Source organism: Lolium perenne, chromosome 2 (genome assembly GCF_019359855.2).
Source record: "Lolium perenne isolate Kyuss_39 chromosome 2, Kyuss_2.0, whole genome shotgun sequence".
Lineage (NCBI taxonomy): Eukaryota > Viridiplantae > Streptophyta > Magnoliopsida > Poales > Poaceae > Lolium > Lolium perenne.
In genome coordinates, this window is record NC_067245.2 from 211,413,976 (window position 1) to 211,482,747 (window position 68,772).

At 44.2% G+C, this 68,772-nt stretch overlaps 2 protein-coding genes and 1 long non-coding RNA gene across 4 annotated transcripts; 2 read left to right on the forward strand and 1 right to left on the reverse strand.

The window, feature by feature from the left end:
• Positions 1-45,711: 45,711 nt before the first annotated feature.
• Positions 45,712-50,968, forward strand: LOC127334749 (OVARIAN TUMOR DOMAIN-containing deubiquitinating enzyme 6). The gene is made up of 8 exons (XM_051361278.2): positions 45,712-46,973; positions 47,302-47,463; positions 49,159-49,236; positions 49,683-49,761; positions 49,849-49,994; positions 50,124-50,192; positions 50,285-50,450; positions 50,540-50,968. The coding sequence occupies exons 1-8, from the start codon at positions 46,281-46,283 to the stop codon at positions 50,788-50,790; spliced, it is 1,644 nt and encodes a 547-aa protein (XP_051217238.1). The 5' UTR covers positions 45,712-46,280; the 3' UTR covers positions 50,791-50,968.
• A 1,956-nt stretch (positions 50,969-52,924) lies between these two features.
• On the reverse strand, positions 52,925-54,432 carry LOC127334752 (uncharacterized). The gene has a single exon (XM_051361281.1). It carries the CDS (start codon positions 54,338-54,340, stop codon positions 53,180-53,182), a length of 1,161 nt encoding a protein of 386 aa, XP_051217241.1. The 5' UTR covers positions 54,341-54,432; the 3' UTR covers positions 52,925-53,179.
• Positions 54,433-57,533: 3,101 nt separating this feature from the next.
• Positions 57,534-59,874, forward strand: LOC127334755 (uncharacterized). 2 transcript variants are annotated; one of them, XR_011752341.1, is made up of 2 exons: positions 57,534-58,053; positions 59,525-59,874. It is a non-coding gene; the product is annotated as an uncharacterized lncRNA (long non-coding RNA). The 2 variants fall into 2 exon arrangements; XR_007872419.1 differs by having other exon boundaries at positions 59,533-59,874.
• Positions 59,875-68,772: the final 8,898 nt, after the last annotated feature.

The following is a 68,772-nucleotide window of genomic DNA, read 5'->3' on the forward strand; positions in this document are numbered from 1 at the left end:
TAGGAAGATCATCGTATTCAGATTCATTATCACAATAATCATCAGGAGCAACATACTTACGGTTACCTATCGTTATCTCGTATACGCGGGATATCTTTGTTACCTCTTTCTTTTTATTCCCCTTATTCTTCTTCTTCTTCTTCGTTCCCTTCTTCTTCCTCTCCTTCTCCTTTTCCTCGTTCCCTTCTTCAGGAGGGAGAGGCTTGAAGGGTGGCTTGTCCGCATAACCTGATTTACTTTCAGAAACAATAGAAGAAACTTGGGAGGATCCCTCCTTTTCATTAATTAGTTGAAAACACACAGCGGTCCTATCATATTTTGGCAAGGTGTCATCTTCTAAAATATTTTGTATGTAAGTATTTGTATGGCTATTATCAATGCAATAAGAAAAACACCCATGTAGGACATCATCAATATCAAGATCACTCATATGTAACAAAGAGATTTTTCTCGACAATTCTTCACACCCCAAAAATAAAGTAAGTTCATCATGCTGATTAGGAGTAATTTCATCATCACAATACAAATTTGCAGCACTCATTGGGTTCAAATTATCATTGGAGGAGCATTGAAAATTAAAATGACCCACTTCATGGCAAACTTCACAAATAAAAGGATAGAGGGCACAAACTTTTTTACCAAGATCATCTAGAGCCCTAAGCCACTTTCTAGTTTTTTCATTAATATGATGGATGCAATATTCATCTTTGACTTGATTAATTCCACAGGGTCTATGCATTCCACAAAAATTAACATGCTTATAAGAAATAGCATTCTTAGGAGTTTGAGCATGCTTATTGCAATAATTAACAACAATTTCATTCTTCATGCAAGCCTCTTTAAAAGGTTCATGATACTTATCAAAATTCTTCTTAGGCAATTCAAAATGAGAAGCAAAGGATTTATAAAGATTTGCAGCAACTTGAGAGTCAAGACCATAAGTAGCACTCATATTTCGAAATTTATCGGTATCCATAAAGGCTTCAATGCATTCATAATCATAATTTATACCTGACTCTTTACCTTTGTCGTTCTCCCATCCTTCAGCGTTGTCCTCAATCCGATCAAGAAGATCCCACCTAGCTTCAATCTCTTTGCTTGTGAAAGATCCTTCCGAACAGGCATCCAGATAGTCCTTGTGTTGTCCCTGAAAGTCTCGCATAAAAATTGTTAAACATAACATTACTGGGTAGATCATGAATGGGACATTTGAGCATTAGTGACTTTAGTCTCCCCCACGCTTGAGAAATACTCTCTCCATCACGAGGATAAAAGTTATAAATATAATTCCTATCAATATGCACTTCATGAGGAGGATAAAATTTAGAATAAAACCGGGGCACAATATCATTCCATTCAAGAGAATCCCCATTATCCAGTAATTTATACCAATGCGCCACTTTACTAGACAGCGATATAGAGAATAATTTCTTCCTCACTTCATTCATAGCAATACCTGCACACTTGAATAAACCGCATAACTCATGCAAGAACAATAAATGATCTCCAGGGTGGACAGTTCCATCCCCTGTATAACGGTTATCCATAACGCGTTCAATAATTTGCATAGGTATTTTATACGGAATACTTTCGGCAGGTGGATTTAGAATATCAGAAGCATCATTAGAGTTATCGCATATGGGAGATAAAGCATTATCAAAGCAAAATATTTCTTCCAAAGCTGAGGAGCAAAAAAGATTATTTTTATATAAACTAGCTTCCCCAAGCTTAGACTTATCCATAGTATTAGCAGTAATTGCATTCATACTAATAACATCGCTACTAGCATGCAAATAAGGTTCCATAGGTTTTTTAATTTTCGCATCAAACAATTCTAAATCAGGAAAAAGATTAAAAAGCTCACCAATTTTTTTGTTGTTTTCCATTATGCCTAACTAGTGTAAACAAGAAACAAAAAGATGCAATTGCAGGATCTAAAGGAAATAGCTTCGAGCACAAACACAATGGCGCCAGAAAAGTACTTTACCTGGAACCGAAGTATGAGTGCCTTTTACCTTTCCTCCCCGGCAACGGCGCCAGAAAAGTGCTTGATGTCTACGTTCCCCCTCCTTTCCTGTAGACAGTGTTGGGCCTCCAAGAGCAGAGGTTTGTAGAACAGCAGCAAGTTTTCCCTTAAGTGGATCACCCAAGGTTTATCGAACTCAGGGAGGAAGAGGTCAAAGATATCCCTCTCATGCAACCCTGCAACCACAAAGCAAGAAATCTCTTGTGTCCCCAACACACCTAATAGGTGCTCTAGTTCGGCGAAGAGATAGTGAAATACAGGTGGTATGAATATATATGAGCAGTAGCAACGATGCCAGAAAATAGCTTGCTGGCGTGTAGTTGATTGTGGTAGTATTGCAGCAGTAGTAACGCAGTAAAACAGTAAACAAGCAGCGATAGCAGTATTTAGGAACAAGGCCTAGGGATTACACTTTCACTAGTGGACACTCTCAACATTGATCACATAACAGAATAGATAAATGCATACTCTACACTTTTGTTGGATGATGAACACATTGCGTAGGATTACACGAACCCTCAATGCCGGAGTTAACAAGCTCCACAATAATGCTCATGTTTAAGTAACCTTATAGTGTAAGATAGATCAATAGACTAAACCAAGTACTAACATAGCATGCACACTGTCACCTTCATGCATATGTAGGAGGAATAGATCACATCAATATTATCATAGCAATAGTTAACTTCGCAATCTACAAGAGATCATGATCATAGCATAAACCAAGTACTAACACGGTGCACACACTGTCACCTTTACACACGTGCAGGAGGAATAGAACTACTTTAATAACTTTGCTAGAGTAGCACATAGATAAATTGTGATACAAACTCATATGAATCTCAATCATGTAAAGCAGCTCATGAGATCATTGTATTGAGGTACATGGGAGAGAGATGAACCACATAGCTACAGCGGAGCCCTCAGCCTCAGGGGTGGATTACTCCCTCCTCATCATGGAGGCAGCGATGGCGGTGAAGATGGCGGTGAAGACGGCGGTGGAGATGGCTCCGGGGGCAATTCCCCGTCCGGCAGGGTGCCGGAACAGAGAGTTCTGTCCCTCGAATTGGAGTTTCGTGACGGTGGCGGCGCCCCTGGAGTCTTTCTGGAGTTTCGTCAATTGGTACAGCGTTTTTAGGTCGAAAGGGCTTTTATAGGCGAAGAGGCGGCGCAGGGGGGCACCTGGGGGCGCCACACCCTAGGCCGGCGCGGCCTAGGCCTGGCCCGCGCCGCCATGTGGTGTGGTGGCCCCCTGGCCCCTCTCCGACTCTTCTTCGGTGTTCTGGACGCTTCCGGGAAAAATAGGAGGTTTGGCGTTGATTTCGTCCAATTCCGAGAATATTGCCCGAACAGCCTTTCTGGAACCAAAAACAGCAGAAAACAGGAACTGGCACTGTGGCATCTTGTTAATAGGTTAGTTCCGGAAAATGCATGAAAATGATATAAAGTGTGAACAAAACATGTTGGTATTGTCATAAAACAAGCATGGAACATCGGAAATTATAGATACGTTGGAGACGTATCAGCAAGCAACAGCAAGGCAATGCAAGGTGTGAGTCATAAAGCAAATGAGCTTGTGTGTCATGGCCAGGGAAGAAGTAGAGACCATATAAATAGCACACAAACCCTAGAACCATGACAGTCGACCACATTTGCAAATCACCAGGTAAGGGTGAAGCAAGAACAAGCACAGTTCATCCAGTTCATAACCAAGAACAGAAACCAACACAACCAACTTAGCCACCAGGAATCATGGTGACCTGAGAAGATCAACCAGAGATTGGAGGTGAAGGGCTGAGCACAGAAACCCCAAGTCTGCATCAACAAAATATTTCACACTAGGAGCTGGAACAAGGTATACCAAATACCTGGACAGATCCAATGGATCTGATCCATCATATGCATGAAATAAGCATGGGATGAGCAGATGCTCATATGGGTAGATCATCACTTGGTTTTCACCAAGGATTACTGCCAGTCAAAAGCTACTAAAAATAGAAAGCATCTAGGTACAGATCTTGTACACTGAAACTAGCACACATGCACAGATGCACACCATAGCCAGATCACATGCACAGATAGCACCAGTAGATGAATTGCAAGGATTAGCAACTAAGACTACACAGTAAATCCTAAGCTATGAACCATCAGTAACCCTAGATTTCATCAGGCAAACATATTGACATTCATATCAAGTATGATTCCCAAATATGCAAGCAAAGGTGGAGTAGCCACAAGATCCAACTAAATAGGTGAGCAACCAATCAGTAGCAAAGCTACTGAGGTCACGTCACACTTAGCATCAATTAAAAGGAAGCCAAACATAGCACATCATTATCCAGGAATGGATTCATATTCAATTGCTTGCCAGATAATCATGAACAGCTAAGTCATTTGCAAGCAAATCATTTAAATCATTATTGCATAAGCAGTTCATCATAATTTAATTAATACAAGCATGAATTTATCACAGATCCATGCTTAGCACTGACAGTAACATGCTATTAAGCAACACAGTTTAATCATTGCACCAGAACCACTGGAGCAAGTCCAGTAGCTTGAGTAAGCAACAGCATAGTGATGCTTGAGCATCAGCATCACAAGGGAATTGAATCACTTAGCCATAGTATTAATCAGTAAGCCATCACTAACAATTAATTGATCAAATGGATCAATTGAATCAAGTCAAGCTACACAGGGAAGTTAGCCAACAAGCAAGGAATGATCCAATGGATCATTGGCTTGCATAGGAAGCACTGAAGCATATCACAAGCACCACTGGCACACACACAAGTGTCACTGATGCATCACAAATACACCTAGACAAGCAAGTATGATATCCCAGTAAGAATAAACAAGCCACAATCAAGCATAGCATGGCATAGCTAGCTTTTGAGCAAGCACAACAGAGCATGGCAAGTATAGAACATGCTAGGAGCAGCAGAGGAGCAAGCACAACATGAATAGCAAGAAAAGCAGCATGTACCAGTACCAGTAAATGGTAATTGGGCCATGAGCTTGCAGTAGACATAAGCACAGGAAGATTGTGCAGCAATAGCATGTCTCTGCGTGATCACAGGATCACCAGAGAGCAACAGAGCATGAGGAGGAAGAAGAACAGTAACAAGAGGAGGCGCACAGAAGAGAAAGAGGAGATGCAACACTTACTTGCGCCTGGAAGCAGAAGCTAGGGCATGGCGAGGCAGTGCTCACGCGGCCCTAACAGCTGCAAGTCCAGGGTAGGCGCCGACGTTACGCCGGCGAACCCAGACACGAACCAACACCACCGTAGCGAGCACCTGAGGCGACGGCATGAGTACTGCGAGCAGCACCCGCGCCAGGTCAACCCCAGGAGCGCACCCATCGTCGGCGAGGACGAGCGCTCGCCGGAGTTCGTCGAGGCAATTCTTCCCGAGATCCAGATCGGAGGCGATTCGCCAGGAGAGGAAGAGAAGGGGAAAACCACGCGGACAGATCGATAGATCTTCACGCGGCGGTTCCGAATCGGTAGGTGGCTACGGCGGAGAAGCACGGCGATGGCCGGAGCGAGGCGGCGGCCATGGCGGCGACGCCATCGCCAGGGCGTCGCGAGAGAGGCTAGGGTTAGAGACGAAAAGCGAGAGAGGGCCGAGTGAGTGAGAGCGGTGGGCCGTTCGGCTCCACCGAGCTGCTATGGGGCAAGCCTTAGTGGGCTGTCCCATGGGCTTAGGTCATTGGGCTGGGCCCAATAAGGTCCAGGGGGTATTTTGGTCTTTTAACATTTAATAAAAGGCCAGAACTTTACCAAATTTTAATAAATCAAATACAACTCTAAAAATCCATTAAAAATTGGATTAATGAATGAAAAATAAATCTTAACAAGAATAAAATATGAAATGGAATTTATGAAACAAATTCAAAATTATGAATTTTAAGAATTCAAATAATAACTTGGAATTTAAAATTATTATTTACTTGTATTTAAAATTCAAGGAAGAATCTCAAATAAGTTCAAATACTTATTTTCAAACATTTCAAAATGAAATTCTATTATTCCAAGTCATTTCTTTTGGAAAAGGGTATTTTTCGCAGAAAAATACTATACTCCTTTTTATTCCAAAAACTATAGAGGTAACTCTATAATTTTCAATTATTTTTGGAATGATTAAGGGAATCAACAAGTAAATAGTTTTACTTTGAATTGTTATACTTTGTGTGAATTAAAATGGTTTATACTTTTAAATCAATTGTAAATTACTGTCAAAGACATAAATCTTAAACGCAACCCTAAATTGATATGACTCAGCGGGGTAAAGGGATACAACATAAAATAATACATCCATGATTGCATTATTTGGATTTTATAACATTGTCCTTACCGGACAATGATGCTTCTTACAGAACCCGAGGTCCAGGTTCCATCAACTGCATTGAACTGCACTATCTCGCAGTCCACAGGCAAGTTCACCCTTGCTCATGTCAACTTGAGTATTTTCTACTACTTTAATGCAAAGCTATATACTTATCATTCCTGCATCACAAATGAAATGTTACTTTCCAACTATGAATATGACTATGTGGCTGGCAATGGAACCATGGTATGTGTTGATATGGTGGAGGTTCCATTGCAATGGGTTATATCACCCTAGGGTTAAATTACCAATGCCGTCCAGTGATTCTAGCGCCGTACAAATCGCGTTGACCATGAGATCTATAATGGCTCTGGGGAAGCCAGTCGTATCTTTTCCCTTCTGCACGCCAACGGATTGGTAGAGCCGGCGGGGTGTTGGAGGCACTGCCGTAGGTTGGGATAGCCTTTTAAATCCCCATCCATTAGTGATGATGGCTCTACGATCTATGAGGGATTGTCCGGAGTACACCGTGAGTAAAGCCGTATTATCGGGGGAAGTCTACTGGGGGTGTACGGTTGGACAAAAGGGTGGGTTTGCAGTCGCGGAGAAGGCGGTGTGGGCTTGGATCTTTATACCTGGTCTCACACCAAAGGAAGTGTGAACGGGGGCAAGTCCCTGCGGATGGCAAAAAGGGTGAGATCTCTTGTGGGAAAAGTAACGCACCTCTGCAGAGTGTATCAAATTGTGGCTGTCACTCCTTGTTCCGGGAAGGGAACTACGAACGCGGCAGGAAAGGAACTCCACGAAGTTCTAGTCAACCTGTGAAGACTGACGGGCATAGTTTTCATAATAAAAGCAACCTTTTGAAGAAATGATTTCAAAAACATGCATTGACCTGCGATTTCCTGATCAATGGTCGTAGCTAGTGCATCAAACACCTTTTTATTCTTTTAGAACTTGCTGAGTACCCCTGTACTCACTTTCTTTCGACACCCTTGCTAGACTGTGATCCGGAAGTGGAGGCCATCAACGATGGAGCACCAGAAGGAAGTTACGAGCTGGTCTACGAAGAACCTGATCTTACCGACGGAGTGGAAGGCGTAGACTATGGGATAGTCTACGGACCAGATGACACGGAGGTGGAGGAGTAGTGACATATCCTAGCATCATAGAGCCGAGCAACGTAGAACTTACCTAAATAAGTTGTTGAGCTCTTTATATTTGTTATGAGTTGTAATCGTACTTAAGTAGTATCTTAGGGTGTTCTCATAGGACCTGTGAGAATACCAACTTGTTAAGACAATGTCTGTAATAAAGTATGGAGTGTTATGACCTGCAATGTTTCTGTTGTACCACTCTGAGGGATATGGCAAATTGTGAAGAAGTCCCTTCGCAAAGATCATATCAACGACTTGTATACTACAACATGCAGTGGTATGCTGGGTCACCGCAGCTGGTATCAGAGCAAATGTTGCGACCTTAGGTTGGAAAAACCTAGTATAGGGAAGAAACCTGTAGGAGTCTAGTAGAAATAGTAAAGGATTCTCTAGAAATATGGTGATTATTCACTTGAGAATAGCAAAACCATATATTTTAGTGCGATAATTCTTTATTATAGCTATTATGATGCATTATCACTACTAATATTCTGCTTTTGTATACAGCCATAATGGCGAACACTTTTCCTAAGAGGACTTTGAGGAAGGTTGAGGGATGGCTCGGTGATTATGATGGACCAATAACAGCTCTCCTGTGTGGGATGCTGATACGTCTCCGACGTATCGATAATTTCTTATGTTCCATGCCACATTATTGATGTTATCTACATGTTTTATGCACACTTTATGTCATATTCGTGCATTTTCTGGAACTAACCTATTAACAAGATGCCGAAGTGCCGATTCTTTGTTTTCTGCTGTTTTTGGTTTCAGAAATCCTAGTAAGGAAATATTCTCGGAATTGGACGAAATCAAAGCCCAGGGGCCTATTTTCTCACGAAGCTTCCAGAAGTCCGAAGGAGAGACGAAGAGGGGCCACGGAGGGGCCACACCCTAGGGCGGCGCGGCCCCCCCCTTGGCCGCGCGGCCCTGTGGTGTGGGGCCCCCGTGCCGCCTCTTGACCTGCCCTTTCGCCTATAAAAAGTCTCAGTGACGAAACCCCGCACCGAGAACCACGATACGGAAAACCTTCCAGAGACGCCGCCGCCGATCCCATCTCGGGGATCCAGAGATCGCCTCCGCACCACGCCGGAGAGGGGAATCATCTCAGGAGGACTCTACGCCGCCATGGTCGCCTCCGGTGTGATGTGTGAGTAGTCTACCCCTGGACTATGGGTCCATAGCAGTAGCTAGATGGTTGTCTTCTCCCCATTGTGCTATCATTGTCGGATCTTGTGAGCTGCCTAACATGATCAAGATCATCTATCTGTAATTCTATATGTTGCGTTTGTTGGGATCCGATGAATAGAGAATACTTGTTATGTTGATTATCAAAGCTATGCTTATGTGTTGTTTATGATCTTGCATGCTCTCCGTTATTAGTAGATGCTCTGGCCAAGTTGATGCTAGTAACTCCAAGAGGGAGTATTTATGCTCGATAGTGGGTTCATGCCTCTGTGAATCGGAGGAGTGACAAGAACCACTAAGGTTATGGATGTGCTGTTGCCACTAGGGATAAAACATTAGTGCTATGTTCAAGGATGTAGTCACTAGTTACATTACGCGCAATACTTAATGCAATTGTCTGTTGTTAGCAACTTAATACTGGAGGGGGTTCGGATGATAACCTGAAGGTGGACTTTTTAGGCATAGATGCAGTTGGATGACGGTCTATGTACTTTGTCGTAATGCCCAATTAAATCTCACTATAATCATCATGATATGTATGTGCATGGTCATGCTCTCTTTATTTGTCAATTGCCCAACTGTAATTTGTTCACCCAACATGCTGTTCGTCTTATGGGAGAGACACCTCTAGTGAACTGTGGACCCCGCTCCAATTCTCTTTCTTGAAATACAATCTACTGCACATACGTTTCTACTGTTTTCTGCAAACAATCATCTTCCACACAATACGGTTAATCCTTTGTTACAGCAAGCCGGTGAGATTGACAACCTCACTTTGTTTCGTTGGGGCAAAGTACTTTGGTTGTGTTGTGCAGGTTCCACGTTGGCGCCGAATCTCTGGTGTTGCGCCGCACTACATCCCGCCGCCATCAACCTTCAACGTGCTTCTTGGCTCCTCCTGGTTCGATAAACCTTGGTTTCTTTCTGAGGGAAAACTTGCTGCTGTGCGCATCATACCTTCCTCTTGGGGTTGCCCAACGAACGTGTGAAATACACGCCATCAAGCATATTTTCTGGCGCCGTTGCCGGGGAGATCAAGACACGCTGCAAGGGGAGTCTCCACTTCTCAATCTCTTTACTTTGTTTTTGTCTTGCTTAGTTTTATTTACTACTTTGTTTGCTGCACTAAATCAAAATACAAAAAAATTAGTTGCTAGTTTTACTTTACTTGCTATCTTGTTTGCTATATCAAAAACACAAAAAAATTAGTTTACTTGCATTTACTTTATTCATCATGTTTCCTTTTAATTTTACCACAAAAAACATACCGGTAGGACGTGGGTCTATAGTTGGGAGAAATAATATAGAAGAATTTTTCAATCATGTTAGTACTATTGAAAATTTTGAAGATAGACACTTGGTAGACCTTGCGCCTACTTATGAAATTGCTGCTGCGCATTTAGTTCGCCTGTTGGAAACTAAATTTGTTAATCTTAATCCTATAATCCAACACATGTTTTTCACACTTGGTGATATGGAAGAGGGGGAAAAGAAAGATTTTGTATTAGAAACCCTTCTTAGAGAATTTGGTGGTCTAGCAAGAGAAGCTAGAAAGGTGTTTGCTAAATTTAATATGCTTGGTTCTCCTACTAATTTTGTTAGTCTCCTTGAAAAGATGGATATGGATAGAATAAGATTCACTAATAATATTGATGATGGAGGGGAGATAAAAGCACCAATACCATGTAAGCTCTTAGCTATGAATGATGCATTAGAAAATAACTATGCTTGGCTAGTTCCTGAAAATTTGTTTGATGAGAGTAGCACGCCTAAGATTAATGAAAAGGGAGATGCTGAAACTTATGTATCCAATATACTATGCCTAGTTGAGAAAACTCCACACCCCGCTGAGAATGCCGATGCACCATCTTTCGATAATACTTGATACACACTTTCTGCGCCTAGCTGAAAGGCGTTAAAGAAAAGCGCTTATGGGAGACAACCCATGTTTTTACCTACAGTACTTTGTTTTTATTTTGTGTCTTGGAAGTTGTTTACTACTGTAGCAACATCTCCTTATCTTAGTTTTGTGTTTTGTTGTGCCAAGTTAAGCCGTTGATAGAAAAGTAAGTACTAGATTTGGATTACTGCACAGTTCCAGATTTCTTTGCTGTCACGAATCTGGGTCCACCTCCCTGTAGGTAACTCAGAAAATTAAGCCAATTTACGTGCATGATCCTCAGATATGTACGCAACTTTCATTCAATTTGAGCATTTTCATTTGAGCAAGTCTGGTGCCATTTTAAAATTCGTCAATACGAACTGTTCTGTTTTGACAGATTCTGCCTTTTATTTCGCATTGCCTCTTTCGCTATGTTGGATGAATTTCTTTGATCCATTAATGTCCAGTAGCATTATGCAATGTCCAGAAGTGTTAAGAATGATTGTGTCACCTCTGAATATGTCAATTTATAATGTGCACTAACCCTCTAATGAGTTGTTTCGAGTTTGGTGTGGAGGAAGTTTTCAAGGATCAAGAGAGGAGTATGATGCAACATGATCAAGGAGAGTGAAAGCTCTAAGCTTGGGGATGCACCCGGTGGTTCACCCCTGCATATATCAAGAAGACTCAAGCGTCTAAGCTTGGGGATGCCCAAGGCATCCCCTTCTTCATCGACAACATTATCAGGTTCCTCCCCTGAAACTATATTTTTATTCCATCACATCTTATGTGCTTTTTCTTGGAGCGTCGGTTTGTTTTTGTTTTTTTGTTTTGTTTGAATAAAATGGATCCTAGCATTCACTTTATGGGAGAGATACACGCTCCGCTGTAGCATATGGACAAGTATGTCCTTGGTTTCTACTCATAGTATTCATGGCGAAGTTTCTCCTTCGTTAAATTGTTATATGGTTGGAATTGGAAAATGATACATGTAGTAATTGCTATAAATGTCTTGGGTAATGTGATACTTGGCAATTGTTGTGCTCATGATTAAGCTCTTGCATCATATGCTTTGCACCCATTAATGAAGAAATACATAGAGCATGCTAAAATTTGGTTTGCATATTTGGTTTCTCTAAGGTCTAGATAATTTCTAGTATTGAGTTTGAACAACAAGGAAGACGGTGTAGAGTCTTATAATGTTTTCAATATGTCTTTTATGTGAGTTTTGCTGCACCGGTTCATCCTTGTGTTTGTTTCAAATAAGCCTTGCTAGCCTAAACCTTGTATCGAGAGGGAATACTTCTCATGCATCCAAAATACTTGAGCCAACCACTATGCCATTTGTGTCCACCATACCTACCTACTACATGGTATTTTTCGCCATTCCAAAGTAAATTGCTTGAGTGCTACCTTTAAAATTCCATCATTCACCTTTGCAATATATAGCTCATGGGACAAATAGCTTTAAACTATTGTGGTATTGAATATGTAATTATGCACTTTATCTCTTATTAAGTTGCTTGTTGTGCGATAACCATGTTTACTGGGGACGCCATCAACTACTCTTTGTTGAATATCATGTGAGTTGCTATGCATGTTCGTCTTGTCTGAAGTAAGAGAGATCTACCACCATAGGGTTAAGCATGCATATGTTAGAGAAGAACATTGGGCCGCTAACTAAAGCCATGTTCCATGGTGGAAGTTTCAGTTTTGGACAACAATCCTCAAATCTCAAATGAGAAAATTATTAATTGTTGTTATATGCTTATGCATAAAAGAGGAGTCCATTATCTGTTGTCTATGTTGTCCCGGTATGGATGTCTAAGTTGAAGAATAATCAATAGCGAGAAATCCAATGCGAGCTTTCTCCTTAGACCTTTGTACAAAGTGGCATAGAGGTACCCCTTTGTGACACTTGGTAAAAACAATGCATTGTGATGATCCGGTAGTCCAAGCTAATTAGGACAAGGTGCGGGCACTATTAGTATACTATGCATGAGGCTTGCAACTTGTAAGATATAATTTACATGATACATATGCTTTATTACTACCGTTGACAAAATTGTTTCATGTTTTCAAAATCAAAGCTCTAGCACAAATATAGCAATCGATGCTTTTCCTCTATGGAGGACCATTCTTTTACTTTCAATGTTGAGTCAGTTCACCTATTTCTCTCCACCTCAAGAAGCAAACACTTGTGTGAACTATGCATTGATTCCTACATACTTGCTTATTGCACTTATTATATTACTCTATGTTGACAATATCCATGAGATATACATGTTACAAGTTGAAAGCAACCGCTGAAACTTAATCTTCTTTTGTGTTGCTTCAATGCCTTTACTTTGAATTATTGCTTTATGAGTTAACTCTTATGCAAGACTTATTGATGCTTGTCTTGAAGTGCTATTCATGAAAAGTCTTTGCTATATGATTCACTTGTTTACTCATGTCATATACATTGTTTTGATCGCTGCATTCACTACATATGCTTTACAAATAGTATGATCAAGATTATGATGGCATGTCACTCCGAAATTATCTGTGTTATCGTTTTACCTGCTCGGGACGAGCGTAACTAAGCTTGGGGATGCTGATACGTCTCCGACGTATCGATAATTTCTTATGTTCCATGCCACATTATTGATGTTATCTACATGATTTATGCACACTTTATGTCATATTCGTGCATTTTCTGGAACTAACCTATTAACAAGATGCCGTAGTGTCATTTGCGTTTTTCTGCTGTTTTTGGTTTCAGAAATCCTAGTAAGGAAATATTCTCGGAATTGGACGAAATCAAAGCCCAGGGGCCTATTTTCTCACGAAGCTTCCAGAAGTCCGAAGGAGAGACGAAGAGGGGCCACGGAGGGGCCACACCCTAGGCGGCGCGGCCCCCTTGGTCGCGCGGCCCCGTGGTGTGGGGCCCCGTGCCGCCTCTTGACCTGCCCTTTCGCCTATAAAAGTCTCCGTGACGAAAACCCCGCATCTGAGAACCACGATACGGAAAACCTTCCGGAGACGCCGCCGCCGCCGATCCCATCTCGGGGATCCAGAGATCGCCTCCGGCACCCTGCCGGAGAGGGGAATCATCTCCGGAGGACTCTACGCCGCCATGGTCGCCTCCGGTGTGATGTGTGAGTAGTCTACCCCTGGACTATGGGTCCATAGCAGTAGCTAGATGGTTGTCTTCTCCCCATTGTGCTATCATTGTCGGATCTTGTGAGCTGCCTAACATGATCAAGATCATCTATCTATAATTCTATATGTTGCGTTTGTTGGGATCCGATGAATAGAGAATACTTGTTATGTTGATTATCAAAGCTATGCTTATGTGTTGTTTATGATCTTGCATGCTCTCCGTTATTAGTAGATGCTCTGGCCAAGTTGATGCTAGTAACTCCAAGAGGGAGTATTTATGCTCGATAGTGGGTTCATGCCTCTGTGAATCTGGAGGAGTGACAAGAACCACTAAGGTTATGGATGTGCTGTTGCCACTAGGGATAAAACATTAGTGCTATGTTCAAGGATGTAGTCACTAGTTACATTACGCGCAATACTTAATGCAATTGTCTGTTGTTAGCAACTTAATACTGGAGGGGGTTCGGATGATAACCTGAAGGTGGACTTTTTAGGCATAGATGCAGTTGGATGACGGTCTATGTACTTTGTCGTAATGCCCAATTAAATCTCACTATACTCATCATGATATGTATGTGCATGGTCATGCTCTCTTTATTTGTCAATTGCCCAACTGTAATTTGTTCACCCAACATGCTGTTCGTCTTATGGGAGAGACACCTCTAGTGAACTGTGGACCCCGGTCCAATTCTCTTTACTGAAATACAATCTCTTTAATACTGTTCTACTATTTTCTGCAAACAATCATCTTCCACACAATACGGTTAATCCTTTGTTACAGCAAGCCGGTGAGATTGACAACCTCACTGTTTCGTTGGGGCAAAGTACTTTGGTTGTGTTGTGCAGGTTCCACGTTGGCGCCGGAATCTCTGGTGTTGCGCCGCACTACATCCCGCCGCCATCAACCTTCAACGTGCTTCTTGGCTCCTCCTGGTTCGATAAACCTTGGTTTCTTTCTGAGGGAAAACTTGTTGCTGTGCGCATCATACCTTCCTCTTGGGGTTGCCCAACGAACGTGTGAAATACACGCCATCAGATGCTGAAGGAACTTCATTGTGATCCACGGATACCTGTTATCAAGTATACCTACTATGATGGGGAAATCCTAGCCAAGTGCAGAGTATCGGTCCAACTACCGGAAAAACTGCTGATGAGTCGTATAATGCCATACGGAGAAGCCAAAACTATCACCACAGCCTACCACATGGGCCTATTCAAGGCAATCCTTGAGATAAGGCAGCACAAGTCAAGAGAACTGCTATGTTCGTAGTTTTCTCATATACCTCATGCCGAGGAAGATGAGGATCCCACTCTGAATCATTTGGTGTTAGCACACAGAAGTCCTGAAGCTGCAGCACAGCACATGGATAGCTGTAAGTCTTTATTGACCACGATGTACCTTTTACACATGAAGATGAGAGGTGAGATTGACCACATGCTAGCTGAGTTCACGGACCCTGATAAAGTCCAAACTCGGATGCGTGATTTGAGGGCACAACCACAACATACTACACCTTTCTTTAGCCTAGACAGCTATGTAGATTTGAGTGACCAGTTATCCCATAAAGATCCACTCACACCCAACTTTGTTCTACATTATCCACATGTGTCAGCATCATATGAGTCTGGATATGGGAGAGATGATTCCAGGAACCTAAACTGCTCGGAGTCACCAATCGAGAATTCGATCAAGTTGGCGTTTGAGGAACCATTTGGAGATGAAGGAGAACCCATCACTTGTGAGTCAGAGGATGAAGGAGGCGCGGTTAACCAGAATGTTAACCAAAGCTTTGGGCAGGAAGAGAAAGACACCAACTCCATTTCTTTAGATTTGGAGATGGGGTTACCCAAAACATCCCAGTACGTCGTAGGTGAGAGTTCTGGAACCAAGAAAAAGAAGAAGAAGAAGATGAGGGGTCAAGTGAATAGGAATCCTCCATGGATGAAAGGAGAAGATGAGCTGTATCCCACTGGGGATATATATGAGTCTTTATCTAGTTACTTTGGCATGACAGATCTCTGTCTCGGCACTTCGTCCGATTCAGATTACATACCTACGGGAAGAACCTTCATTCCGGACGGTGTTCGGAGGACAAACCGCTGTACCGGATGGACCCCAGGGATGTACGCGGAGGCGAGCTATGATGACGAGGAGTAGAGCTCCGAGGAAAAATAAAGTAATCTAGGTGGTATTGTAATAGAGCGTATTTTAAATTCCCGTTGGCTTGGGCTTTGAGCCAAATAAGTGGTTTATATATACCACATGTAATATAAGTTTGTGAGTGTGTTATGTATTATACAAAGTATATGCATAATAAATGTTTGTTTTGTATTTGCTTCTTGATTTCATTGTGTGACTAGTTCTGGGCATTGAGTTGAGCTCAGAAAGCATTTGCATGGTGTAATTATGAGTAATCGCTCTTTGTTACAGGACTAGGGGGAAATGGCGTTAGTAGAAACCGAAGAGGCTCGCAGAGAGCGGGAAGCAAGAGAGAAAGAGGAGGCAGATGCAGCAGCTAGAGCAGAGAACGCACCACCACCACACCCAATGATGCACCCAGACTTCCAACAGTATATGAGGTCAATGGAGGAAGATAGGAGGCGTTACCAGGAAAGCCAGAGCAAGAACATGCAAGATTTCTTTACCCACGTCATCAATGATAGGGATAATGAAGGCAAGGGAGTAACACTATCGGACTTCCAAAATGCAAGACCACTACCATTTACATCAGCTCCAGAACCAATGGATGCTGAAGATTGGCTTATGGATACGGAAAGGAAGCTGAAAACCGTTGGTTGCAACGATGAGGAGAAGATCAGATATACCACTTATCTGTTGTCAGGACCAGCAGCGTCATGGTGGGAGAATCTTGTAGCAGTACACCCTCCTGATAAGGTGTTCACCTGGGAGGAGTTCAAGAAGAAGTTCCGGGATGCTCATGTTCCGGACAGTGTGGTGGAGCTGAAGAAGAGGGAGTTTGAAGAACTAAGACAGAATACTGCACCCATCATGCAGTATGTTCGGGATTTCAATAGGTTATCCAGGTATGCACCTGAGGATGTAGATACAGAGGAGAAGCGGAAGAAGCGGTTCATGAAAGGCATGAATCCATACATGAAGATGCAACTGAGGTTGGCACGGACTGCCGAATTCCAGGAACTGATTGACTCGGCAATCACTTTCGAGGATGATTATAGGCAAGTCCAGGAGGACAGAAGGAAGAGGGCTCGTATAGAGCCAAGGAAGTACCCAATCAGTAAACCAACACCTGATCGGAGTTTCAAACCCCGATACCGACCTACTACTGGTAATCAATACAACCGGGGAGGTCAGAATCAGAATCCAATCAGCCAAATCATCTGCAACAATTGTGGCCTAAAGGGTCATTTGCAGAAGGATTGTCAGAAAACCAGAATCATTTGTTATGGTTGTGGGAAGGAGGGACACATCAAGCCGGAGTGTCCAAACAAGGCGTCTTGGAGCGGACAGAGCTCTGGAGGATGAGGTGGAAACAACAACAACAACAACAACAACAACAACAACAACAACCGCAACAACAACAACAACAACCGCAACTACAACTACAACAACAAGAGGGGAAAGCCTTATGGAAAGCTAAATTGCACATCTTTGGAACAAGCGGAAGAGTCGGATCAAACAGTCTTAGGTACGCTAAGCATTCTTACTCATCCTGGCAAAGTATTATTTGATACTGGAGCAACCACATCATTTCTTGCATTGGAATTTGTGGAAAGATTCGGGCTTAGATGTTCTAAGTTAGAAACCCCTATAACTGTTCTATCCGCGGGGGGAACGATCTTAGTAACCCACGTGAAAGAAGCACAAGTCCTAACCATATGTGACTGTGTGTATTTCGCGGACCTATTCATCATACCCATGAAGGACATATCAGTCATCCTAGGGATGGATTGGTTGACAGAAAATGGGGCGGTGATTAACTGTGGAGACAAAACAGTATCACTTCGCAACTCCATCGGAGGTCGAATAGTGTTCCAAGGAGATAAGTACAGTGAGTTGGAGATTGGATTGGAACTCAATAGTCTGAAGGAGGTGAGAATTGAAGATATTCCTGTAGTGAATGAGTTTAAGGATGTATTTCCTAAGGAACTACCGGGTATGCCACCCGATAGAGAGATAGAATTCACAATCGATCTGATTCCGAGCACGGACCAATAGCACAACCACCATATAAGATGGGGCCGAAGGAATTAGTGGAACTGAAAGCTCAGATTGATGAGTTAGAACAAAAGGGATTCATTCAAGAAAGTGTGTCACCATGGGGTACACCAGTTATTTTTGTGGATAAAAGAGATGGAGGAAAGAGAATGTGTGGAGATTACAGAAATTTGAACAATGTAACTATCAAGAACAAGTATCCTTTACCTAGAATCCAAGACCTTTTTGATCAAGTTCAAGGAGCGGGAGTCTTCTCGAAGATAGATTTAAGGTCAGGATACCATCAAATCAAGATCAAGAAGGAGGATGTACCAAAAACAGCGTTCGTATCAAGGTATGGACACCATGAATACTTGGTTGTACCATTTGGACTAACAAATGCACCAGCAATTTTCATGAATTTGATGAACAAGATATTCATGAAGTACTTGGACAAGTTTGTGATAGTGTTCATAGATGATATTCTAATATATTCTAAAGATAAAGAAGAACATGCCAAGCATTTGAAGATAGTTCTGCAAACTTTGAGGGAACATCAGCTATATGCGAAGTTTAGCAAGTGCAAATTTTGGTTAGATAGTGTTGAATTTCTTGGATATGTCATAACCAAAGAAGGCATAGCGGTGAATCCAAGCAAGGTTCAGTCCGTATTGGAATGGAAATCACCTAAAAATGCTAAGGAGATACGAGGATTTCTTGGTATGGCAGGCTATTATCGGAGATTCATTGAGGGATTTTCGAAGATTGCAGGACCAATGACCAAGTTACTCAAGAAAAATACTCCATTTGTGTGGACAGATGAGTGTGAAGCCAGCTTCCAAACACTCAAAGATAAGTTAACCACAGCACCGGTGTTAGCAGTTCTGAACACGGAAAGGATTACACGGTGTATTGTGATGCTTCCAAGAATGGACTTGGATGTGTTCTTATGCAAGATCGGAAGGTAATAGCTTATGGATCAAGACAGTTGAAACCCCATGAACACAACTACCCAGTACATGATCTAGAGTTAGCGGCAGTTGTGTATGCTCTGAAGAGTTGGAGACAATTTCTATATGGATCCAAGTGTGAGTTATACACCGATCACAAAAGTTTGAAGTATTTCTTCACCCAGAAGGAATTAAACATGAGACAGAAGAGATGGTTAGAGTTGATTAAGGATTACGACCTTAAGATCAACTATACACCAGGCAAAGCTAATGTAGTAGCAGATGCCCTAAGTAGGAAGAGTACGGAGAATCAACCTACGGAATGGGAGATTCCAAAGGAACTTCGGAAAGAGTTAGAGGATGCTCAGATTTTGTTTATTCAAGGTGATGATAAGGGAAGTATAGAAACCATGAGGATTATGGATGAGATGTACGCAGACTTGAAATATGAGATTATCCGAAAACAAGCGGATGATTTGTTCATCCAAGAGGAAATCAAGAGGATTGGAGAAGGAAAACCATCAGAATTCCATCTAGGGGATTTTGATTCATTATACTTCCAGAAAAGGATCTGTGTACCGGATGATCCAGAAGTGAAGACAATCATATTAAAGGAAGCACATGAAACCCCTTATTCAATACATCCGGGAAGTACTAAGATGTATATGGATTTGAAGGAGATGTTCTGGTGGAACAACATGAAAAGAGAAATAGCACAATATGTCTCGGAATGTCATACATGTCAACGAGTGAAGGCAGAGCATCAGAGTCCTGCGGGATTACTCAAACCATTAGAGATACCGGAATGGAAATGGGATGAAATCGGAATGGATTTTTTTACTGGTCTACCAATGACTAGTAAGAAGAAGGATATGATATGGGTAATAGTGGACAGGCTTACCAAGAGTGCTCATTTCATAGCCGTAAACACAAAGGATACTGCAGAAAAGCTTGTGGATATATATGTGAAAGAGATTGTGAGTAAGCATGGAGTACCATAGAAGATAGTTTCAAATAGAGGTTCAATTTTCACATCAGCATTCTGGAAACGACTACAAGAAGCTTTGGGATCCAAATTGGATTTCAGTACAGCATATCATCCACAAACCGGAGGACAAACCGAAAGAACCAATCAGATACTTGAGGACATGCTTAGAGCTTGTGCTCTGAACTTTGGAGGCTCATGGGAGGACCATTTACCTTTAGCGGAGTTCTCATATAACAATAGTTATCAGAGTAGCATCCAGATGGCACCGTACGAAGCATTGTACGGAAGAAAGTGTCGATCACCAATTTGTTGGTTTGAAACCGGAGAAAACAAGGAGTTTACACCGGACTACATCAAGGAGAGACAAGACGTCATCGAGGTGATCCGGGATAGACTCAAAATAGCTCAGAGTCGTCAGAAGAGTTACGCCGACTTAAAGAGAAGAGATTGGGAACCGAAAGTGGGAGACATGGTTTATTTAAAGGTTAGCCCAATGAAAGGACTTAAGAGGTTCGGAGTGAAAGGAAAGTTAAGTCCTCGATATATTGGACCATTTAAAATACTCAGTCAGAATCGAGGAACAGCTTTTGAGTTGGAGTTACCAGCACAACTAAGTCAAGTTCATAATGTGTTTCATGTTTCACAACTCAGAAAGTGTTTGAAGGCACCAGATGATCCCATCACATATGAAGAAATAGAATTGCAATCTGACCTAACTTATGTGGAAAGACCGGAAAAGATCTTAGAAGTACAATGGAAGAAGTTAAGAAACAGAGCAATCAAATACTGCAAAGTTCAATGGCAACATCATCCTGAGCGAGAAGCAACTTGGGAGACGGAAGAAGAATTAAGGAAGTCTTACCCCGAGATGTTCAGGTACCAATCTTAACTTCGGGACGAAGTTTCTGTTAAGGGGGAGAGGCTGTAATAACCCAGAACATAGGAACAACGAAGGGTAGATTTAGAAATGGGATGTGCATTTCATCGCAAAACGGGGGAAATTTTCGCGCCTTATTGCAACTAAACCTAAGAGGGATCGAGGTTCTCTCTCATTTTGCACTTAGGGTTAGGCAATGTGAGTTAGGGAAATTTCGACATGATCTCTTTTGCAACTTGTTACTTTGGGGAATGATTGCATTTGGTAAGTGTTAAACAATTAAAGATAAACATCACACAATATAACAATGAATTTAAAATTCAAACACAAGATATAAATTCAAATCACTTTGAAATTCAAAGTGAATATCAAATACAATATTTAACCAAGAATTTAAACATTACATAATACAAAGCTCATAACCCAAAACTTGAGCTTTATTGATATACAAAACATATACAAGGTCTTTACAATATTCTTGATACAAGAATTGAGACATAATTATCAATATAAAGGAAAAAAGGAAAATTACAAGTTTAATTCTAAACTAAACCTAAACTAAGTGGCTTGAGGATGATCTTCTGGCCATAGCATCATTCAACCCTGCAAAACAAAAACAGAGAACAAGAACTAGCCAGAATACAAGTGTTAACACAAAGTTCAGTTTGGACAGTTAGCAAAATAACACAAAGTTCAGTCTGGACAGAGAAACTATCACAGCACACTTGTGCTTGTCCAAAATCCTGGACAACACAAGATAGACATAGGCAGACCAGCACTGAGCAAGCCACAGGGGCTCAAGTTTCACCATATGAAGGCTATTGCTAGGCAAGCAACAGCAAGGCAATGCAAGGGGTGAGTCATAAAGCAAATGAGCTTGTGTGTCATGGCCAGGGAAGAAGTAGAGACCATATAAATAGCACACAAACCCTAGAACCATGACAGTCGACCACATTTGCAAATCACCAGGTAAGGGTGAAGCAAGAACAAGCACAGTTCATCTAGTTCATAACCAAGAACAGAAACCAACACAACCAACTTAGCCACCAGGAATCATGGTGACCTGAGAAGATCAACCAGAGATTGGAGGTGAAGGGCTGAGCACAGAAACCCCAAGTCTGCATCAACAAAATATTTCACACTAGGAGCTGGAACAAGGTATACCAAATACCTGGACATATCCAATGGATCTGATCCATCATATGCATGAAATAAGCATGGGATGAGCAGATGCTCATATGGGTAGATCATCACTTGGTTTTCACCAAGGATTACTGCCAGTCAAAAGCTACTAAAAATAGAAAGCATCTAGGTACAGATCTTGTACACTGAAACTAGCACACATGCACAGATGCACACCATAGCCAGATCACATGCACAGATAGCACCAGTAGATGAATTGCAAGGATTAGCAGCTAAGACTACACAGTAAATTCTAAGCTATGAACCATCAGTAACCCTAGATTTCATCAGGCAAACATATTGACATTCATATCAAGTATGATTCCCAAATATGCAAGCAAAGGTGGAGTAGCCACAAGATCCAACTAAATAGGTGAGCAACCAATCAGTAGCAAAGCTACTGAGGTCACATCACACTTAGCATCAATTAAAAGGAAGCCAAACATAGCACATCATTATCCAGGAATGGATTCAGATTCAATTGCTTGCCAGATAATCATGAACAGCTAAGTCATTTGCAAGCAAATCATTTAAATCATTATTGCATAAGCAGTTCATCATAATTTAATTAATACAAGCATGAATTTATCACAGATCCATGCTTAGCACTGACAGTAACATGCTATTAAGCAACACAGTTTAATCATTGCACCAGAACCACTGGAGCAAGTCCAGTAGCTTGAGTAAGCAACAGCATAGTGATGCTTGAGCATCAGCATCACAAGGGAATTGAATCACTTAGCCATAGTATTAATCAGTAAGCCATCACTAACAATTAATTGATCAAATGGATCAATTGAATCAAGTCAAGCTACACAGGGAAGTTAGCCAACAAGCAAGGAATGATCCAATGGATCATTGGCTTGCATAGGAAGCACTGAAGCATATCACAAGCACCACTGGCACACACACAAGTGTCACTGATGCATCACAAATACACCTAGACAAGCAAGTATGATATCCCAGTAAGAATAAACAAGCCACAATCAAGCATAGCATGGCATAGCTAGCTTTTGAGCAAGCACAACAGAGCATGGCAAGTATAGAACATGCTAGGAGCAGCAGAGGAGCAAGCACAGCATGAATAGCAAGCAAAGCAGCATGTGCCAGTACCAGTAAATGGTAATTGGGCCATGAGCTTGCAGTAGACATAAGCACAGGAAGATTGTGCAGCAATAGCATATCTCTGCGTGATCACAGGATCACCAGAGAGCAACAGAGCATGAGGAGGAAGAAGAACAGTAACAAGAGGAGGCGCACAGAAGAGAAGGAGGAGATGCAACACTTACTTGTGCCTGGAAGCAGAAGCTAGGGCATGGCGAGGCAGTGCTCGCGCGGCCCTAACAGCTGCAAGTCCAGGGTAGGCGCCGACGTTACGCCGGCGAACCCAGACACGAACCAACACCACCGTAGCGAGCACCTGAGGCGACGGCACGAGTACTGCGAGCAGCACCCGCGCCAGGTCAACCCTAGGAGCGCACCCATCGTCGGCGAGGACGAGCGCTCGCCGGAGTTCGTCGAGGAAATTCTTCCCGAGATCCAGATCGGAGGCGATTCGCCAGGAGAGGAAGAGAAGGGGAAAACCACGTGGACAGATCGATAGATCTGCACGCGGCGGTTCCGAATCGGTAGGTGGCTACGGCGGAGAAGCACGGCGATGGCCGGAGCGAGGCGGCGGCCATGGCGGCGACGCCATCGCCAGGGCGTCGCGAGAGAGGCTAGGGTTAGAGACGAAAAGCGAGAGAGGGCCGAGTGAGTGAGAGCGGTGGGCCGTTCGGCTCCACCGAGCCGCTATGGGGCAAGCCTTAGTGGGCTGTCCCATGGGCTTAGGTCATTGGGCTGGGCCCAATAAGGTCCAGGGGGTATTTTGGTCTTTTAACATTTAATAAAAGGCCAGAACTTTACCAAATTTTAATAAATCAAATACAACTCTAAAAATCCATTAAAAATTGGATTAATGAATGAAAAATAAATCTTAACAAGAATAAAATATGAAATGGAATTTATGAAACAAATTCAAAATTATGAATTTTAAGAATTCAAATAATAACTTGGAATTTAAAATTATTATTTACTTGTATTTAAAATTCAAGGAAGAATCTCAAATAAGTTCAAATACTTATTTTCAAACATTTCAAAATGAAATTCTATTATTCCAAGTCATTTCTTTTGGAAAAGGGTATTTTTCCCAGAAAAATACTATACTCCTTTTTATTCCAAAAACTATAGAGGTAACTCTATAATTTTCAATTATTTTTGGAATGATTAAGGGAATCAACAAGTAAATAGTTTTACTTTGAATTGTTATACTTTGTGTGAATTAAAATGGTTTATACTTTTAAATCAATTGTAAGTTACTGTCAAAGACATAAATCTTAAACGCAACCCTAAATTGATATGACTCAGCGGGGTAAAGGGATACAACATAAAATAATACATCCATGATTGCATTATTTGGATTTTATAACATTGTCCTTACCGGACAATGATGCTTCTTACAGAACCCGAGGTCCAGGTTCCATCAACTGCATTGAACTGCACTATCTCGCAGTCCACAGGCAAGTTCACCCTTGCTCATGTCAACTTGAGTATTTTCTACTACTTTAATGCAAAGCTATATACTTATCATTCCTGCATCACAAATGAAATGTTACTTTCCAACTATGAATATGACTATGTGGCTGGCAATGGAACCATGGTATGTGTTGATATGGTGGAGGTTCCATTGCAATGGGTTATATCACCCTAGGATTAAATTACCAATGCCGTCCAGTGATTCTAGCGCCGTACAAATCGCGTTGACCATGAGATCTATAATGGCTCTGGGAAGCTGATCGTATCTTTTCCCTTCTGCACGCCAACGGATTGGTAGAGCCGGCGGGGTGTTGGAGGCACTGCCGTAGGTTGGGATAGCCTTTTAAATCCCCATCCATTAGTGATGATGGCTCTACGATCTATGAGGGATTGTCCGGAGTACACTGATACGTCCAAAACGTATCTACTTTCCCGAACACTTTTGCTATTGTTTTGCCTCTAATTTGTGTATTTTGGATACAACTAACGCGGACTAACGCTGTTTTCAGCAGAACTGTTCTGGTGTCTCGTTTTTGTGCAGAAATCCAACTTTCGGGAAAATCCTCGGAATTTATGCAGAAGGCCCTATTTTCCCAGAATACTGACGGAGCCAGAAGGACAAGTAAGGTGGAGGCCCGAGGGCCCCACACCATAAGGCGGCGCGGCCTAGGGGGGCCCACGCGGCCCTATGGTGTGGCCCCCTCGGCCGGCCTCCGACGCCCTCCTTCGGACTACTTATTGGCCTCGACCTAAAAACGCACGGAGAGAAGTCGAAGTCGCCAGAAACCCTCCAGAACGCCGCCAAATCGCGAAACTCCGTCTCGGGAGCCAGAAGTCTCCGTTCTGGCACTCCGCCGGGACGGGGAATTGGAGGAGATCATCGCCATCATCACCGCCAACGCCTCTCCATCAACCAGCCATGTTTCCCCCATCCATGAGTGAGTAATTCCCCCGCTGTAGGCCGAAGGGGATGGTAGGGATTGGATGAGATTGGTCATGTAATAGCATAAGATTGTTAGGGCATAGTGCCTAGTGTCCGTAATTGGTACTTTGATGATATTGTTGCAACTTGCTATGCTTAATGCTTGTCACTAGGGCCCGAGTGCCATGATCTCAGATCTGAACATGTTATTGTTTCATCATGATATTCATTGTTTTATGATCTTACCTGCAAGTTGTATACACATGTCGCTGTCCGGAACCAATGGCCCCGAAGTGACAAGAATCGGGACAACCGGAGGGGATGGTAGTGATGTGAGGATCACATGTGTTCACGGAGTGTTAATGCTTTGCTCCGGTACTCTATTAAAAGGAGTACCTTAATATCCAGTAGTTTCCCTTGAGGCCCGGCTGCCACCGGCTGGTAGGACAAAAGATGTTGTGCAAGTTTCTCATTGCGAGCACGTACGACTATAATTGGAACACATGCCTATTGATTGCTTTGTACTTGGACACCGTTTTATTATTATCTGCAAATGCCCTGCTATGATTGTTACATGAGTTTCTCTCATCCATGCAACGCCCGTTCATCCGTCCCCGTGCCTACAGTATTTTAATCCTGCTGTTTACTAAAATCACTACTGCTGTCTTTGTTACTCTGCCGCTGTTATTTCACTACTGCTACTGCTTAAAACTGTTACTACTGATAAACTCTTGCGAGCTAGTCTGTTTCCAGGTGCAGCTGAATTGACAACTCCGCTGTTAAGGCTTTCAAGTATTCTTTGTCTCCCCTTGTGTCGAATCAATAAATTGGGTTTTACTTCCCTCGAAGACTGTTGCGATCCCCTATACTTGTGGGTCATCAAGACTATTTTCTGGCGCCGTTGCCGGGGAGCATAGCTTTATTTGGAAGTTCACTTGGATTGATATTGTTCGCTGCAAATTCTCCATCATGGGTAAACCTCGCGATTCTAAAGTCGCCATATTACCATCCACTACAAGAAAAGGTACAATTCTGAGTACCTCTGCTACTCTTGATTCACCATCGGTGATAAGTCAACTTGTTTCACCGCCACAAGCTGGTACGTCTGCTGAATCTGAAAACTCTCATAATATTGATAATATTTCTGCTGTGCTTGATGATAGTGGTTCGTTGGGATCCTTTCTAGATGCTACAATTGCTAGGTCTAGACAAATTGAAAATACTGAAACTCCTAATGAAAATGCTACTACACCTGTTAATTCACCTGAACTTGATTATTCTAGTGATGATCCTGATGAAGATTATGTGGAGCTTAATGATGATTTTATTGAAAAATGCAATGCTACTACTGATGCAAGAAAAATTAAAAAGTTGCTTGCAGAACATGCTGTTAGATATAAACTGTCTCCTGATCCTAAATTTGCCACATCTCCTATAAACATTAAGGATAAAGATTATGATTTTTCTCTTGATCTATCTCATATAGCTATTGTTGAGAAAACACCCTTTTGTGGTACTGAAAAAGAAAGTGCTGTTGAACACATGATTGAGTTATCTACTCCGAGTAGCTTGTTTTCTGATGATGTTAAGAAGCGTACTTACTTTGTTGCTAAAATCTTTCCATTCTCATTAAAGGATGACGCTAAAACTTGGTATAATAGTTTGCCACCTAATTCTATTAAAAGTCCAAAAGAATTGCTTGATGTTTTCTTCCGTAAATACTTTCCTGCTAGTGCTCAACATATTGCTTTGCAGAGAATTTATAATTTTGACCAGGGAGATGGAGAGAGATTGCCTGAGGCTTGGGCGAGATTTTTCTCTCTTATTAGAGCTCGGCCTGACCATGATTTGGAAAAGCATGATTTACTTGATATATTTTATAGTGGACTAACCATTGAGTCTAGGGCATACCTGGATAGTTGTGCTGGTTGTGTTTTCAGGAAAAGAACTCCAGATGACGCTGAAGAATTATTGGCTAAAATAGGCCAGAATCATGATGATTGGACTACGCCTGAACCAACTCCAACGCCAATATTAAAGAAGAGGGGTTTAATTAAATTGAATGATGAAGATATGAGGGAAGCCAAGAAGTCTCTCAAGGAGAAAGGTATTAAATCTGAAGATGTGAAGAATCTTCCTCCCATAGAAGATATATGTGAGATAATTCCCCCTTCATCCATGATTGAGGTAAACTCCCTTCAACGCTTTACTAGGGAAGATATTCCGTATTCGAAACCTCCTGCACAATGCTTAGATGAGTTTGATAATTATATTGTTAAGCAAGAAAATTTTAATATGAGAGTAGAGAATCATTTAATGGAAAATTCTTGAGCTATTAGTGAATTGCATGATATTGTAGAGAGAACCTCCAATGATGTTAAGATGCTTGTTAAACATTTTCATATGGTTCAAACTCAAATTGATCAACTCACTAAAGTGCAAAATGACTTGTTGGGGAAAAATTCTAAAGAGAAACATGCTTATGAAGTAACAACTAGAGGTGGTGTCTCTACCCAGGATCCTCTATATCCTGAAGGGCATCCCAAAAGAATTGAACAAGATTCTCAACGCATTGAACCTAGTGCTCCTTCTAAGAAGAAAAAGAAGAAGAAACATAAAAATGTTGTAGAATCCTCTGAACTTGCTAATGATCCTAATAGTATTTCTATTTCCGATGCTGAAACTGAAAGTGGTAATGAACATGATAATGATAATGATAATGATAATGATAAGAATGATGCTTCTGATAAAGAAGAGGTAGAAGATGAACCTGAAAAGCATGCTAAAAATAAAAAGTATACTAAAGAAGATTTTATTGCTAAGAAACATGGTAATGAAAGAGAACCTTGGGTGCAAAAACAAATGCCTTTTCCTGCTAAGAAATTAAAATCAAAGGAAGAAGAACACTATAATAAATTTTGCGATTGGATGAAACCTTTATTCTTGCAAATCCCTTTGACTGATGCTATTAAATTGCCTCCTTATTCAAAGTATATGAAAGATATTGTGTCTAACAAAAGGAAAATCCCCAATGAGGAAATTTCCACTATGCTTGCTAATTACTCTTTCAATGGCAAAGTTCCGAAGAAATTGGGCGACCCAGGTATTCCTACTATTCCTTGTTCTATCAAGAATAATTATGTTAAAACTGCTCTATGTGATTTGGGAGCCGGTGTTAGTGTTATGCCTTTTTCTCTTTATAAGAGACTTTACTTAGATAAGTTGATACCTACTGATATATCTTTGCAAATGGCTGATAAATTGATGCGTGTGGTTGGCACGTCCGTTGGGAACCCCAAGAGGAAGGTGTGATGCGCACAGCGGCAAGTTTCCCTCAGTAAGAAACCAAGGTTTAATCGGACCAGTAGGAGTCAAGAAGCACGTTGAAGGTTGATGGCGGCGGGATGTAGTACGGCGCAACACCAGGGATTCCGGCGCCAACGTGGAACCTGCACAACACAACCAAAGTACTTTGCCCCAACGAAATAGTGAGGTTGTCAATCTCACCGGCTTGCTGTAACAAAGAGTTAACCGTATTGTGTGGAAGATGATTGTTTGCAGAAAACAGTAGAACAAGTATTGCAGTAGATTGTATTTCAGTATAGAGAATTGGACCGGGGTCCACAGTTCACTAGAGGTGTCTCTCCCATAAGACGAACAGCATGTTGGGTGAACAAATTACAGTTGAGCAATTGACAAATAAAGAGAGCATGACAATGCACATACATATCATGATGAGTATAGTGAGATTTAATTGGGCATTACGACAAAGTACATAGACCGCCATCCAACTGCATCTATGCCTAAAAAGTCCACCTTCAGGTTATCATCCGAACCCCCTCCAGTATTAAGTTGCTAACAACAGACAATTGCATTAAGTATTGCGCGTAATGTAACTAGTGACTACATCCTTGAACATAGCACTAATGTTATATCCCTAGAGTCAAAATCAAATCCATAACCTTAGATGTTCTTGTCAACCCTCCAGATTCACGGAGACATTAACCCACTATCGAGCATAAATACTCCCTCTTGGAGTTACTAGCATCAACTTGGCCAGAGCATCTACTAATAACGGAGAGCATGCAAGATCATAAACAACACATAGACATAGCTTTGATAATCAACATAACAAGTATTCTCTATTCATCGGATCCCAACAAACGCAACATATAGAATTACAGATAGACGATCTTGATCATGTTAGGCAGCTCACAAGATCCGACAATGATAGCACAATGGGGAGAAGACAACCATCTAGCTACTGCTATGGACCCATAGTCCAGGGGTAGACTACTCACACATCACACCGGAGGCGACCATGGCGGCGTAGAGTCCTCCGGGAGATGATTCCCCTCTCCGGCAGGGTGCCGGAGGCGATCTCCTGGATCCCCCGAGATGGGATCGGCGGCGGCGGCGTCTCTGGAAGGTTTTCCGTATCGTGGCTCTCGGTACTGGGGGTTTCGTCACGGAGACTTTTTATAGGCGGAAGGGCAGGTCAAGGGGCGGCACGGGGGCCCCACACCACAGGGCCGCGCGGCCAAGGGGGGGGGCCGCGCCGCCCTATGGTTTGGCTCCCCTGTGGCCCCTCTTCGCCTCTCCTTCGGACTTCTGGAAGCTTCGTGGAAAAATAGGCCCCTGGGCTTTGATTTCGTCCAATTCCGAGAATATTTCCTTACTAGGATTTCTGAAACCAAAAACAGCAGAAAACAACAACTGGCACTTCGGCATCTTGTTAATAGGTTAGTTCCAGAAAATGCACGAATATGACATAAAGTGTGCATAAAACATGTAGATAACATCAATAATGTGGCATGGAACATAAGAAATTATCGATACGTCGGAGACGTATCAGCATCCCCAAGCTTAGTTCTGCTCGTCCCGAGCAGGTAAAACGATAACACAGATAATTTCTGGAGTGACATGCCATCATAATCTTGATCATACTATTTGTAAAGCATATGCAGCGATCAAAACAATGTATATGACATGAGTAAACAAGTGAATCATATAGCAACGACTTTTCATGAATAGCACTTCAAGACAAGCATCAATAAGTCTTGCATAAGAGTTAACTCATAAAGCAATAATTCAAAGTAAAGGCATTGAAGCAACACAAAAGAAGATTAAGTTTCAGCGGTTGCTTTCAACTTGTAACATGTATATCTCATGGATATTGTCAACATAGAGTAATATAATAAGTGCAATAAGCAAGTATGTAGGAATCAATGCATAGTTCACACAAGTGTTTGCTTCTTGAGGTGGAGAGAAATAGGTGAACTGACTCAACATTGAAAGTAAAAGAATGGTCCTCCATAGAGGAAAAGCATCGATTGCTATATTTGTGCTAGAGCTTTGATTTTGAAAACATGAAACAATTTTGTCAACGGTAGTAATAAAGCATATGCATCATGTAAATTATATCTTATAAGTTGCAAGCCTCATGCATAGTGTACTAATAGTGCCCGCACCTTGTCCTAATTAGCTTGGACTACCGGATCATCACAATGCATTGTTTTTACCAAGTGTCACAAAGGGGTACCTCTATGCCGCCTGTACAAAGGTCTAAGGAGAAAGCTCGCATTGGATTTCTCGCTATTGATTATTCTTCAACTTAGACATCCATACCGGGACAACACAGACAACAGATAATGGACTCCTCTTTTATGCATAAGCATATAACAACAATTAATAATTTTCTCATTTGAGATTTGAGGATTATTGTCCAAAACTGAAACTTCCACCATGGAGCATGGCTTTAGTTAGCGGCCCAATGTTCTTCTCTAACATATGCATGCTTAACCATATGGTGGTAGATCTCTCTTGCTTCAGACAAGACTAACATGCATAGTAACTCACATGAAATTCAACAATGAATAGTTGATGGCGTCCCCAGTGAACATGGCTATCGCACAACAAGCAACTTAATAAGAGATAAAGTGCATAATTACATATTCAATACCACAATAGTTTTTAAGCTATTTGTCCCATGAGCTATATATTGCAAAGGTGAATGATGGAATTTTAAAGGTAGCACTCAAGCAATTTACTTTGGAATGGCGGGAAAATACCATGTAGCATAGGTAGGTATGGTGGACACAAATGGCATAGTGGTTGGCTCAAGTACTTTGGATGCATGAGAAGTATTCCCTCTCGATACAAGGTTTAGGCTAGCAAGGCTTATTTGAAACAAACACAAGGATGAACCGGTGCAGCAAAACTCACATAAAAGACATATTGAAAACATTATAAGACTCTACACCGTCTTCCTTGTTGTTCAAATTCAATACTAGAAATTATCTAGACCTTAGAGAAACCAAATATGCAAACCAAATTTTAGCATGCTCTATGTATTTCTTCATTAATGGGTGCAAAGCATATGATGCAAGAGCTTAAACATGAGCACAACAATTGCCAAGTATCACATTACCCAAAACATTTATAGCAATTACTACATGTATCATTTTCCAATTCCAACCATATAACAATTTAACGAAGGAGAAACTTCGCCATGAATACTATGAGTAGAAACCAAGGACATACTTGTCCATATGCTACAGCGGAGCGTGTCTCTCTCCCATAAAGTGAATGCTAGGATCCATTTTATTCAAACAAAACAAAAAACAAAAACAAACCGACGCTCCAAGAAAAAGCACATAAGATGTGATGGAATAAAAATATAGTTTCAGGGGAGGAACCTGATAATGTTGTCGATGAAGAAGGGGATGCCTTGGGCATCCCCAAGCTTAGACGCTTGAGTCTTCTTGATATATGCAGGGGTGAACCACCGGGTGCATCCCCAAGCTTAGAGCTTTCACTCTCCTTGATCATGTTGTATCATACTCCTCTCTTGATCCTTGAAAACTTCCTCCACACCAAACTCGAAACAACTCATTAGAGGGTTAGTGCACAATATAAATTGACATATTCAGAGGTGACACAATCATTCTTAACACTTCTGGACATTGCATAATACTACTGGACATTAGTGGATCAAAGAAATTCATCCAACATAGCGAAAGAGGCAATGCGAAATAAAAGGCAGAATCTGTCAAAACAGAACAGTTCGTATTGACGAATTTTAAAATGGCACCAGACTTGCTCAAATGAAAATGCTCAAATTGAATGAAAGTTGCGTACATATCTGAGGATCATGCACGTAAATTGGCTTAATTTTCTGAGCTTCCTACAGGGAGGTGGACCCAGATTCGTGACAGCAAAGAAATCTGGAACTGTGCAGTAATCCAAATCTAGTACTTACTTTTCTATCAACGGCTTAACTTGGCACAACAAAACACAAAACTAAGATAAGGAGAGGTTGCTACAGTAGTAAACAACTTCCAAGACACAAAATAAAAACAAAGTACTGTAGGTAAAAACATGGGTTGTCTCCCATAAGCGCTTTTCTTTAACGCCTTTCAGCTAGGCGCAGAAAGTGTGTATCAAGTATTATCGAAGGGTGGTGCATCGTTATCATGAGCTCCCCCATCCATAGTGGTACTAAGGGCTTTGTCAATTTTAGGCCTATAATAATACTTCTTTGGTCTAGGCACTTTAGAGACATACATAAACTTTTGCTCCTTACCCACATAAGCTTTCTCCTTATATTTAAGAGAAGAAAATGTTGAACCCAAGGTTCCCATAGCTTTTTCAAGTTCGTCAATCCTATTGATTTGATCATCATGGACAGCATTAGTTCCTAGGACACTAATTCTTTCATCAATTCCTCCTAAGGATTTATCAACTTCATCAGTTTTATCAAGTAATATTTCCAATTTAGCTTCAATACTTGGAAAATTTTTCTCTATGGTTTCCAATTTTTTTATAACATCTTCAAAAGAGATTTCAGTTTTAACTTTATCAACAGGGGGTATTCCAAATAAACTCTCAATAATGCAACTAGCTTCTAATGCAGGGGTACTTAAGAAGTCACCTTTTGCGAGGCTATCAAGAACATATCTATTCCAGCTAGAGATACCAACATAAAAATTCCTGAGTAAAATAATGGTGGAGTGTTTCTTAGTGCATCTATTATGGGCATCACCAATTCTATACCAAGCATCTCTCAAACATTCTCCCCCTCGTTGTTTAAACGTGCGAACTTCAACTTCAGGATTACTCATTTTAGCAATAGTAAATAAAGCAAACTAGATAAAGTAAATGCAAGTAAACTAATTTTTTTTGTGTTTTTGATATAGCAAACAAGATAGCAAATAAAGTAAAACTAGCAACTAATTTTTTTGTATTTTGATTTAGTGTAGCAAACAAAGTAGTAAATAAAACTAAGAAAGACAAAAACAAAGTAAAGAGATTGAGAAGTGGAGACTCCCCTTGCAGCGTGTCTTGATCTCCCCGGCAACGGCGCCAGAAATTTGCTTGATGCGTGTGGTTGGCACGTCCGTTGGGAACCCCAAGAGGAAGGTGTGATGCGCACAGCGGCAAGTTTCCCTCAGTAAGAAACCAAGGTTTAATCGGACCAGTAGGAGTCAAGAAGCACGTTGAAGGTTGATGGCGGCGGGATGTAGTGCGGCGCAACACCAGGGATTCCGGCGCCAACGTGGAACCTGCACAACACAACCAAAGTACTTTGCCCCAACGAAACAGTGAGGTTGTCAGTCTCACCGGCTTGCTGTAACAAAGAGTTAACCGTATTGTGTGGAAGATGATTGTTTGCAGAAAACAGTAGAACAAGTATTGCAGTAGATTGTATTTCAGTATAGAGAATTGGACCGGGGTCCACAGTTCACTAGAGGTGTCTCTCCCATAAGACGAACAGCATGTTGGGTGAACAAATTACAGTTGAGCAATTGACAAATAAAGAGAGCATGACAATGCACATACATATCATGATGAGTATAGTGAGATTTAATTGGGCATTACGACAAAGTACATAGACCGCCATCCAACTGCATCTATGCCTAAAAAGTCCACCTTCAGGTTATCATCCGAACCCTCCAAAGTATTAAGTTGCTAACAACAGACAATTGCATTAAGTATTGCGCGTAATGTAACTAGTGACTACATCCTTGAACATAGCACTAATGTTTTATCCCTAGTGGCAACAGCACATCCATAACCTTAGAGGTTCTTGTCACCCCTCCAGATTCACGGAGACATGAACCCACTATCGAGCATAAATACTCCCTCTTGGAGTTACTAGCATCAACTTGGCCAGAGCATCTACTAATAACGGAGAGCATGCAAGATCATAAACAACACATAGACATAGCTTTGATAATCAACATAACAAGTATTCTCTATTCATCGGATCCCAACAAACGCAACATATAGAATTACAGATAGATGATCTTGATCATGTTAGGCAGCTCACAAGATCCGACAATGATAGCACAATGGGGAGAAGACAACCATCTAGCTACTGCTATGGACCCATAGTCCAGGGGTAGACTACTCACACATCACACCGGAGGCGACCATGGCGGCGTAGAGTCCTCCGGGAGATGATTCCCCTCTCCGGCAGGGTGCCGGAGGCGATCTCCTGGATCCCCCGAGATGGGATCGGCGGCGGCGGCGTCTCTGGAAGGTTTTCCGTATCGTGGCTCTCGATCGGGGGTTTCGTCACGGAGACTTTTTATAGGCGGAAGGGCAGGTCAAGAGGCGGCACGGGGGCCCCACACCACAGGGCCGCGCGGCCAAGGGGGGGGCCGCGCCGCCCTATGGTTTGGCTCCCCTGTGGCCCCTCTTCGTCTCTCCTTCGGACTTCTGGAAGCTTCGTGGAAAAATAGGCCCCTGGGCTTTGATTTCGTCCAATTCCGAGAATATTTCCTTACTAGGATTTCTGAAACCAAAAACAGCAGAAAACAAAGAATCGGCACTTCGGCATCTTGTTAATAGGTTAGTTCCAGAAAATGCACGAATATGACATAAAGTGTGCATAAAACATGTAGATAACATCAATAATGTGGCATGGAACATAAGAAATTATCGATACATCGGAGACGTATCATAAATCTACTACTATTCCTGTTGGTATATGTGAGGATGTTCCTGTTCAAGTTACTACTAACTGCTTGATATTAACTGATTTTGTTGTGTTGGAAATGCCTGAAGATGATAATATGTCTATTATTCTTGGGAGACCTTTTCTTAACACCGCAGGGGCTGTTATTGATTGCAATAAAGGAAAGGTTACTTTCAATGTTGATGATAGGGAGCATACCGTTTATTTTCCCAAGAGGATTGAGAAAGCGTGTGGAGTCAATACTATTTCTAATGTGAGAACTATCAAAGTTGGAACTATTGATTGTCCTATATATGAGCCTAAAGAAGAATATCAAACTCTCGTGATTGGATCCATATCAATACAATTCAAGGTAACATAATTGATTTGAGGTTTATGTCTTCTTATGCTATGTAAAATTTATTTGGTGGCAAGACTTGATCAACCTTGTTAACAAATACTTTTTATATGCATAGAGGAGGTAAACAACATCTCTTTCTTCCTCCATTTGCTCTAGTTGCTGTAGCACTTTTAATTTGCAAAGTTCCTTAGTTAATTGGAGATTTCAAAAATTTTCCTGGCCAGTAATAATAAACTTAATACCCAGAAATGTGTATTTTTCAAAGTTTTCAAAAATTCACAAAAATTATACCGTTGGTCCTATTTTTCGACGAGGCACCTGGGAGCACCAGAGGATGACCTGTGGGGCACCCCAGGGTGCCACACCACAGGCCGGCGCGGCCAAGGAGGGGGGCGCGCCACCCTGTGGTGTGGGCCCCTCCTTGCCCCACTATCTCATCTCTTTCTCCCAGCATCTTCTCTCTCCCGAAAAAACTCGTACCAGGTTCCTCTCACTCGCGTTTTTGCTCAAGAGCTCAGGATTTTTCGATCTCTTTGCTCAGCCCAGATTTCTGTCTGAAATTTGGCACATTTGCTCTCCGGTATGTGACTCCTCCGCCTATCCAAGTAGAATTTTGTTTGGTTGAGTATATCTTGAATATTTTGCTGCTGTAGGTAACATGTTTAGTGAGCTTGCATGCTTGTTCTAAGTGGTAGAAACTAGTTTTGATGCATGATTAGTACTCTAGCAAGTTCCTATAGTAGTTCCCCTTGATTATATGTCACCAAATCAAATTTTATATTGTTTGTTGAAAATTTCAGAAAATGGAGTGGAGTAGATATCAACTTAACCAACAATAATTGGAGGTCCAACAAGTTATGAGAGTGAATCGTGAAGAGGGAGTATACCCCTCTTACTACCCGTGCGTGGATTTCATGAGAAGCGCGGGAATATTGGAAGATGTTGGGAGTCTAATTTCTTGAGCAGGGCTGAGTGATTTTGTTGAAGGAGAGCCAAGACAATATGCAAAATTAACTATGTCTTTTGTGCAGGACTTTAAGTTCAATTGGTCGCGATCTAACCCCACGGTTCAGTATAAAATTTACAATAAAGTCACAACTTGCCATTCAGTGATTTTTGTGCAGCAATTAGAGTACCGCAATGGGGATCATGCGAGAAGATAAGGGGATCGCCGCAAGAACTCTTAAGCCTCTTCAAGATGATTTGCTATGGAAGGAGTTTCTCAGAGGATAGTGGTAAAATCACTAGCATTCAGCTCCCGGCTATCCGCTACTTTGCCTATTTCATTACTAAATGCGTTCTTGCTAGAAAGATTGGTGGTAAACTTTCTATCCCGGATTTAGCTTTTCTAGCTGCGGCACTGCAAAGTAGTAGGACTTATAATTTGGGGGCATTGATAGCTTATAGACTCGCTACTAACCGTGAGAAAGGTGGAATTTGTGGAGGTCTCATCGCCTCTCGTTTACTAGCTTTTCATAATGTAGAACCTCATCATTTTGATATTCCATTCTCCATAGAAAAACTTGACATAGCCTCTATGATTAAACATGAATTTGTTTCTGATTCCTCCAACTTGGGTAACCTGTTTTACAAGATGACATTTTATAAGAAAGTCTGGAGAATAACTAAGAAAACTGAGAAACTAGTAAGATTGCCTACGCCTGTTCTGTCTAACCTTGATTCCAGGGAAGATTGGTCGGTCACAGAAGGTGCACTGGATGCACACATAGAGGGAGGAGGCCATCATGCAAGAGACGACACGGAGGTCGAGGAGCACCTCGACTCATCATCCGATGCAGCAAGTTCCTCGCATCAACATGTTGGACATGTGGAGCCTCCACGCTTTTCTTCTGCACAGGAACTTTACTATGACTACGCCATGAATTATCCACCGGCGAGGAACAGCGATCCTCGTTGGGGTTGAACTCCACTTAGGCCAAAAGCCTAAGCTTGGGGGGAGGTATACCGGCATCACTCATTCCTTGCATATTATGGTTGCTGGATACTTGTATATACTTGTTTTGTTTGCTTGAGTGGTTTTCTAATGAGAGGAAGATGATATTTGGGGAAGTGCTGCCTGAAAACAGATTCTGGACTGTTACCGTAAAAATTCTCAAAAATACCCAGTATAGTATTTTGCGAAGCCAATTTTTGTGCAGGTTCCCCAGGTTGTTATCTAACTTTAATTAGTTGAACACTTTTCGAGCTGAGCAACGTAAGATTTTTGTAAAAATCGATTTCTGTACTGCTGTCAGGTTTTGGCAGATTTCTGCCATCTCGCTTTTCTGTGTTTCTTTTAGTTTTCATTTTCTTGTTCTTGCTTTGTTTCTTTCCTAAAACACAAAAAGACCAAAAATATTTCTGTTGTTTCTCTTCACCATTTGTTTACTTTGGTTTCTTGTATTTGTTTCGCTTTATTTGCTATTGCCAGTTTGTTATAAGAAAATCCAAAAAGATTTTGCTTTGTTTGCTTGTTTCCTTTTGTTCTTGTTTCTAATTCGAAAACACCAAAAATATTAGCTGTTCTTCTTTGGTTTGTAAAGTTTATTATGAGTTCAATGGTCTTCGGTGGCTGAAGCGTGGTTTTCATTTCATATTATCCAAGCTATACAAGTGAAAAGGCAATAATGACGATCTACGACAATCTGATTGTGGTGAGAGGCTGGTATGAACTCTATTTGTTTTAATTTTTGTACATATACTCATCCATGTGAGCATGCTTAGTTGGTTCATGTGAGGTATATGTCATTTAAAAAAGTCTAGTAGTTCATGATCTCTCATGTTTAGCTCCAATTTATTAATATGAGTAACATGTCATGGATGTTTGCTTGCATTGTTTTATTCATAGATAGGTATGATATTGTGGTATCCTCCTCTGAATAATTCATTTATATCGACTTGGCACATGCTCACGCATGCATATGACTGAACCAAAGTCAATTAAGCCTCGATGATTTATATTGCTTCAGAGTTCTTGTATCACTTTTATGCCTCCGTTAATTTATTTTGCCGCAAGCATGATTATGACAGTTACTGCTCTCTTGATTTGTCGCTTCCTAGTCTTTTGCTAGCCTTCACTTGTACTGAGCGGGAACGCTGCTCGTGCTTCCAAACACCTGAAAACCAAGTTGTTCCAAAGTGTCCACTATAAATACCTATGCATGGCATTTCAAACCATTCCAAGTAAATTCTCATGCGCTACCTTTAAAACCTTCAAAATGCTTCTCAATTTGTGTTCATGTTTCATAGCTCATGAGGAAGTATGTGGTGTTTAGCTTTCAACCTTGTCATTTACTTTTGACGGACTCTCATATGGACTAGTGGCACATCCGCTTATCCAATAATTTTGCAAAAAGAGCTGGCAATGGGATTCCCAGTCCCAAATTAATTAACTTAAATAGACACTCCTCCATGGTTTGTGATTGTTGGACGGCACCCGAAGGATTCGGTTAGCCATGGCTTGTGTAAGCAAAGGTTGGGGGGAGTGTCATCATCATAATAAAACTAAAATAAAAAGGCACTCCTTCATGGTATGAGATTGTTGGCAGGCACCCGAGGATTCGGTTAGCCATGGTTTGTGTAAGAAAGGTTGGAAGGAGTGCCACATAAACATGCAAATAATTCATGGGAGCCGCTCTTGGAAGTCCGGTTGGCGAGGTAGTTGGTGTACCCATTACCATTCGTTGACAACAACAAACACCTCTCAAAATAATTTTACTCCTGATTTTAAAAGTGAAAAGCTCTAGCGCATGTTAATCCCTGCTTCCCTCTACGAAGGGTCAATCTTTTACTTTTATGTTGTGTCTCCATTATTTCTTTGAGCACTATCTTGAGAGCACAACTGTCATTCTTAGTATAACATGCTTGTCTCAAAATATGATTGATTGTGGTATAACTTTGATGCTTTTATCTTTGACAATCACTACTTCTAGTCTTTCTATGAACTCCAGAGGTGCCCGGGCATTTATGTTTTGCCAATCAAATACAGGCAAGCGAGATACCACTTTATCATACTCTCTTATGAACATTGCAATCCTGCTTATATACATGATTCATGATGCTTATTATTAATTGTTGGTACCTCTCCATGATTGACATAGCTGTTAGATGATCTTATTTGCATGTATCTCATTATGAACTGTTTAAGTATTAGCCATAGCATGAGAATATATACATCATATGAGCAAATGTGTTCGTGAAAGTTCTTTTATCGCTCAGTTGTTAACTGAATTGCTTGAGGACAAGCAATAAGCTAAGCTTGGGGGGAGTTGATACGTCCAAAACGTATCTACTTTCCCGAACACTTTTGCTATTGTTTTGCCTCTAATTTGTGTATTTTGGATACAACTAACGCGGACTAACGCTGTTTTCAGCAGAACTGTTCTGGTGTCTCGTTTTTGTGCAGAAATCCAACTTTCGGAAAATCCTCGGAATTTATGCGAAGGCCCTATTTTCCCGACATCGACGGAGCCAGAAGGACAAGTAAGGTGGAGACCCGAGGGCCCCACACCATAAGGCGGCGCGGCCTAGGGGGGGCCCGCGCGGCCCTATGGTGTGGCCCCCTCGGCCGGCCTCCGATGCCCTCCTTCGGACTACTTATTGGCCTCGACCTAAAAACGCACGGAGAGATGTCGAAGTCGCCAGAAACCCTCCAGAACGCCGCCACATCGCGAAACTCCGTCTCGGGAGCCAGAAGTCTCCGTTCTGGCACTCCGCCGGGACGGGGAATTGGAGGAGATCATCGCCATCATCACCGCCAACGCCTCTCCATCAACCAGCCATGTTTCCCACATCCATGAGTGAGTAATTCCCCCGCTGTAGGCCGAAGGGGATGGTAGGGATTGGATGAGATTGGTCATGTAATAGCATAAGATTGTTAGGGCATAGTGCCTAGTGTCCGTAATTGGTACTTTGATGATATTGTTGCAACTTGCTATGCTTAATGCTTGTCACTAGGGCCCGAGTGCCATGATCTCAGATCTGAACATGTTATTGTTTCATCATGATATTCATTGTTTTATGATCTTACCTGCAAGTTGTATACACATGTCGCTGTCCGGAACCAATGGCCCCGAAGTGACAAGAATCGGGACAACCGGAGGGGATGGTAGTGATGTGAGGATCACATGTGTTCACGGAGTGTTAATGCTTTGCTCCGATACTCTATTAAAAGGAGTACCTTAATATCCAGTAGTTTCCCTTGAGGCCCGGCTGCCACCGGCTGGTAGGACAAAAGATGTTGTGCAAGTTTCTCATTGCGAGCACGTACGATTATAATTGGAACACATGCCTATTGATTGCTTTGTACTTGGACACCGTTTTATTATTATCTGCAAATGCCCTGCTATGATTGTTACATGAGTTTCTCTCATCCATGCAACGCCCGTTCATCCGTCCCCGTGCCTACAGTATTTTAATCATGCTGTTTACTAAAATCACTACTGCTGTCTTTGTTACTCTGCCATTTGTTATTTCACTATCACTATCGCTATAAAACTGTTACTACTGATAAACTCTTGCGAGCTAGTATGTTTCCAGGTGCAGCTGAATTGACAACTCCGCTGTTAAGGCTTTCAAATATTCTTTGTCTCCCCTTGTGTCGAATCAATAAATTGAGTTTTACTTCCCTCGAAGACTGTTGCGATCCCCTATACTTGTGGGTCATCATACACCGTGAGTAAAGCCGTATTATCGGGGGAAGTCTACTAGGGGTGTACGGTTGGACAAAAGGGTGGGTTTGCAGTCGCGGAGAAGGCGGTGTGGGCTTGGATCTTTATACCTGGCCTCACACCAAAGGAAGTGTGAACGGGGGCAAGTCCCTGCAGATGGCAAAAAGGGTGAGATCTCTTGTGGGAAAAGTAACGCACCTCTGCAGAGTGTATCAAATTGTGGCTGTCACTCCTTCTTCCGGGAAGGGAACTGCGAACGCGGGCAGAAAGGAACTCCACGAAGTTCTAGTCAACCTGTGAAGACTGACGGGCATAGTTTTCATAATAAAAGCAACCTTTTGAAGAAATGATTTCAAAAACATGCATTGACCTGCGATTTCCTGATCAATGGTCGTAGCTAGTGCATCAAACACCTTTTTATTCTTTTAGAACTTGTCGAGTACCCCGTACTCACTTTCTTTCGACACCCTTGCTAGATCGTGATCCTAAGTGGAGGCCATCAACGATGGAGCACCAGAAGGAAGTTACGAGCTGGTCTACGAAGAACCTGATCTTACCGGCGGAGTGGAAGGCGTAGACTATGGGATAGTCTACGGACCAGATGACACGGAGGTGGAGGAGTAGTGACATATCCTAGCATCATAGAGCCGAGCAACGTAGAACTTACCTAAATAAGTTGTTGAGCTCTTTATATTTGTTATGAGTTGTAATCGTACTTAAGTAGTATCTTAGGGTGTTCTCATAGGACCTGTGAGAATACCAACTTGTTAAGACAATGTCTGTAATAAAGTATGGAGTGTTATGACCTGCAATGTTTCTGTTGTACCACTCTGAGGGATATGGCAAATTGTGAAGAAGTCCCTTCGCAAAGATCATATCAACGACTTGTATACTACAACATGTAGTGGTATGCTGGGTCACCGCAGACGGTGCTTGTGCAGTATTTCCTTTTTCGAGACGTCGTTTTCGGAGATGATGGATTTATTGCATTGTCTTGGCGGTGTTTGTTTTGCTGCTACAAGGAATAGATCACTGAAATTTTTTTCCTTGTATTTTTTTATTGTTATATGCATCTGCATTGCTATTAGGGTACTGCAAGGATAGGTGTAATTAGTATCTTCTTGATATTAATATATACGTACTCTTTATTAAAAATGGGCTAGCTGATGTGGATGATTTTTTTACGGTGTAAGCAAAGCAGAGTTGCCAGCGTCACTCCATCCTCCGGCGGCCTCTCACGGAACCACCAAATACCGCCGCCTCCGTTAGGGCATCTCCAGCGGCGCGACGCAAACGGTCGCTGAGAGCGTCCGTTTTCGTCCGTCGTGACCGGAAATGCGTCTGGCACCACCTCCAGCGGGGCGACGCAAAGTGATCGAGCCGTCCGCGGAGACGCAAACCTGGCCCAAATATGCGCCTGGGATGCATCTCTGGCGGGCGCTCGGCGGACGCGGAAAGTGTCCGCTCGCGTCTGGCGGATGTTTTGTCTGGCCCACCAGGCAGTGACGCAGCGTCGATGCGTCTTCTCCGCCAGTACTGGCGCCGATGCGTCGCTTCGGCAGTCCGCGGCCGCGTTAATGGCGATGCCTCGCGTGCTGCGCGGCCGTCGCCTACCTCTGCGCACGTAGTAAATGGCGATGCCACGCGTGGCGCAGCCGTCGCACTGCCTCCGACCTATATAAACAGGGGCGCGAGCATCTCATCTCCTCCCCACAAAACCCTAGCCGCCGCTGCCGTTGCGCCGTTTCCGCTCAGCCCTAGCAGATCCGCCATGAGCAGTGCCGGACGCGGCCAGGCTGCCGCGCCTCCACCTCCACCTTCACCTCCCAATCCACCTCCCCCGGCCTCGAGCTCCGACGACGGGTTCGACTCCGAAGACATCACCGACCTCCTCCACCCGGTCAGGGACGCCGCGGCCCTGGCTGAAGCGGAGAAGGAAGCAGAGGAGGAGCGGGCGGCCCATGCGGCGGTCGACGCCGAGCTGGAACAGCGCAGGCTGGCGGCCGCCGCTGCAGCAGAGGACTCCGACTCGGAGATATCTTGGTCCTCCGATGACCCTGATGCGCCTACGCCGGAGGAGAAGGCGTCGGAGCAGAGGGCCATCGTCGAGTCTTTCGAGACGCTGAAGGACGACGCCGCTAACGCGAGGCTGGAGCAGTGCCTGCAACAGGACGCGGCGGCGCACCGAGCCATAGCGGCCGCGCGGGAGGCGGCGGAGAAGCAGGCGACGGAGCGATGCAACGACGGTGCCGACCCGTCTGGAAGTAAGTAGTCTATGCCTATAGATCTACTTTCTATAGTTTTTATGCATTCATATGTACTGCTTTGAATTTTTTTAACTATGTTGTAATTCAAAAAATGGGTCGCTCCGATGGAAGCACACCCAGACGCAAACGGACGCTCGCGACCACTTTTGGGCGTCCGAAATGCGTCGCACCGAGATGCTCTTAGGCACCGCCTTCTGATTACGGCGAGCATGAGGTGTGCGGAGAAACCGGCGACTCTTCCGGTGCACGCCGCCGAGGCTCGCGCTAAACGAAAAAACAGAATCCTCTGGAAGCAGTGTCCGGCGCGTCGTCATCAGCTGTAAAGTTTCGTGTCCTGTCGATCGAGCCGTGGCTTGCCGTTGCTGCAGTGACGTGTAAAGCAGCATCTGATCTGATGACGAGAACGAGTGCGCGTAAAGCATCGGATGACTTTGCGCTGTGTCACTCGAGCTGCACTCTCTCTTTTTTCTATTCAGTTCAGAGAGGACCCGTGCACAAGATTCCCTGGGAAAGCATTTGTAGGGCCGCCATGGCCCCGCATCCCGACGAACTTTCGCAAGGAGATCAACACGTCTCGCAGTCACAGGGGCAGAGCAGAGGGGATCAGGCCGAGATCTACACGTTCCGGAAAAGGCCGAGATCCACACGTTGTGCTGCCCAGAATATGTAATCCACACGGGTTGCATCTTGGCTACCTTCCCGTGATGGGTTTCGTGTTTTTAGCTTCGATGCCCTTTTGCATGCGGTTTTCCAAATTTAGTTGTACTAGGAGCATCGGTCTGTTGTGGCCTGTGACTGTGAGTGCTGTAGTACTTTGGACATGGTCACCCGGAGAGCGTCTGATTTACTCTAGTTAACGGTAATTTAGCGCATTTTTTTATTCTAACTTCATGTTTTTTTACTTCTACAAGTTGATCAGACCGTCTATTATTTTCACCACCAATGGTGCACCTGCTAATTTTTTTATTTGAGTTGTGCAAACATCTAGAATGGAAATATAGAATCAGTGATTAATCACATTGAAGCGTAGCATTCACAACACACACGTGTATTATTGGCAAATATATCTTCACAATAATTTCCCTTGGAAATCTATCCATGAGAACATATAGCAAACAAAGAAGTTGTCATCTAAATCTTGAAGGCGAAGCCGCTAGCTGCCTCTTACGAGAGTTAATTGCGAGGATTGTGATAGAGCACCACATCTAGGAGTAGTGAGAGGACGCTTTTCTTTTGGAAAAACATGTTAGGGATTAATTGTCTAGTTAAGACATCGACACATCTTGATTAGCAGGAAGTCAAGCTTTCTCCGTGATTCGTAGATTGGCAATCGTAACCCGTTTTTGTATGGGTTGATCATTGAAGAATTTGTACACACTCGGTCGTAGTCTCGTAGATGTATAGGTGGACCAAGTTTCATAAAGTGCACAATGTATGTGGGACCGAGCAACACATTTCATAAATATGAGAGCGAAAGTTCAATAAATTGAACAATAATTAAAATATTCTTAGCGTATCACCTTCATTTGACCAACCGGGCCATAAGTATCCATGAAAGAATCGGGGCTTTAATAAGTTTATTAAATGATAAAAATGGAAGAAAGTTTATGACGTTTCATCTCCGATGTTCCTTGCATGGTGTCGGCATGCGGCGGGGGACGTGGAGCACAAGTTTTCCTCTTTTGGCGCATTATTTCTCTAATGTGTCCGTTAGGCTTCGATGCTTCATCCAATTATTTGAATCCCGGTTAAGCACCGTTATAAAGTGATGATGCAAAATAGGAAATGAGGGAGGAGGAAATTTTCTTTTTGATGATGAGATAATGAGAAGGGCAAAACATTGAGGAGACAAAAATGAAGCGTTGCCATGATCTACACAATGTAAAAACCACAAAACGAGAGAAGCTAGCAGCAACACAAAACTAACGGCGAGGCGACGAGCACCGTCCATTCTCCACGGACGCTGCCATGCGGGCCCCGCATGTCATCCCCCGACCGCCCTCGCCCTCCCTCCACATATAAAATGTCCATCGTCTTCTTCCCCCAGCCTCACCTACTACTGCTGCTCTTTCTCTCTCTCTCTCTCCACCCAAAAAAACCAAATCCCCAAACCAGCGGCGCCACAATCGCACGGCGGCGACGCGGATCTTCTCGCCGGCTCGCCGCCCATAAACCCTAGCGCGAGTCCCCCGCCTCCATCCCTCACCATCCCCCGCCGCTCGACGCGCCGGTACAGACACGAGGTAATCCAACGGAACCCTAGGGATTTGGCGTCGTTTCGTCGAGATTGGCCGAATTGGCGGCCTGTTTAGGGTTTCGGTTCGGTGGCGCGCCGTCCGGGAGTAGCCTGCGCGTGTCGATCTCGGGGGGAGCTAGGGTTTTGGGAGGATCTGAGGCCTCGACGTCAGTCAGCGGCGTGCGTCGCCCTGGTTCTGATGAGAATTGGCAGTGTGATGCTCAGATTGGCTGCCGGCGACGACGACGAGAGGAGCAGCGTTTGCAGCGGCGGCGGAGGCAGGTTCACCTCCCCCAAGGTCCGTACAAGGGACAAGGGCGCCCCTATATCCCTCTAATTCCGGAGGGGGTGTTGCTGGTGTCGGAGCCTTCGCTGAGGAAACTGGGAGATGACGAGGATCTTCGTGCAGCGTGGGGCCGGTGGCTCTTCGTCCAACTCTGGCCGCTCAGGCTCACAGGCACAACAACAGCAGCAGCAGCAGCAGCAGCAGCAGAACCAGCCAGCATCAGCTGCCCGGGAGGAGGAGCCTACACCACAGCCACAGCCAGTGGACCCTCCGGCTTCCGACGAAACAACCGAGCATCTACCTGAGGGCGACGAGAGCAGTAGCAACAAGCCTTCGAGGCCGGCCGACCCCGTGTCCGAGAGCTCGAGCTGCGCGGAAGAGAGATCCGAGAGGGAGAAACCTCCCAGGGATGACTCAAATATGACCACCGATCCCGCATTCTTGGCGGAACTATCGGGCCTCCAGTGTTCCGACCAGTCTGAGCAGGGCAGTTCAGGTCAGTCAGGCGCCGGCTCACCGCAGATGGCTGGCGCGGCATCGCACCCACCGCCTCCGCCAGCTCCGCCGCCGAAGCCATCATCGTCTGCTAATAATGGCTTGAGGAGAATGGGGTCTGGAAGCTCGAACAGTGTGCGCATTGGGTCTTCAAGAAGGCCTGTTGCTTGGCCACCGGTGGCAGCCCGGACATCTGCTACGGGATCCCGCCCTTCTTCGCCCAGGTCACTTGCTGACTGTGAAGGGTACAATAGTGCGGATGAGCAGGGTCCCTGTTACACCTCTAGCTATGATGATTCGGTATGATTTCTTGTCTTCCTCTGTTGTATATATCTGGATTTCAGTTCTGTTCTAGTTACTTTATTTACAAAATTAGCATTGATCATATGATATGAAGATAATGCCGTATATGCTTTGGATCCTTTGCAACTGAATGGTACAATTTTGAGGGGATGTGTTTTTAATAGGAGCAGAAATGATAAGTTATTCTGATCAGTAAGTAGATATGCCTATCTAATCTTGGTCATGGGAACATATATGTTTCTTGCTTATATTATCAATTGCTCCTTTTGTCCATACAGAGTAAATATGATTTGGTGCTTGCCCTGATGTAATTTATTCACTTCAGGAAAGGGAGCATATGTTCGAACATGACCTAAGGCGAGTGAAAGGGTTTGAAATAAGGAAGATGGCTGCAGACGGAAATTGCCTGTTCAGAGCAGTTGCCGATCAGGTTTATGGTGATCCAGAAACTTATGACATGGCAAGGCAGATGTGTGTTGATTATATGGTAGGTTGTGTCACTTCATTTAATTAGTACTCCCTCTGCCTCGTAATATAAGATGTTATTACAATCAATATAGGAGTATATTGGTTGTAATAACATCTTATATTATGGGACAGAGAGAGTAGTTTAAGAGTTAAAGTATATGTTTTACAGGACATATATTTGTTGTCAACAAGTATATCCCATTGTACCTACACTTTTAATTCATAAACTTGATTCACAAGTTCTGGCTATTCATTATGTTAACATCTTAAATACTAAGCCATGTTCCCTTGTTTATCTCACTTCGTTATGGACTTATGGTCATCTTAAGCTCTTACCTTTGCTACGTTTAGGATACTCTAGATATTTATGATATGTGCTAGGTAGTATATAGTATAACTTTATGTGTGTGAAATAGTGTACAGCCTAGGACACAGTTAGACAGGCTTACAGAAGTGGGGTTACAGCCTTCCTAGTTGATGGCTGATATAGGCTGATGCCTGGCTGGTTACTCGATCGCCAGCTCTCTGTTAAGCAAGTTTGGAACAACCTGGGCACCTACTGCCATGAATATGGCCATATGGCATGGCGACAGCGTACTGGCATAGAGGATTGGGGAGGACGAACCAGGCAGACAATGGATTAACTAACTTCTCATTGCTCGATTAGATTGGTTACACACTAGTCCTTGTATAGGATGACTAACTTGATCCACAAGCTGGATCTCAATTCGAACTCAAACCAAAAAATAACTCTACTTTCCTAGCTTGGTTAGACTCTTCCTAATTTATTAAGACTCTGTCTAGTAGGCTAACCGTATCTAACAAGTATACTTACTAATTTTATGTATTCCTATTCTTAACCTTATCTTACATAACTTATCGAATGCCTTCATGGACATGCTTATCTCCTGCTGCCCTGTGCACCCGTGGCCATAACAAATATAGTTTCAGAGGTAGCGCCCAGTAAGAGCAGGACCTTGTAAAAAAAGTTTATGGCCATCTCCGTCAAGAACTTATTGTTACTTCCTTTTTGTATTTTTGTTGAAGGAATACCATCGAATACCCCGCTAAACTCATCGTAAATCGGCCGTGTAGTTAGACATGGGAAGTTCTAAGTCAATAGATGGCTTATTGTTGAATTAACATTTGTCTTTTCTGCCAGAAGGAATGTCTGCTTTTTATATTAGGTTTCCCACATTGTTACTTCCATCATTTGGTCACTCATCTTATTTGGTAGTTCGCCATGTGGTGTAGCACTACTGTCCATGTGGGCACCACATCTGTATTTAGCTTTTCTTGTAACTTTTTGCTGCCTAGTCTATGTATTTGAGAGGTCAGCGTAAGCACTTGAAAGCGTGTGGAAACTACGTAAACTCTTTGTGCTATGGACACAGTATAATATATGGAATTATTTTGTTATTATTCCATCTGGTTCAATGCAATGGCCGTTTTATAAATCTTCATGCATGTAAAACAAGTGGAGTTAATATTTGTAACTTCTGAGTGGTTGACGTAGTTAATCCTATGGATTATATATCCATTTCTGTAAAAGCACAACAAATAAGTGATTAATAGGGGGATTTTGCGAAATTTGTTCTCCCGAAAACCCAAAACTACATCTATTTGCACTGATGCGAAGTTCCAAACGCGTAACCTATTTTGGATTGGCAAGGCAACAGAAATTCTAATTGTACTTTTCTTTTTTCCATTCCAGGAAAGAGAGCGGGATCATTTCTCCCAGTTCATGACTGAAGGCTTCATGTCATACTGCAAGAGGAAGAGAAGAGATAAGGTAAGCTATTGGATACATGGTATGCTTTGCTTACATTTTGTAAGCAATTCATTTCTCACCTATTTGGTAGTCTCATTTGCACAAAATTACTTAAATATTAGAATGCCATTAAATTTTGTTTACTACATTTGATTATCCTCTTGGCAAGCATTATTCACATGTTCAAATATTGTACTCTTGTATACAATTACAAAGATTTTTTGAAGGCTCCTATTCTGCGTGTGTAGTTTATATTTTATGTGCTTCTATATAGAGAGGCATGCACTTCTCCTGACCTCTAGACCCATTCCGCGGCACATATTAGTTTTCTTAACTACTCTTAAGTGTATGCATAGTCAGCAGCTGCCTTGTAAATTCAAAAATAGGGAAAGGTTACATGGAAAAGTTGCCATCTGATCGTATTTAACTTTAAAGGATGTATTTTGATTTGTTACCTTGTTTTCTAGGTATATGGCAATAATATTGAGCTCCAGGCATTTGCTGAGATGTACAATCGTCCAATTCACATATATTCCTACAGTACAGGTAATTTTGCTCTACCATTTTAACCAAGCTCTCTATTCGATCATCTCTCTCACTTCCCAATCTCATATTTGTTTGCTCTTATTGCAGAGCCCATTAATATTTTTCATGGAAATTATAGCACTGATGTTCCTCCAGTTAGGTTAAGCTACCATCATGGTAATCATTACAATTCAGTTGTTGATCCTCGCCGTCTGACAGTTGGGGCAGGCCTGGGATTTAGCTCCCTTAGAGGGGTAAGTCTGAAACTTTCTTGTTCGACACGATTGGTTTTGGTTTATCATTTCCCTGTTAGCCATTTTGTACATGGAAGGCTTTACCTAATATCTGTATTAAATAAACTTCCCCACTTCCTTTGTGTATAGACCAATAGTGTGGATAGGGACCAAGTGAAAGCTGCAATAAAAGCTCAGCAAGACCAGCAGATTGAGAATGTGAGTAAAGCTAATTACTTCTGGGCTCTTATTTATATATTAGCACATTAGAAATTGAACCAAATTGTGCATGCTTGTCCTGGTAATTTTAGGCACTTCTGGCTGAAGGGCGGCTCTACTCTGATCTGGAGTTGACTGAGAAGGAAATAGAGCGGATGGTGATGGAGGCCTCTCGGGCTGAATTTCTTAACCAGCAGCAGGTTAACTTCAGAGAGTCATCAATGTCAGCAGGGGCAGAGCCTTCTTCTTCTGCCGCAAGTAAGAACCTCGTCTTGTTGTCTGAGGAATTTATAATGTTTTGTTGATTGGTTGCTTACCATAAACTGGAATGCTTTCCTATTCTGCAGTTAGTGGGTCGTCTGGTTCGGCTGCGGTAGGGGATAAAGGCAGTGAGAATTGTTTTGTACTCCCAGACACCGTGCTGACTCGCAGCATGCAGTTGCTCCTAGCAATGGGCTTTAGTTACATCCAAGTGATGGAAGCCTACAGCATATTCGGCGAGGACGTGGACTCGATGATCTGCTATCTGGTGGAGATGGGAGGCGCTGGAGCCTCTGCAGGTGGCAGCAATCGCCGGAAAGGAAAGGCCGCTGAGTGATGTGCGCACCTTTCTATAGGGGATAGAGATCATCGGGCATATAAATTATAATACAAATAATGATAGCCTTTGTGAGTTGAGAGTCTGAGACATCGATGTAGTGCTGCTATGTTGGGGATAATAAGGAATAAAAGGTACTCTCAGAAGTCGCTACCTTCTATGCGATCTGGTGTCTGAATGGCTGTGTTGTACTTGTGATTTGTCGAGTCATGCTGTGTTCCCCGTATGATTATCGTGGTGTTCCACTCTGATCAGTGCTCAGCATCTACCGGGCTTCATCAAGGTATATTGCACTCCTTAAATATCACACTTCACATGACGAGGCGTGCCTCTTTTTATTTTCTGTGAATCTGACGAGACGTGACTCTTTCAGTCTTTCTGAGAATCTGACAAGGCGTGCCCTGAGCAGCTTAAAATGAACGGCCATTTTGTATGACTAACCTATATGGATCTGACGAGGTTTCTTCATTTTGGGATAGTGTCATATGAAAACTATATGGAACAGAGTGTATGAACATTACAAAAGGAATAATACATGTAATCCCATAGCAAAGCATGTACAAAACCACAGATGTATGCCGGGGAGGACCGGAGGATTAGCAAGCAACTAACATGACACAAGAATTCCAAGAAAAGATACTCTTTGGGACTTAGCACGACGATTTCCCGTTTGTCTACTACAACAAACTCTACTACGACAAACTAGCGATGGAGGGGCGAGACAGCAGCGCGCCTTCGGCTCGTGCTAGTGTTTGTGGTCGCGCCTTCGGCTCGTGCTAGTGTTTGTGGTCGTCGCTAGGTGGTTTGAGTACCAATTTGTAATTTTCTTTACTTTTTGGGTCATTTGTACTACTGTTGATGATTATTAATAGATCGGTGGATTTTTCGCAAAAAAGAAAAGACGCTCTTTGGGACCCTCCCGTCCCATATGTGTAATCGGCTAACATGTATCGTTACCTTGGGGTATTTTTTCTTTTGGAACATTAGGTTTGGTGTACCTTGCAATAGCTGGGCTTTCTCACAATATCAAAAACAAAATCAAATTTATCATTATACAGTTATAGCCATGTGGATGTGGTACTGTTTTGTCGAAGTGAACATTGTACTTAACATGCAATTTGTTCAAAACTTCTTCTTACCCATCCCATGAGTAGTCATATAATTTGGTATGCAAACATTAGGTTAAAATATCCTTCCTCTGTTACAAAATATAGGACGTTTTAGTGAGCAAAAATAGCTTAATAAAACACCTTATATTTCGGTACGGAGGTACTAGTTAGCTAGCTAACTCATTTTACAAAATACATCAGACACGGCAGATACGACGCATGAGTAGCCATACAATTTGACAAGCTAGAATAGCTGGAACAGGAGGTCTGATGAAACTATAAGGTACAAACGTAAATGGCAAAAATATGTGCAGCAGCAGAAACTTTTGAGAAAAAAAAGAGGTAGAGCTTATTATACACTATGATCACATCTAGCGATACCAAACTATACTGGTGAAGAGTCAACGAAATGCCCCCACTAACATGAAAGCACTCACCTCACATATTCTATTTGTTAGTAATGATTCATAGAAATCTCAGGTGCAATCTGTGAAGATGTGCATAGCTCTCCATGGTTTATCTCAATTCTCACATGACAAGTGTGAGCCAGGAAGCATATGATGAAGAACCAAGTGTGCGACAGTCAAAAATTAATTCAGCTACAAAAAATACTAACAATTAAAACATCTGTTCCTACCACAGAAATTCGGAAGTTCATGTGGACCAACATTTAAGGTATCAACAATTGGACATATTCTCATTACCCATCAAGCACAGAATTTGGACTAGAAGATATGCTACATGTATGACTATGAAAAAATTGACAGGGCCAATTTAATTGGTTAGCAGGGTGGAAATCCTTGCATACTGAAATTTAAAATGACAGTTCGGCAAAACACTCTAAGGTGCCAAATACAGCATGTGGTAGCTTGTGAACAAGATAGGCCATGCTTGCCTATTGATTTGTTGATATTGACGAGGAAAATCACACCACTTTTATCATCTCTTGTCATTGCAAGGATGGCTGAGAAACATTAGCTTATTATGTGCTAGTAAAAATATCAACATTCTTGCAAGGGACAACCTACTAAACTGAAAATAGTATTTCAATGTATCCAAGGATTGCCTGATCTCATACTTTCTTGACAACATGACATGAGGACGGACAACTTCATAACCATGCCATAAAAGAATGGAAGTATCAGTTTCATCAGAAGTTAGCAACCACCAAACTAGAATTTAGCATACATACAATAGCAGACAACAAACATGAAGTACCAGCTTACGACGCAGAGTGAAATCTTTGGTGTGCAGCAGGCATATTCCAAACCAATACCCTGTTATATGAATCTAGCGGGCATTTCCCCACTGCAAACTGTTGCATAGTCTTCAGCGAGGTGTGGGGCAGCTTCCTTGTGAGGGTGTATGAACTTCTCCATGAATACCTTATCGCTGATTGTGACTGTGCCATAGTAGTCCCGGTCGCGCTCTAGCAATTTGTTCTCCTTGAGAAACTTCACGACATAGTAGCGAGGTCTGAGACGACCCTCCAAGTTATAAGAGAGCATTGCCGGCCGATGAGCAATGTATGCCGGTTCCAACCCCAACTCGGAGATGAGGAACTCTGACCTGCTCTGCAGCGCCTCCTTAGACCTCAACAGCACAAATGGCAACTTGGAAACAGCGATTCCCACCTCAGCATCCGACCACCTAAACGTCTTCTTCAAGAACTCAACTTTGTCGGCGATCTTCCCCTTGCCCAGGCATGCAGCAGCGTGCAGCGCGTGTCTGAACATCCGAGATTCACGAGGCACACCTACACCGTCTGCGCACGCCACAATTGCCCGGACGCGTTCCACGCTGGCGGTGAGCATCCATGGCACCGCGATGAACAGCTTGGCAATATCGCAAACACCAAGCCCGCACTCCCGCAGGACCGCGAGGTTAAGCTTAGTTGCCCTCTGACTCCTCTCGAGTCCGTATTTGAGGATATTGTCGTTGAACTTCAATGCTCGTAGGAGGTTCTGGATGGAGACGAAGAGGGGCAGGTAGTAGTGAAGCTTGGAGACGATGGATCTACGGCGGAATCCGGCGCGGCCGATCGAGACGAGGCGTGCGATCTCGGAAACCGAGAAACCGAGGCCGGTGAGATCCGTGACGTTGGGGGCCAGGGTCTTGTCCACGCTGGTGCAGAGTAACAGGGGGTCCTTCGCGACGAGGTCGGCGACGTCGGCGCTGGAGATGCCGAGGCCGGCGAGGAAGGCGAGGACGGCGTCGGGTTTGGAGGGGGACTTCACGTGGGAGAGCTTCGTGGAGGCCTTGAGGGCTTGCGCTCGGGTGAGGCCGCAGGTGGCGACGAGGTAGTCCTCCACAGCGAAGCCAGGGTTTGATGAAACGGCGGGCGCGGCGGCGGAGATGAGGCGGTGGAGAGAGGATGGACTTGGAGAGGCGGAGGGAGAGGAGAGGAGGTGGGTTAGGACACAGCTGCGGAGGCGGAGCATGGCGCCGCGGCGGCGAAGGGAAAAAAGGGATCGCCGCCGGTGAGGATTTGTGAGATTGGGAGAATCGTGAAAATTTGCGTTGGTCTGGCCCAACCCACGCGTCAGTGTCTCTCATTGTGCCACCATCTCATAGTGGGCTGGGCTGGGCTGGGCTGGACTCAGGTTGACTACTTGACTCATTTAAGCGAATTTTCTCATAAGGACGTGTAATGATCGATCATCAGTGTCCAGATTTGCACTTCGGGATAGTAGTAGCTTGCTGTGCTCATCTAAATAATCCGGCTGACTTAACTATGGAGACAAGACACTTGACAGTACTACATAATTACTCCATCTCTTCCAAATTATAAGATGCTGTACTAATTTGAAATCGAGGTTGTACATATTTAACATGGAAGTTTGCATATTGGTACACTCTCTTTATGCGTCGATTTTTACAATATTGCCGTAAATTTGGGTTTACAAATCTCATATCACTTTTGGCATGCCAGCACGAGGTGAAAATTTTATGCAACATAAAAAAATAAGGTTAAAGACCGAACAGAGCTTTAAAACTTATGTTCAAAACAATCTCCGTATACAAAATAATTTTTGGGTACAATCTTTTATGCAACTTCATGTATCAAGCAAAATATCAATCCATATCTCATAAGGACGTGTAGGGGATCGTCAGGCGATTAGGGTTCCTCTTCCTCCAGTCGGTGGCCTCCTCTGATCTAGCCGCCTCTGTGGCCTTCGTTTGCCTATGGGGATCTTCCGATCATGAGAGCTTTATCGGCAGTTCATCCTACTTCTCCATCTCCGAGACGGATGTGTTCTTTTTGATCCGTTTGGCGACTTCCCGTCCGCAGACAACAACGTTAGGCCGACTTAGGAAGGAGCGGCAGCGGCGGCGCGCTGTCGACACGGTCTGGAGGTTGAAGATGAAGGACTTCTTAAAGATCTCGTTGTAATTTTCGTTTTTCTTGGGCTGCTTTGTACCGTTCGATGTTTCTTTTAATACCAGTGTCCTATTCGCAAAAAAAAAACTTCGTGTATCAAGCGGGTGCATTTTACTTTTTTTAATAGTATATAATCTTGGTATACAGCCTACAAATACTGGTATACAAATGAAAAGAAGAAATGCAGGGCCAGCCCAGAATTTCTCATTTCGTCAGTTAATCTGGAGAAAAGTTGAAGGCCCAAGGCCCAGTTCCTCCCCGACTTTCCGTAGAAAACCCTAGCCCCATATGCCACAGAGATCTGCCCCGATGCCGTTCTAAGCCCCTCCTCTTTCTCCCACCTCTCCACCCCTCTCGCGCGCCAAGGGAGGACACCGCCGCCGTAGCCGCAGCAGGCGAGCGAGATGGTAACATCCGGTGTTCGACGCAATTTTGTGCAAGTCATGACGGTTTAATTAACTGGTACTAAACAAGCAAGCTGTGTACATGGATGCATGAATGCATGAAGCAGATTACTCGGTCCATAGCACTGGCACGTCCAAGTACATAGCACTGGCACGTCCAGAGGAGCCAAGCAAGTTGAAGATAGAGAAGACAGCTGATTTTATTAACCAACGTATTTTGCAGTACAAGCTCCGGGGTACGTACATCCATACGTACGCGTCGGCTAGTTCGCGCGTACTCGCGGAGACCTGCACGTCTACACCAGATATTTTGAAGCTAGCATTGGGACGTTCGGCCGGCTACGATTTTCCTGGAGAGCGAAAACGCGTCCCAGCGTCAAGATGGCGCGATCGCTATCCATTCTCTGGTCCGCTCTGCCTATAAAAGCATTCGACAACTAACACGAAGGCAAGGAGACACAGCCGGAGCCCGGAGGCCATCCCATCTCCTAAGAGCACTAAGGGCATCTCCAACCGGGCGACCCATCCCGCGCCCGCGCGTCCGGATGGGTCGAAACGGACAAAAACCCGGCCCAACGCGGGGACGCACCGCAAAAGCGGACGGCCGCGGCGTCCGGAACGACGCAAACCCGGCCCAAATCTGGGCTAGGTTTGCGTGGCCGCGGATGGCACGCGCCGTCCGCTCCCGTCCGCGTGGCTGTCGCCTCGTCTCCTTGGGCCCACCCGTCGGTGACCAGGGAGTCTATTAAATGGGGACAGAGGGGATCCGGCCCTCCACCCGATCCCCACTCCACTCCCGCAGCGAAACCGCCGCCATGGCCCCGAAGCGGGTTTTCGCCGGAGCCAACGACGACGAGGCGAGCAGCAGCCGGCGTCGTCCGCCGGCGCTGCGACCATCGTGTGGAAACCGAGGCGGCCTCCACATCGGAGAGGCCGCCCGCGGCGGCGCGGCATTGCCGCAACCGCCGCCGCCGCTGCCGAGCCCAAGCCCGAGTCCCTGAGGAGGACCGGACCTCCGCGCCGCCCTCATCATCTCGGCGGCGGAGGAGGAGGCGAAATGGCCGCAACTCCATGCGGCCATTCGCACCTCCGAAATGGAGGAGGCGGCGCGGCGGGAGGTGGAGGACGCGGAGGGCCGGGAGCTCTACGCCCGAGCCCTCCAGCGCGACGGGAGGAGGAGGAGGAGGCGGCGCGGCGGGAGGAGGCTGTGCGCCGCGCCGACGAGCAGCGCCGCCGCCAGAGGAGAGGTGCCGCCGCCGGAGGAGGCGGCGCCGGGAGGACAGCGCCGCCGGCCCGGCGAGAGCGGCGGCGCCTCCGGGCGGCGCGGGTGGCGGCGCGGGTGGCTCCGGACCCCCACTCGCCGTGGGAGGAGGCCCCTGTGGTCTCCTCGCCGGAGTCCCCGGCGCGGTCGAGCCACAACGGTGCCTCGCCGCCCGGGGACCTCGACGACGTCGCCGACGACGCCCACAGGGGCTAGGCGGCGCACCGGCGGCCACCGCGCCGCCGACCAAACCCTAGAGGGTTTTTTATTTTCTGTTTATATTTTAGTTTAAATTTAAAAGCCCATATAGGGGCTTCTTTTGTTAGTTTTATTTGCCCAAAATAGGGCTATGTACTAAATTTGCCCAAAATAGAGCATATGTTTAATCAAATATCGTTTAAATTTGCCATTTTCATTTTGTTTTCGTGTTTCTCCAATTTGCGATGCGTCCGCACGTTGGGCGCAGCGCGCGACCCAAACGGACACGTGGACGCGGGGCGCTGTCCGCGTGTCCGGGCGGCGACCCAAACGGCCCAAAATGGACGGCCCAGCGCGTCCGTTTGGGTCGTCCGGTTGGAGATGCCCTAAGCTCCCAGGGTTGGGAGAGCTCCTGGTCGATCGGGGAGTCGCTATCGCGGGGTCTACCAGCACGTGATTGATGACCGCTTGGCTGCCGATCGATTTGATCGTCGGTGGTTGCTTCCCCTTGTGGGCCTTGAGTCGCAGGTCGGTTTGTTGCCGTTTTGACCGGGGTCTCAGCCTCTTCTTCTTTCTTGTTGTGGCGATCAGGAATGCGATTGGATTGGAATTAGGTTGAGGCGGCGGCATGGCTGGGCAGGAAAAGCGGTTGTCGCCGCCAACGCCGGGCGGGCAACGGCGAGCACAGCGCCAAGAAGGAGAGGGCGCAGGCCTGGTGCCCGTGGTGAAGCAGAAGCCGCGACAGGAGGTAGCAGCAATGGAGCGCTAGGAAAGGGAGGTGGTGGGTTCGCTTCGCCTGGTTGTGACCTCCCGCATCAGCGCCATCTGAGCTGTGTCGGTGCGGGCGGATCTTGGGCGCCGCCGCTGTGTGGCCGGTTGTGTTCTCTGGGTGGCTGCTTCCCTGCTCTGGTTCGTTGCCCCTGATCTTGTTCTGTATTCTTTTTCGATCTTGCTGTGGTGGTGGCTCAGCTGGAGTGGGTCGTTGGGAGATTTCGGTGTGCACCTGTGTGTATTGTGGATCTATGTTGGGCGTTGATTCGGCTGCCGGCCATGATTTGGAGCCGATTTGTGTGCGCCCTGTGTGCGTTGTCGTAGATGTGTGGATTTGGGGATGGCTGGGGCCTGGGGTGTTCTTTGTGAGTTTGTGGCAGATTTTCTTCAATTAGTGCAGTTTTCTCTACTGCCAAGAAGTTCGGTTGGTATGTTGGCAGGCTATTTCAGCAGAAAGAACACACCATCTCCATACAATGAAACGAGCTGCACTTCGTGTTGAAAGATCTATCGTTCAAGATTCAGATGAATTGCATAGTTATGCAGCTTATGGCCTATCTGATTCCATTGACAATCATGTCATTCTCATCGTCTGAATTTTTATTTTATTTTGAAGATACATGCAACCTATGAGTACTATTTTTTACACTCTTATGCCTAACACTAAGTGGTACATGCCGCACTTTGAGAGCATATATCCATGTATATTCATCTGAAGCAGTTGAGATTATCAGACTAACACTAACCACTTCAGTAATTTGGTGAAGGGAAGATTTGAGATTCAGTGGCTGTTTTTTGAACCTGAAGTTTACATCATAATTTATAGAAGATAATGCAATAGTCTTGAGAGGCCTGTTGCAATATGAAATATCACATGATTTTGTGGCCCTTGAAGGCTAGATTTTTACTTATTCTAATTGAAAAGGTATTTAATTTTCTGCCTCCTAACTCGAAATCCAAAACTTTGTAAAAAGAAATTGCACACAAGATATAAGATCTCTCCTATATGTTTACTGTTTTTGCCTATATTTCATGTTATTATGGTGAAGCTAGACAATGGTACAAAAACTTCTTAGAAATGATACGCTACTACCTCTTTTGCAGATAACTAATCTGCCCCCTGTATGTCAGTTTTACTTGACAAATTGGCCAGATGTAGCTACTTAATTAGTCAATAGTGTTGTGCAACCAATGAAACATATGATATTTTGTCGTTAAAAGGCTAATTATTTCTCAATGCATTGGATGAGTTACCCTTATTTTTTTTCTCTTGGTGGACACCAATTAAGTATTGCTTATATTAGCAGTTCGGTGTGGTTTCTTTCATTTCAGAAGAAGATAACTTGCAGCAATACTTGGTTTCTGGTTTTATCATGCATAAGCGGCAGATCAAAACAAGCTGTCTAATGGCTACAAATTTTATTTCAGTATTGAGCCATTTTAAGGCCAAACAACAGCCATATATATATAGTAGTGGATGGTTATAAACAAAGTATATAAATTTGGTTGTAAGTTGGATCTTTTTCTCCTATTCGTGTACTGACCTTTAAAGTAATGGTGTCTTAATATTTAAGCAAGGAATAAGAGAGATCACTTCTCATCCTTGAAGATGTGTAGGGATTGCTCAGTGAGGAGGAAGAAATGCCAAAACGAAGCTTGGCGTCTCTCATTCTTGAAGGTGGAATCTCTCGAGACTATTGATTCCTTCATGTCTTTTACATGATCACATAAGGAGATTAATTGTGAAAGTTTTAAAAAAAAGGAGATTAATTGTAATATTTGGGTCACATTGTGTGTGCCTTAAAGACAGAATCATAAACACTTTGTACACATAAGGATTTCTTATGGTGAGCTGATAGTTTTGATCATGTTATGTCTTGAAATGTTTATGTTGGATTGTTGGATATTCAGGCATGTTAAAATGTCTATCAGATCAGCACTATATGATATGATTGGTCATGAGCAAGGTTTTGAATATATTCCATGTGTATACTCTTGAAAGGAATTAGTTTTACGCTTGTGCTTGTGACAAGTAAACATGTGTAAGATTTGTCTAATTGGGCATACAAATTACATGTCATCCATTGTATTTTCTCGAGGTTCTTACTAGCAAGTGCTGTTGGTGGTAAAGCGTAGAGGCAGGACTGCACAAGGTGACATCAAGACAAAGGAGGCATGTCCTTTGCGACGTGTTGGCAAGGCTATCGCCGCCTGATCGGGGAGCGGGTATGGACGGCACAAATATTCTGGAGAGAAGATTTTCGGGATATCATTCCACACAACAAAAGCCAAATGTTCCTGCTCGCAAAAGATAAAGCACATTGTTCTAGCTGCTTAGCCAAATCGTTTATGTTTCATGTATGTTTGTTTGTATCTAGCCTGACAATACGGAAATGCTTAACAGTTGGGTGTGGAAAAACGAGATGCCAGCCCTATTTGTCTCGCCGATCACCTTATCGCTGTGTTGCGTACCTTCAAACATGAATGAGATTTTAAGACATAATACCTTTTTATAGTTCAGATAAGATGCGCTATTTATATGAAAAATTAAACGATAACACAAATTAGGCTGAAAAATTAAAACGACAATAACAAAGAACGGCGCAGCAAAGCGCGCAAGATCCTTCTAGTCTAACCAGATGCAGCAGCCAGAGAACAAGACGGAGATAAGACCACGGAGGCGAGAACTCTCGCCCAGGTCTCGCCCCTGAAGACGCCCAGCCGGAGGCAGCTCTCGAGCAAGGAGAAGGCCATGGAGACGACGACGCCGGCGTTCCCAAACGGTGAGAATTACGGTTAACTCTCCCTCTCCATGCAGCATACTCGCCGACTGGTGTCGCTCGCTCTCGTCTTGCACGATCGCAGACGACAACGAAGCACACGCGCCGGAGCTGCCGGCTTAGCCCGGCGCCATCTGCCGCAGCGATGACGACGCCCGCGACGAGGTTGTCGGCTACTGCACGGCGCCATCAACGACATCTGCCGCGGACGACAACGAAGTACACGCGCCGGAGCTGCCGGCTCAGCCCGGCGCCATCCGCCGCAGCGACAACGACGCTCGCCACGAGGCTGCCGGCTGCTGCGCGGCGCCATCAACATCACCACAAGCCGCGACGACGATGCCGCAAGGAGGCTGCCGGCGTGCAGCGCGGCGCCATCTTCACCACCCGTGAGGCGCGACGGCGACGTCCGTGACGGGGCTGCCGGCGTGCTGCGCGGCGCCATCTTCATCCCCATGAGGCGTGAACGTCCGCGACGATGCTGCCCGCGCGTAGCATGGCACCATCAACACTGCTCCCGCGAGATACGACGACGACGTCCGTGATGTGGCTGCCACCATGCGGCGCGGCGCCATCTCCATGGCACCTGTGGGGCGCGATGACGACGACCTTGACGAGGCTGCCGGCGTGCAGCGCGGGCACCAACGCCATGGCACCCGCGAGGTGCAACGACGACGACCTTGACGAGGCTGCTGGCGTGCAACGCGGCGCCATCAACACCACATCCGTGAAGCGCGGCGACGATGTCCGTGCCGAGGCTGCCGGCGTGCAGCGTGGCGCCATCACCACCACACTTATGGGGCGCGACGACAACGCCCTCAGGTTGCCGGCGTGCAGCGCGACGCCATCTTCAACTCTACACCATGCCACCGACGACGACGTCGAGGTTGCCGGCTTACAGCCCGGTGCCATCCGCCATGACGAGGGCGACACCCGTGAGGAGGCTGTCGGCGTGAATCGCGGCGCCCTCTCCACGACGCCCACGGGGTGCAACGACGACATCCACGCAAGGCATGCCGGCATGCAGCGGCGCCATCATCTTCATCACACCATGAGGCGCGATGACGACGAGTCCGTGCCAAGGCTGCCGCCATGCAGCACGACGCCATGTCCACGACCCCGCAAGGCGCGATGACAATGTCCGTGCCAAGGCTGTTGGTACGCAACACGGTGCCATGTTGGCACCCGCCAGCACGCGACTCACGGCCCTCTCGTCCTTGGCATGCATTGGTCATGCTCGCCGCTGACACCTCGTGTCTTGTACTTGCTGCCGGTTTATGTATAGAACCAGACGGCCTAAGTCTGGCGGCATACAACTCCGGAGGACACGACCACCATGGCGGAAGCATCAATGAAAGACAGAGCCGGACAAAGTGGCTTGGACGTGCATGTACCGGGACGCGCAAGCATGATGTCCCGGAGCTGCACATGGTAGCACGTACATGTATGATAATACAGCGGCACGCCTGGCTGGTGCACTTGCTCAAGCCACACGTCTGCTCCAGTTGGCTGCCCATGAGATGCGACCTGAGCATATCACCGCCAACCTGAGAGCTACCTAAGGCGTGGCGACTCTCACGCTGCTAGCCCCACGGAGGCGGCTGAAGACGGGCAACCACACTTTGTCGCGACGATAACATCCATGCCAGGGCTGCCGTCGTGTGGGGTGGCGCCCCCAATGATACCGCTCCTGGCGAGCCCGTGAGACGGCGTCCTTGACTACGCCGACCGCCATAAACTTGGCATCAGGCTAAGGACGAGGCGCCAACCACATCGGCTACACCGACTTACGTGCGTGCGTTGGTTTTCACACCGACGCCGGTCTCCTCCATCATTTTACTCCCGCGAGGCATACCCCTTGCGCAGCCCGACGAGGCTGCTGGTCGTCGAGAAGTCCCAGATGAGCGGACCCATGCTACTTCAACTCCAACTACATCAACACCGTCAAGACCGACGAGGCACGGCGGCGAGGGCGGGCGTGGCCGAAGCAAAGGCCACGCTACTTGCGGCGCGTGTACCGACGAGGACACGGGCTCTGCCGCCGCCCCCCCCCCCCCCCCCCACACACCACCACCACATCATGCATGGAGAACGCGAAGCGAAGACGACGAAGACGACCACACGGCTTAATCGGTGGTGTCTCGCGGTGTAACCCGCGGGAATAATTAACCGGGTGCCTTCCGAGGCCCCGGGAAGCAGGAGATCGCAATCGCCATAGTCAGGCTGGACGCGCGAGCAGGCCACGGAGCGCTTTGTATTCGGGAACTTGTACTTTGTTTCTCCAAGAGAGATTAATGAAATGCATGCTTCCCTATCTTTTTCTTGTGTACTACGGTACACTGGCACGCCCGCACTTCTTTATTTTACCACGGCGCATGAGAGAAACTCGCTACCATCCTCCCCCTCAACGTAGCGCGTCTGTCTTTCACGGACGTTTTTCTCGTGTCAAACAAATTGGCACGCCCGGTGGGACGTGGTTCTCCTCACATCTTCGCTTTGCTGAGGTCGTCAAAGTCGTCTTCGCCAGTTCATCCAATCCACAACATCCTCCATGAGAAGCCACCAGCGTGGAGTTCCGCTGATCAAGAATCTTCTTCATAATGGAGGACTGTCCCGCGCCAACACCTCGGAGCCTTGGGTGATCCACTTTGGATCCAAGCTGCCTCCCATGGTCGCCATCACGCATGACGCCAAGACCTACATGCACCAAGCCTAGGAGCCAGCGCAGTTCCAAACCGTGCAATCCAAGAAGGCACAAAGGCGGGCATCCGCCACGACACAGAAGGAGCGTCGCGAGCTAATGCTCGAGGCACCCGCCCTATTGAAGGAGTCAATTAGGGCCAGCGTCAATGGCGATGCGGAGGCCTCTCAACGCCTCCAAGCCAAGGCCGCAAGCAAGAAGGCGGGTGCGGCGTCACTTCGCGCCCCTACAACGACTTGGCGCACCGAAGTGGAGCTCCTCAAAGGCTTGGAGGATGCTTCGCAGAATTTGTGGAGGCTGGTGACGGACGCACATTCATCTGATAGCCCGCATCCACTACGCAACTACAGGAGGAAGTACTACAAGGTACAACGACTCCACCAACAAATGAGCTCTCGCATCACTCAGAACACGATGCTAGAGTAGGATTGGTCCTTTGGCGCTAAGGACCTCGCAGATAAGGTGCTCGCGGGTGACTTGCTCCCTGATGAAAGGGCGAGAGATACATCAAGAGTCAAGGAGGTAGTGGGACGAGCCATAATGAAGGAGTTTTGGAAACGGTGCTCCTGCAAAGAGCCTGTTCTGCCAGACTATATGGCCTACACCAACTCCGAAGATGCTCGGGGAGGCATGTGCGCACCATGCTTCCACACTTCGATGATCAACGACCAGCCCATCCGCAACAACAACAGGTTCGCCGTTATTCGGAACGAGGCGCCTGGACCATGCGGAGAAGACCTGCGGCAGGAGTTCCATCGGCTACAGAAGCATATGGACCATCTCCAAAGGCGGCTCCATGAGCAAGGAGCGCCAAGTTCTTCATCGGCGGAAGCTGGGGGGAAGGAACAGGCGCCATACCCCTAGCCATCGCCATCGTCCTCAACATGAACGCCAAACTTTAGGTCCTCGGCGACAAGCTTCACCCACCAGATACGTGTAGGGATTCGTTGCATAGAAAACAAAAAATTTCCTACCGCGAGAACGCAATCCAAGCCAAGATGCAATCTAGAAGATGGGAGCAACGAGGGGATGAACGAGACTAACCCTTGAAGATTTCCAAAGCCTATAAGAGTAGGCTCTTATTGCTGCGGTAGACGATCACTTGCCGCTTGCAAAAGCGCGTAGAAGATCTTGATCATGGTGCCACAATCGGGCAGCACCTCCGTACTCGGTCACACGTTCGGTGTTGATGAAGACGACGTCCTTCTCCCCGTTCCAGCGGGCAGCGGAAGTAGTAGCTCCTCCTTGAATCCGGCAGCACGACGGCGTGGTGGCGGTGGCGGTGGAGATCTCCGGCGGAGCTTCGCTAAGCGTGCGGGAGAAGAGGAGGAGAGAGGGGGCGGCTAGGGTTTGGGAGAGGGGGTGGCCGGCCACCTAGGGGTGCGGCCAAGCTATGGGCTTGTGGTGGTCAGCCCCCTCTCATATGCCCCTCATTATATAGGTGGAAGCCCCAAGTGTTGGACTACAAGTCTTCGAATAAGACCCGAACCAAAAACCTTCCATGTGTAGGGAAACCTACCCAAGGTGGGAATCCCACTTGGGGTGGGATTCCCCCCTTCCATGAGGGGGGTTGGCCGGCCACCCTTGGGGAGTCCATCTTGGACTCCTCCCCTTTAGGGTTGGCTGGCCATGCAAGGTGGAGTCCCTCCGGGACTCTACTTTCCATGGTGATTTCTTCCGGACTTTTCTAGAACCTTCTAGAACCTGCCATAAATGCACCGGATCATTTCCAAACTTGGAATATGACTTCCTATATATGAATCTTATTCTTCGGACCATTCCGGAACTCCTCGTGATGTCCGGGATCTCATCCGGGACTCCGAACAAATATTTGAACTCCATTCCATATTCAAGTTCTACCATTTCAACATCAAACCTTAAGTGTGTCACCCTACGGTTCGCGAACTATGCGGACATGGTTGAGTACTCACTCCGACCAATAACCAATAGCGGGATCTGGAGATCCATAATGGCTCCCACATATTCAACGATGACTTCAGTGATCGAATGAACCATTCACATACGATACCAATTCCTTTTGTCACGCGATATTTTACTTGTCCGAGGTTTGATCATCGGTATCACTCTATACCTTGTTTCAACCTCGTCTCCTGACAAGTACTCTTTACTCGTACCGTGGTATGTGGTCTCTTATGAACTTATTCATATGCTTGCAAGACATTAGACGACATTCCACCGAGAGGGCCCAGAGTATATCTATCCGTCATCGGGATGGACAAATCCCACTGTTGATCCATATGCTTCAACTCATACTTTCCGGATACTTAATCCCACCTTTATAACCACCCATTTACGCAGTGGCGTTTGATGTAATCAAAGTACCTTTCCGGCATAAGTGATTTACATGATCTCATGGTCATAAGGACTAAGTAACTATGTATCAAAAGCTTATAGCAAATAACTTAATGACGTGATCTTATGCTACGCTTAATTGGGTGTGTCCATTATATCATTCACATAATGACATAACCTTGTTATTAATAACATCCAATGTTCATGATCATGAAACGATGATCATCTATTAATCAACAAGCTAGTTATACAAGAGGCTTACTAGGGACTCCTTGTTGTTCACATAACACACATGTATCAATATTTCGGTTAATACAATTATAGCATGGTATGTAAACATTATCATAAACTCAAAGATATTATAATAACCATTTTATTATTGCCTCTTGGGCATATCTCCAACAGTCTCCCACTTGCACTAGAGTCAATAATCTAGTTTACATTTGTAAAGATATAACACCTTGGCCTTCCGGTGCTTTATCATGTTTTGCTCACGGGAGAGGTTTTAGTCAACGGATCTGACATGCTCAGAACCGTATGTATTTTGTAATTCATTTGCGTCTCAACGCATCACTCATTTCCAAATGAGTCGGCATTAAATATGTTTGGTCTTCTGGTGGAACCTTAATTTCGCGGTCTGAAATATGTCACTAATATTGTCACACACAATATAGCTTCAAAGTTCTGACACTATCGGAACTACACCAAGTTCTCAAAGAACTTCTTGACTTAACATTCTGCCTTTCGTTTGTAGAATCCGTCACAATATTTAGAACTCTTCTAAATCTAACATAGACAACTTCTAACTCATTGTGCTACCTTTTAAACAACACTTAGTCAAATTTGAGATTATATTTTATATGTGACAAAACAAATATTGGTGTAATCACCTTACAGCGATTTGTTTGTCATTTCTCCATACAAAACTATATATATATCCTTGGTTCTTCTAAAGTACTCAAGGATACTCTTACTGTCGTCCAATGATCATCTCATGAATCATTCAGGTATATGCTCATAACATTTTTAGAGCACAGGACATCTGATTGTGTACATATTATTCGTGATCCATAATCACTCATGTGTTTTTACTCATTGAGTATCAGATACACTCAAGTCTTGTTAAAACTTCACATGACAAGAACATTTTCTTAATATTTCTATATTGAACTATTTCAATATCCATTCTATGTACTTTGACTTAAACTTATTTTGTGTTTTAATCTATCTTCATAGATCTTGACACTAGATATGTTTCAGTCCATATCCTTTCATTGAAATTAGTTTCTCAATGAAACCTTTTAATCAAGTATATAATTACATCATTTATAACCAACTATATGTCACCTACATAAAGTATTATAAATATGTCTTAGCGCTCCCACTTAATTTCTTGCAAATGCAAGCCTCTTCATCGTCTCTGATGAAATCAAAAACTCTTTGACTATTTCATCTAGTGAAGATTCCAACTCTGCGATACTTACTTCATCCAATTGAAGTTCGTATACCTATCTAGTATTCCGCGGACCAGCAAAACTCTTGGTTGTATCTTGTATACACCTTTAATACACTTCTGATAAGTAATGTATTTTGCCATCCTACTAACATATCTTATAAAAGAAATATGTAGTGATTACTAGAATAATCCACATAGACTATAAGCATTGCTACGGAAGATCTAATCTTATCGTAGTCAACTCTTTGAACTTTGTCGTAAACAACTTTTCGACAAGTTGAACTTCTTCAAGGATATTTCATCCAAGACTATAAGTATTTATCTATCTTGGATTTCATGGCGTATAGCCATTTTAACGGAGTCAGGGCCCATCATAACTTCTTTGTTTGTAGTTGGTTTATCATTGTTCAAAATCAATCCTTTGTCCACAAATCATTTATTTGATCACAAAGTAAACCATACCTACAAGGTTCAATATGTACTTCGATCTCCATGGCTAAAACACTTTGTAGTCATGGGAGCCATGATCGTCGTGGCCGCTTCCGAAACCAATTCCGATGCTGCGCTACTCTGATCATTATGCTCAGGTTCATAAACCTTATCAAATTATATTGTCCTCCCACTCAAATACTTCACTAGAAACAATTTCTCGGAAATAAGAAACATTGACAAACACTTTTGTCTTTGTCTCGTGAGAAGAATTCCCAATTAAATCTCTGGGATAACCAACAAAGACATTCATCCGATTTTGGTTGTAAACTCTTAGACCAAAATTTAAAGAAAAGACTATTAGGGTTTATACCCATACCATAACTTGTATGGTTTCATTTCAACAGATCATGATGATGCTCTATTCAGTGTAAAAGCGGTAGTCACTAAAGCATAATCCACAAAAATATAATGGCATCATAATATTTTATCTCATCATTAATCCAACAAGGTTTGGATATATCTCTCAGATACTATATCATCATTATGATGCTCCAAGAAATGTGAGTTGTAGAACAATTTCATGACTCTCTTAGATGTTCGCTAAAACTCGTAATTCAAATATTTTCACCATGATCCAATCATAGATATTTGATTTTTCTATTACGATGATTTCCACTTCATGCTGAAATTTATTTGAATCCATTCAAATGTTTCAAACTTCTTCCTTATTGAATATATCCACATATATACTCAATTCATTGTTGAAAGTTTTCATGAAGTAGAAGAATCTCCCGCACACAACTATGCTCAGTGAACCACATACATCATTATGTATTTTTTCCACTAAGTTTGTTGCCCGTTCAACTCTTGGCCTATGAATGGTATTTTAATCATTCTCTTTAGAAAAGATTTGCAAGCGCCAAATGATTCAAAAATCAAATGACTCCAAAAATCCATTTGCATGGAGTTCCTTCATGCGTTCCTTTCTAACATGACCTAAATGGCGGATCCACAAATAAGTGGAATTTAAATCATTTGCCTTATGGCATTTTAGCGTCAGTGTTATGTATGTGTGTTTCACCATTAAGATTTATAATAACTTATCCATCGTACATGGAGTAATGTCATAATTTGAACAACTCATTGTTTTCATTTGACCAGAGCAAAATAACAAT

Excerpts from the sequence above, each read along its gene's own strand:
- LOC127334749 (XM_051361278.2), top strand. The coding sequence starts at position 46,281 with ATGACGAGGATCTTCGTGCAGCGTGGGGCCGGTGGCTCTTCGTCCAAC. Across the intron at positions 46,974-47,301 it reads CCTCTAGCTATGATGATTCG|GAAAGGGAGCATATGTTCGA; the intron begins GTATGATTTCTT and ends TATTCACTTCAG. Across the intron at positions 50,451-50,539 it reads GCCTTCTTCTTCTGCCGCAA|TTAGTGGGTCGTCTGGTTCG; the intron begins GTAAGAACCTCG and ends CCTATTCTGCAG.
- LOC127334752 (XM_051361281.1), bottom strand. The coding sequence starts at position 54,340 with ATGCTCCGCCTCCGCAGCTGTGTCCTAACCCACCTCCTCTCCTCTCCC.